General features: G+C 41.7%; 6 protein-coding genes across 11 annotated transcripts; 5 read left to right on the forward strand and 1 right to left on the reverse strand.

Annotated features, from left to right (window-relative positions):
* The first annotated feature begins 21,724 nt into the window (after nt 1-21,724).
* On the forward strand, nt 21,725-27,239 carry LOC104456834 (bifunctional 3-dehydroquinate dehydratase/shikimate dehydrogenase, chloroplastic). 2 transcript variants are annotated; one of them, XM_010071701.3, is made up of 10 exons: nt 21,725-21,999; nt 23,600-23,708; nt 24,033-24,251; nt 24,665-25,002; nt 25,243-25,306; nt 25,576-25,684; nt 25,812-25,967; nt 26,082-26,230; nt 26,363-26,525; nt 26,824-27,239. In XM_010071701.3, exons 1-10 carry the CDS (start codon nt 21,803-21,805, stop codon nt 26,865-26,867), a joined length of 1,548 nt encoding a protein of 515 aa, XP_010070003.2. In that variant the 5' UTR covers nt 21,725-21,802; the 3' UTR covers nt 26,868-27,239. The 2 variants fall into 2 exon arrangements, 1 of the variants encoding a protein (XP_010070003.2); XR_005545982.1 differs by lacking the exon at nt 26,824-27,239 and having other exon boundaries at nt 26,041-26,230; nt 26,363-26,504.
* Nucleotides 27,240-28,266: 1,027 nt separating this feature from the next.
* Nucleotides 28,267-32,842, forward strand: LOC104456835 (mitochondrial substrate carrier family protein ucpB). Of its 2 annotated transcripts, none has more exons than XM_010071703.3 (9): nt 28,267-28,510; nt 28,957-29,073; nt 29,575-29,636; nt 29,738-29,974; nt 30,046-30,216; nt 30,310-30,359; nt 30,777-30,909; nt 32,012-32,049; nt 32,331-32,842. In XM_010071703.3, exons 1-9 carry the CDS (start codon nt 28,471-28,473, stop codon nt 32,425-32,427), a joined length of 945 nt encoding a protein of 314 aa, XP_010070005.2. In that variant the 5' UTR covers nt 28,267-28,470; the 3' UTR covers nt 32,428-32,842. The 2 variants fall into 2 exon arrangements, with proteins under 2 accessions (XP_010070005.2, XP_039154801.1); XM_039298867.1 differs by having other exon boundaries at nt 28,488-28,510; nt 29,575-29,619.
* A 1,855-nt stretch (nt 32,843-34,697) lies between these two features.
* On the forward strand, nt 34,698-35,336 carry LOC120287012 (polyol transporter 5-like). The gene is made up of 2 exons (XM_039299645.1): nt 34,698-34,882; nt 35,009-35,336. The coding sequence occupies exons 1-2, from the start codon at nt 34,698-34,700 to the stop codon at nt 35,334-35,336; spliced, it is 513 nt and encodes a 170-aa protein (XP_039155579.1).
* Nucleotides 35,337-52,777: 17,441 nt separating this feature from the next.
* On the forward strand, nt 52,778-60,304 carry LOC104456836 (RNA-binding protein BRN1). 4 transcript variants are annotated; one of them, XM_039300732.1, is made up of 11 exons: nt 52,778-53,292; nt 53,524-53,606; nt 55,518-55,569; nt 55,756-55,881; nt 56,033-56,112; nt 57,361-57,543; nt 58,030-58,357; nt 58,455-58,598; nt 58,677-58,811; nt 58,889-59,733; nt 59,807-60,304. In XM_039300732.1, exons 1-9 carry the CDS (start codon nt 53,037-53,039, stop codon nt 58,802-58,804), a joined length of 1,380 nt encoding a protein of 459 aa, XP_039156666.1. In that variant the 5' UTR covers nt 52,778-53,036; the 3' UTR covers nt 58,805-58,811; nt 58,889-59,733; nt 59,807-60,304. The 4 variants fall into 4 exon arrangements, with proteins under 4 accessions (XP_039156666.1, XP_039156667.1, XP_010070009.2 ...); XM_039300733.1 differs by having other exon boundaries at nt 58,894-59,733; XM_010071707.3 differs by having other exon boundaries at nt 58,677-59,733.
* A 4,733-nt stretch (nt 60,305-65,037) lies between these two features.
* Nucleotides 65,038-65,538, forward strand: LOC104416448. The gene has a single exon (XM_010027844.2). The coding sequence runs from the start codon at nt 65,038-65,040 to the stop codon at nt 65,536-65,538; it is 501 nt and encodes a 166-aa protein (XP_010026146.2).
* Nucleotides 65,539-66,168: 630 nt separating this feature from the next.
* LOC104456838 (peroxidase 3) lies at nt 66,169-69,116 on the reverse strand. Its single transcript, XM_010071708.3, has 4 exons — nt 68,840-69,116; nt 67,834-68,025; nt 66,975-67,140; nt 66,169-66,623 (listed from the first exon to the last, which is right to left on the reverse strand). The coding sequence occupies exons 1-4, from the start codon at nt 69,065-69,067 to the stop codon at nt 66,220-66,222; spliced, it is 990 nt and encodes a 329-aa protein (XP_010070010.2). The 5' UTR covers nt 69,068-69,116; the 3' UTR covers nt 66,169-66,219.
* Between the last annotated feature and the right edge of the window lie 1,035 nt (nt 69,117-70,151).

The raw sequence follows: 70,151 nt of genomic DNA on the forward strand, positions 1-70,151 counted from the left end.
GCTACCCGGATAGGTTGGATTGTACTAAAATTATGTCTGGTTGATTTTAACCACGAAATTCAATTCGATTTCGGGAATTGAATATTCGAGCGTGTCACGATTTATTTTTAGGACCTCATCGTATCTTTTGAAGAAATTCCGTCGAGCCGGGAAATTTGTGAAAAAAATCAATATTGGCAAAAAGAAATGAAGAAAAATTCGGATGGGCATCTTAATTGACATTTTTGGATGCCAATTTGGTTTATTTGGTGAAGAAATAGAAAGAAATTCGTAGGGGTTGAATTATTGAGATTTTGAGCTTCAAATTGAATTGATTTTGTGAGGAATTAAAAGAAAATAGATGGAAATTCGTATGGTCGGCCTTAAAGGCATATCTAGTCACCAAATTGGATTGTTTTGTTAAGAAATGGTGGAAATTCAGCAATTGGGTGGTGCCTTGACTTCCTTGGGTTGAAGACTTGTGTGGCAAAGCACTTAAGTGCTTGATATTTTGCATACAAAGTGATTGGTTGTATACAAGACTTCTTTGGCTCTTGTCCCCCCTTCTTGCGCATCCCCCCTGGTCGACTAGCCCTGCTTCTGCCTTCTTCTTCTTCTTCCTCAAATCTTCATCTTCTTCCCTCAAGCTTTATCCCTCCCTGGTTTTTGTTGCCACCCACACAGAACCACCTCTGACCAACACCTCTACCCGCCAGCCGTCCACTTTAGTCCAACGCTGCTAGCTCACCGAACCACCAACCCCGTCCCCATCCAGTGCCTTTAGCCCTGTACGCCCATCGTCTCACCTCCATAGTCGTATGTTGCTGTCGCCAACCATTCCTGCTAGTACGCGCCGTCCCAGCCGCGACTGCCTCAGCCGTTGCCACTAGTTGCTGTTTTGATCTCGCCATCCACCCACTAGCTCCGTTCAAGCTTGAGTCCCTTCAGCTCAGCTCAGAACCGAAACCACCAATGAAGCTGTGAGCTTGTTGGGCTGGTTTCAACCTCTTCCGGGTCTCCGTTGGAGTCACTGTAAACACGGGATCTCACTACTGTCGCGCCATCGTCGTCATGAACCCGTTGCATCACTAATTCGGTGAGTTAACACCCTAATCTTGGATTAGGAAGTTAATTACACTTAGTCGGATTAGTTTAGTTTTAATTAGAATTAGTGTAACTAGTTAGTTGGTTAGTTTAGTTAGATGAACTAAGTGGTTTGATTAGTTTAGTTAAGGGTTAGTTTGGTTAGGATTAACTACCCTAGGTTAGTTAGTTAACTAGGGTTAGTTAATCATGTTTAGTTTAATTAACCATGGTTAGTTTATTTAAATTAAAATAATTTATTTTCCCTAGAATTATTTATTTAATTATAATCAACGTAGATTATGCCGGAATAGTCGGTTATTAGAATTTTATGCTGATTGTCGTAGATGTGTTGATTTGTAAAATTGGTTGCTAAATTATGCAATTGAGTGCTTGGTGATGATTTTTTATTATTATTACAAAAAAATAATTTTATGGTATTTAATTAGAAAAATATCAGGCATCAAGTTTTGACACCAAAAACATTTTATGTACTATATAAAATCGTAGAATTTGAAATAAGATAGTATCATGTTTTATGGTTCGATTTGACCATGTGATCATGCACAATTATTCGACCTCAAAGTCGGATTTTGGCAATTGGGCATCCATCCTGAAGACAGATCCAAGACAGGATTCTGTATTCCGAACCAACACTTCCAATGGAAAGTTCTTCCTTTTGGCTTAAAGGTAGCACCATCCATTTTCCAAAAGGCTATGTGTCGCATCTTCCAACCAATTCTATCAAGTGCATTTGTATACATTGACGATATTCTGCTCTCTGATCGATGAACAATCACACTGCCAACTCCTTGAGCAGTTTGCAGAAATCGTAAAAAAGCATGGTATTATGCTCTCACAAAGGAAGATGAATATTGCCCAGACAGAGATTGAATTCCTTGGTATGCACCTTAACAAAGGTACATATTACCCAGGGCCACATATCGCTCAAGAACTATTGAAGTTTCCTCAGGATAACTTCACAACAAAGCAGGTCCAGCAATTTCTTGGGATAATTAACTATCGGGATAAGAACGCTTCAAGTGCCAAAAGTTGGCACAAAGGGACACTTAAGTGCCAAAAGTTACGAAAGTGACACTTAAGTGCCACTTTGTAAGAAAAGTGGGACACTGAGTGCCACCTCCGCGAAGGCAGCCGGAAATCATACGTGGCAATTAAATATGATTATTTCTTGTCGAGGTGGCTCGCCGGAGAGCCGAGTCAGCTCTAATTCACCCAAACGACGTCGTCTCCTCGGAGTTGGCCAAAATGGAGCCCTTAAATCAACCAAAACGACATCGTCTCCCCCATTGCCCCAAATCTAAAACCCTAAATCCGGCAAATTGCCATTGAAGCGTTGGAGCCTTAATCCCGAACCCTAACTCGATTTGCCCCAAATTCTACGGTTGGATATTAAGAATGGAGAGCAGGACTTTCAGCAGCGACTCAAATTTCTCTCGCCAAAGTGAAGGAGAAGGCGAGCGTTTATGTTTTTGTGGGTTACCAAGTCCAAGAAGAACATCGTGGACGCGAAGGAATCCGGGAGAAGATTCTATGGATGTGCCCGATACGAGAGAAGGGTCGAAGTGCAAATATTTCGAATGGGTTGATGCGAAATTCTCTCACCGAGCCACATAGGTGATATTGGACCTACTTGATGGATGTCATCAACCTCCATCTACACTGTGGGACGATTTGGACGAGGTTGACTCAATGCAAGCTCAAGCATCTTCGCTAACCATTTGAAGAATGAAGTTTCAAAGATGAATATTGAACGAAAGTGTTACCGAGCGTTTATTGTGTTGCTGTTTTTGTCTATCCTATTTTATGATGAAATGTAAAGTATTGGAAAATGAAAAGAAGTTTCTCCGACTGCCATAGTTGTCAATGAGATCAAGGAAAGGGAATGAATGAGATGCTGTTTGAATGAATGAGATGCTATTTGTACTATATTTTTGCTTATTCTCGAATATAAATCGGTGATGATGGAATGTATATTGGGTGGATGTGTTGTGGTGACTTCTTTTCTTCAAGGCGAATGTAAACCAAGTAGCAATGAATCGAATGGAGTTGGCATAAGTTGAACATTCGTATATATAAACCGTGAGGCTTCCGGTTTCTTTGCAAATCACCATTTACATAGGACAAACATGAGTGATTACTCAAGTGCTATAAGTTGTATATAGTGATCACTTAAGTGCCGTCGTGATTAAAAAAAGTCATTTAAGTGTCAAGTTAGTATCAAAAGTGATCACTTAAGTGCCATTTGTGATTAAAAGTGAACACTTAAGTGCCGAGTTTTTTAGAATGTGATCAGTTAAGTGTCAATTTTATTTGTACGTTTCATCTATAAACTACACCAGCCATCGCCTGCTATCGACCACCACGACCGCCCACCACTTGGCCACCATCGGCCTCTAGCCATCACCACCACCACATCAAGCATTCCAGGCATCCACTTGAGCCATTACTATCTGCTGGTATTCTCAGTGCAGAAGTTCCTAGTGCCTTACATCGGCTTGCACCAACACTACGGAGCAAGATGTGTGCAAGATGTGCATATTGCACACTTACATCTTGCACCAAGTGCAAAGCACAAACCCCCGGCCCCAACCCCTATAATAGACCCACCAGCCTATCGGTAGGCATCGGCACCAACATATTAGCTACCACACCAGCACGTAGCCACCACCATAAACCCACCATTAGCCCTTTGTTGGTGGTGGGTCGTGGGTTTGTTGCAAAAGGGGTTCATGCAAACTATACTAGTTACTGACAAAAGGCCCCAACCCAATCCACATAGTGGACCCACCACCATCAAGTTTCACCAACCGCCACCACCGGCCACACAAGCACCTAGTCACCACCACGGATCCACCACCGGAAAGCGTAAAGCAATAAGTAAAAGAAAAAACAAAATACAAAAAATGAAAAAGGCACCAAAGATGACAAGCAACAAAATCATTTCATTGATATTGAAATGAAGTCTCACAAAGTCGATGACAAACTATTTAAAAGAAAACATCCACAAGTAAAACAATTGACTCGTCGCCCCACAAACCATATCCCATCCCATTTCATTAATCAATATGCACAATGCCTCCTGTTTGTGCTCCTTTCACTGATTCATAATCCTTGTGCTTTTTCTAACCGGACGTGAGGTTTCTTCTTCAACTGTCTCGGGATGCGTTGATTTTGATGGAGGTGCAATTGTCCTAGGCCGAGCTGATTGAGAAGGATTTGGAGCTGCAACCGTCGTAGGCCGAGGCGATTCGAGATGGACCCAGAATCGGGTTTTTCTTACTCTTCTTTCTTGTTGGCGCAACCAATGTCTTCTTCTTTTTTGTTGGTGCGGTAGTTGATTCTTGAGTTTGGCCTTGAGAGATAAGAACCTCTGAACTTCTCCCAGGCTTCAAAAAGAAAACTCAATTATTAACAAAAGTTTGCACCATAAATTAAATTAAATACAGCCTCGTAAGCTTATAAAACTTACATTAAGAATAACTGTTCCAGAACGCTCATCTGTATAAAGCCCATAACCATACTGTTTTAGCCTCTTTCCAAGAGCTCCTCTTGTTCGAAGGGGAACGTCGGTTTCGTGTACTTGTGATTGATTAGCCCTTCTTCTCGCATGTGATTTCTTGGGCTCTTGTTGTGGTTTGTTTAGCTACGGGGGCTTCTTTCGGGCATTCGAATGTTAGGACGTCTTGTAGATGGCCTTCTTATAGGTGGCTCATGATTTGGCTTTCTTTTGGTTGTTTTTCTATTTAGCCCTTCAGCTTCAATGACACCTTCGTTGGCTTTTGTGGTGGCCCTTGTGATGACCCTTCTAGTGGCCTTGTGGTGACCTTGGTGATGGATCTTGTGGTGACCTTTCGGTTGGGCCCTTTGTTGTGGTGAGCTCTAGCTTGCCTTCTTCGAACTCCGAGAAAAGACAAATGATATCATAAATATAAACATCGAGGCCATTGTAAAGGAAAACTAAACACAAATTATTTAAGTTACCGGGTATTTTTTCTCGCCTCGCGCTGAAGAACGTCGACTTAAGCGGCCCTCCGGTTCTTGGCCAATCCTTGAGTACATTGTCTACCCGGCCTTGTTTGAACAAACCCTTGGTGGAAGGTATAGCGGGGGCTTCGACCAATTCTTCACGTGTCATTCTCCCCGACTCCGACAAAGACAAAAACATTATGTCAATTAGTTGTACATATCTGTTTATACAAACCATAAAACAACATAAACACAATTGTCATGACTTACTTGGGTTTATTGTTGTCGATCAAGAACAGACGACTCACTTCGCATTTCGTTTGTCCTTCTCCAATTGTCCCTTCACTAGGTCCTTCGACCGGCCTCAAGCATTCCTCGCTTCCTTAATTGACAACCTTTAGTATTGTGCCCTGCTATGTGGCAAAAAGAGCACTTCATCTTTACACCTATCCTACTCATCCTACGCTGACTTGAGACCTCTCCTTCTGCCATTCTTCGTTTTCGCTTTGGTCTTCCCATTCTCTTCTTTAGTGGCAAAGGTTGAAGTGCTTCATGATCTGTTGGCTCCCGAACTTGGTACCTCGATTGGCTGCAACATGCATTGGTACGAAGCAAGATATCTCGGTTTCTTGTACCAATCATCAAGGTAGTCTTACGTGTTGTGGCCTTTCAATTGAATGGCACATATGGCATGTGCACAAGGAATTCCACTTACTTGCCATGCTCCACATGAACACTTCCTCGTACCTAAATGGACAACATACTTATCAGAGCCCTTCATTATCTCATATCCTTCATCCCCATTCCAAATGGGATGACAATACCTACTCGTAGCCAAGTTCTCATCCAATTTTTAGCAATCCTAGGACCACATTGCCTAGTCCGGTTTGCAGCCTCATCCCTTTGTTTGTGCAACCGAGTCATAACCATAACCCTTATGTCTTCAAGCATCGAGATAATTGGTTTGCATCGGCATCTATTATCCTCCCATTGAATGATTCGCGAGATGTTGTTATTTATGTTATCGCACTTGAATTCCTCATTGAAGAACGCCCTACACCAATACTTTGGTTCTGTTTGGAATAGTGCATCATAACCTTCCCTTGTCAATTGAAGCGGTTCTTCTTTGGCCATCCTAAAATCAGCCATATTCGTGCTCTTTGCTAGCTGCCAAAATTTGAACTGCATGACTTATCCCCTTTATAGTTCTTTCCCCAATTTGCATATATGTGCCGCGCACACATTCGATGCTCGCATAAGGCAACAACTCAGCTATTGCTGGAACCAGTCCCCGCAATAATTCAAAAAAAAGAAAAGAAATGTAAGCAAACGACATGTTCATATCAACAAGCAAACAATTGACCAAATCTTTCAAAGAGTACCTTACGTTGGTCACTCATGAACGCCCACCCGCACCATTTGTTATCTCCAAATCAACCATCAAATTTTTAGGAACAGGACCAATTGTCCTTGTTCTCTACCTTTACAACAGCCCAAGCCGGTGGAAACATCTCGGTTGTTTGCATCTATTCCAATTGCAGCCAACAATTCTCCCTTGCACAAGCCCTTCAAAAAACACCCGTCCAATCCTATAATCCGTCTACAACCAGATAAAAATCCTCGTTTGCATGCATCGAAGCAAACATAGAACTTATCAAACTTGGTCCCAATATCGGAAGTGGTCTCTCCACAACCTCTACATACACTCTATTTGAAGGATTTTGCAGCCTACACTCCCAAGCATAATCCCACACTGTCCATATTCGCTTTGTATTGATCAATGAGTATCTTCATCACCTTTTGCTTCGTTCTTTTGCATTGATTCCTGCTTATATTGATGCCAACCTGCTCCTTCACCAGCAACTTGGGCGAGTACTATTCATCTGAGGCATCATCTTAATCATATTAAAGAAGTGCTTGCACAACCATGCACTTGTTACCCTTTTATTTTCAAAATTAATGGAACAAGTATGTTCCTCTTCGTACGCTCTAATCTGGAAAGATCCACTTCTCCTAACAAATGCACCATAGATCCTCCATGGACAATTTTGCTGCGAACACTTAGCTCTTACAAAGGCCTTAGTATTTCTAATGAAGTCAATGTTCCTCGTGCAGCAATGGAGTTCTTGGTATAGCTTCCCTAAATTGTTTTGCATCTTGAAATTTCATACCTACCGACAAAGTAGGAGAGGCAACGGATGGATCATAAGAAGGAAACTTACTTTTCCTTCTCCTTGTATGCACAACTCCTTCATCTTCTTCAAGCTCATCTTGGGAAGTAACATTCTCAAGGCTTTCTTCATAATCAGTCTCCTCACCAATGGCAACAGCATCTACTGGGGCCTTCGGCTCTATTTGGAACTTCATCGGCTACATGCAAAGCTGCAAATTTATTTGTCAAAAAAATCCCTTTGCCTTTTTCTTGACTGTACAAGCTCCTCGTCGTCGTTATCACTTGTGAAATTTGCAGTAGGCAACCCTTCATCATCATCATCACTTGATTCAGCTACTTCCCAATCTAATCCGTGATTGTGACATCACCTATGTCATCATCACTATGGTGAACTGCATCCGCGCTCCTCTCCTCTCCATCATGTCTATCCCGCCTTTCTTCGACCCTAACCTCGTACTACCTTGAATACCATTTCCTTCTTGTTCTATTTGGGCACTTTCTTCATCATCATCTTCATCCTCACTTTCATTGTACTCAACATATATTTTTACCTCTTCACCATGAAGATAATGGTATAGAATATCCCTAAAGCCGTTATCATTTTCTAAGGTTCGCAAACCATCTCTTAAACCTTTCCCAGAATACAATACAAAGCAACTTCGAACTTTACAAGGCAAATAAGTTAGTATATCCCTAACAAATCTGTATAAGATGCCTTCTTAATGTCGACAAAAATGGTGCCCTCATTTCCACCCTCATACTCCCACTCATCCTCCCCAATTACAAATTCCCCAAGATAGCAAACTATGATGGCGACATAATCCTTGGCATGAGCCATTTCTGCACCAACAACAAGACAAAGAATAATTAGTTTTGGGACCACATCCACAAAGAACAATAGACAATCGCACAAGGGAGTCCCCCCACTCTCATAGACTTTATTAAACAGGTCCCCACACTGTCATAGACTTTATTAAACAGGTCCCCACACGACAATATGCCCATATATGACAACCAAAAAAGAGGTCGACACTTTAATAATTTACCTTCCCTTCCTCTACAATATTAATAAAAAACAGAGGCCCCCACACCGAGAATATGCCCTTTTCGACGGCTAAGAGGTCGCCACTTTAATTATTTGCCTTGCCTTCCATTCCCTTAAAATATAAACCAAAACAGAGGTCCCCACAACAAGCATAGGTCCCCACAACAAGCACAGCCCAAGCAATTTTGTCTACTATCTTTTGCCGAACTAAACTCGCGATATGAGAATGTACATCCACTTAATCAAATCTATTTTTCTGTGAAAACACATAGAATTTCATTAAAGCAAGCTTGATGTAAATTATAGGGTAAAAGTTGTTTCTCATCCAACCAAGAGGAGAAATCATACCCTAATCTATAATGTTTGGCCATTAATATATTGTGTCAAGAGGTCATTACACAATCCAAGCCCTAAATTTATCCATTGCACGGTAGACTAATACTACATGTCAAAAGAGCTCATAGTTTATAAACTTTAAAATGAGGTACTTACATACATGTGGTTTCAAATTTGTCCCTTGCGGTAAATGAACTTATATAAAGTATCAAAACAAATTTTGCACTCCTCAATGCCCCGCATATATGTTGACTATCGATTAGAAACAACAATCAAGAAAGAAGACTAAAAGAACGAAAAGATCGGAATCAAAGGAACAAAAGCGATTGATAGCAAAGTTGCATGCTCTTTGCAGAGCGCTTAAAGGCCATTATTCCAGCCACCCGATTCAATAACTTTTCACTCAAACACATTAGTTCCTAGTTCCACATTAGTCAATATTTTGTCTCACTCGAGCCTTGACCGCATAAATCATCGACGAGGCAAGCATCTCCACACAAGGGAGTAACCAAACAGCGCGCGCATTTCAATAGCATTTCCATCGTAGCCTTAATAAAATAATCGAGCGAGCCCTAATAAAATAATCGAGCCCTAATTTAATCACGAGGGAGGGGGAAAAGGGGCCCAACCTAGAGGAGTGACGATGGTGAGCGGGGATGACGACCAACGATCTTTGAGTGGCTACGACAACCAACAACGGCGACCGATGACCACCTATGGGCGTGAACGGCGACGGAGAGAAGAGCGGCGACGGCGTGAACGGCGATGGAGAGAAGGGCGGCGACGACTGAGATCTAATGTGAACGCAGATGGGAAGGAACAGCGACGGCTAGGTGTGCTTAAGCCAAAATGACCTAAACGACGTCGTTTAACACCAACGAAAACGACGTCGTTTAGGTCAGCTCACTCGGTGTGGGTGGACGACGTTGTTTTGTCGTCCACGTGGGTTTTTTTTCTTTAAACGTTTGCCACCTCGGTAAAAGAAGTCGCCGGGAAACGCCACGTATGCAATTTGGCCGGATTTTAGCCGGATTGGCACTCAAGTGATCCATTTTGCTCCGATTTTGGCACTTAAGTGTACCTTTCGTAACTTTTGGCACTTAAGTGTCCCTTTGTGCCAACTTTTGGCACTCCGGGTCCGTGTCCCATTAACTATCTCGGGGTTTTTGTCCCAAATAATGCAAAGCTTCGATTCCTTTGCAATCCATCTTTGAAGAAGAATTCCCCACCTTGGGGAAAAACTCGAGATCAAAGCGATTCTTTGATCTCAAAGAGATTATGCAGAATCTTCCACCATTACAAATACCGTCAACAGGCAAAAGAATTCTCCAAACTGACGCCAGTGATGAATACTGGGCGGCTGTTCTTTTTGAAGAAATTGATGGTAAAAGACTCCTTTGTGCTCACAAAAGTGGAAAGTTTTCCCAAGCTGAAATGCATTACCATTCCACTTTCAAAGAAATCCTAGCAGTAAAAAATGGAATCAAAAAATTTGAATTTCATCTCATAGGCCACCACTTCCTGGTGGAATTAGACATGGCATCTTTCCTCGGATGACCAAGTTTAAACAAAAACAGATCCCAAATTCTCAACCGCTTCGATGGGCTGAATGGTTTTCAAAATACTCCTTTGAAACTAAGCATATTCTGGAAAGAAGAATGTACTTGCCGACTTCTTATCAAGGCCAAAGGCACCAGCCGAGATCAACATGTATATCAAAAGGCCTGCTTTTCATATGTTCAACCATGGAGTAAAATACAAAATCGAGAACATCAAAGATTCACAAAGCTGGAAATACCCCCAGGAGATTATTCAGCAAATCCAGAACGACAGCCTTGCTGAGAACTTGGAGAACCTCATGTGGCAAAACCACACGAGACCTATTCGAGATTCAATGGAGGTTCGATTCTCTATCCTTTTGGGTTAAATATGAATTATCCATTCATTCATCCTCTTATCTGGAAGGAAGATGATTTTCCTGAGCAGCTCAAAACGTTATTATGGTACTTAACCAATAAGTATCTAATAGCTTTTGAAATCCCAACCAGAAGATTCGTTGCTAACCTCACAAGGATATTTTTGCTCGGAAGAAACATTGAAAAGGAATGTGATAGAAATCTTTTAGAATTTCTAAATTGGTTCTATCCCCCTACGTGTTGGAAACAAGACTTAGAAAAGGAACTGAGATCGATGACGCCAAACCCCGAAGTCCATACCATCCTGTTTTTCCGACGTCCTTGGAATTTCTGCATAAATAATGGAAGCATTCTCAATGCACCACTGGAAATAGGAACCACATCCTATAAACCTAACTTGAATAGTTGAGAAGCTCATGGAAGTATTTGAGTACAAAGCACGACGTTCTTGGCCAAGTATGTGCTGGTATGCGATCACTTAATACATTGATGCATTTACGCAAGGTAGTGAATCCGTTCTGATGTGTTTACGTAGGACGATGCCTAATTAAATTCAGATGCCTTTAACAACAGATATCGGTTGTAGTAGAAGTTAGGTCGATGCTCCTTTGGGAATGTTGTGTTGATGCGTTTATGTGGGACGTTGCCATGCCTAATGGAGCGGGACGACATCCAGTTATGCCGAATGCTTGCCGGCTATTAAGTTGGAAATGGCCGATGGGTCGTAATAACTGGGACACGTGTGAGTGATTGAAATAGTCGCACCTGATTATGGGACAAAATTGTGTGGCACAGAATGGAACGTGTCATAATGGTTTGGCCTTATAATCGGGACCCTTGTGATTATTTGAGAATAAAATGAAGTGTCCTGATTATTAAATACAATTGTTGTGTACACATGTATATGTGGTATACTAATATTCATGGAGGTGTTGAGGCGAGGTAAGTCTTATATGGTACATGTTTAGGTCACCTCTAAGTAAATTTTCATCCTAATCGGGGTTTAGGGTATAGATTCACTAAGATTTTATCTCATCCCGTCGTGGTTTAAATATTTCAAGTCCTTAGATGGAGGTAAGACACGTCCGTTTTGGGTGGCCACGGGAGGCAGAGACCGAGACTACCATTCTCCCCATCCACGGGACCACCTGGACCCGTGAGCTCGTGATGACTACTCTTTAGGTCGATGAGTACCTATCTCACTTGATACCTCATCGCTTCAAAGCGTGGTTCCGTAACGGGCCTGACAGGGTTCGAGAATATCTTCTGGAGGGTTTTGACGGACATGTCGTCGATACGGAGTATGAGGAGGTACCCGACCTCATCGTGGATGCTAATATTTTGGAAGATATTGCGGCGAACCCAGGGCCCAAGGCTAAAGGGCCCGGAGTAGTAGTATCTAATCGTTTAGACATCGACATCCCAAATGGTGTCGTGGTAGACCCGGATCCCAAGTAGGTAGGGTCCGGGGTAGGATTGGCTTAGTAGCTTCTTTTTGAGTTAGTCCTTCTGTATATGAGTCTGTAGGACTAACCTAGTTTGTTTATAAAGTATGTTTGGTGTTAATTGATTGTCCTGCTTTTACTATTCCCGTGTTTGATTGTTGTTTAGGGTTTTACTAGTTCGCTTCCGCATGTGGTTAAAACGAATGGGTTGGCAATGCATCCTAGGAATATCGCATTTTAATCGACCGCCAAAGGATATACGCATGCTCGGAGTTCGGGGCGTGACACAACCCATCTCAATCTCTTACGACAATATGGCCATACGACCAAGACTTGCTATCGTATTCGAGGCCATCCAAATGATGAACTTGTTGTAAACCACATAATCGCCACAAGCTCAACCACATAATGGCTTGTTGATTCAGGAACGCCCTATCGTGTTACTAATGACTTAGTAAACTAATCTCTTCACTCGAAATATGAAGGACTATATGAGATTATTATCATTGACGAGAAAGGTTTGAGTATTTCACATGTTAGGACAACAAAACTTGAGTCTCCAATGACAACTTTGTTTCACCCAACACACTTTGTGTACCGTCCTTTACTCAAAATTTAATTTCCATCACTAAGTCGTGTGCCCAAAATAATACCTCAATTAAATTTTTTGCCAAGTTACTTTTGGTGAAGGATCCTTGAATAGGAGTGACGTTATAGCACAAAGAATATAAGCAGAGAGTCCATTGGATGTCACTTTCTCTACGGCCACACAAAGACTAACCCGTGGCGTTCATAGGAGATAAAATAGCTTACTGTAATTGTCATCGACGTTTGGGACATTCTTCTCTCTCCATTCAAAATTCCATAGTTAGAACATTTTCGTTACCCATAAGTCCGAAGTCCTAATCCATTTCAAAATTTATTTTGTGATTCGTGCCAATGCAAAAAAGATAATCATTTGTTATTCAATATTTCTACTCTCTTAAGTCAAAATTCACTAGAACTCCTATACATTGATGTTTGGGGGTCCTGCTCTAGGCACCTTGGTTGATGGTTTCAAATATTGCATTTCATTTGTCAATCATTATGCAAAATACATATGATTTTATCCTATGCAAAAAAAAAAAAAAAAATCTACATTTATGCCATCTTTAGTATTTTTAAATAAATTGTCAAAAAACAATTTTAATGTCCTATTATCTCTGTCTAGTATCTACTCCAACAGTGGAGGTAGGTGTCTAAAATTCAAAACATTTTTCAACATACACAGTATTTTTTACTTCACCACTCCTCCTCACATTTCGCAACACAACAATACTGCCAAATGGCGACATCGTCATGTTGTAGAAACAAGCTTAACTTTACTCCACAATGCATCTCTTCCAACCACTTTTTGGTCCTATGCATTTCAAATCGATGCATATCCCATCAATTGACTATCTACCCCAATCCTTCAGTATGAATCTCCATATAAAAAAAAATTCAATCAAAAGCCAAATTGTCTTAATTTTCGAATTTTTTAATGTTTATGCTATCGTGGCTCTGCCTATATTCCTAAAAACGAGCTTGATAAACAATCTGATCCATGTATATTCCTTAAGTACTCGTTCTCCCGAAGTGCATACAAATGTTTTAAACTCCAAGCCAAATTTGTTTATATTTCTTGTTATATTGTGTTTCACGAATATATTTTTCCATATGTTACAACAAACTCCTCACCTTCAAACCCATTATCACCTACAAATCTCACATGGATTCAACTCTTAATCACTGATCAACAAATGAGTCCAGCCTCGTCTCTTGGCCTAACATCAATCCAACCGCAAGCTCCTACAGCTATTGTTAACTTGCTACCTACTCCCTACACAATAGCTATCTCTCCAATTCGCAATACTGACGCTACCAACGACCATCCATAGCTCAAATCACAACCTCAACCACCACTCAACCCACCTATAGTTGACCCATCACCTAAAACTCAGACTAATTCAAACAAAAATGACATACCACTATCTACCATAATTCCCACCCCATTGGATCCATCTCCTTCAATCCTCTAATACATCACTATAATCGACCTTACCACTACCTCCATCAACCATAACTTGCAACCATCCAATAATTACATGATCAAAGAATAACATATTCAAACCTAAACAAATTCATCATGCCACTAAACTCTCTATACTCGATACCATCGAACTAACATGCGTTACTCAAGCCTTGCGAGACACGCCATGTTCAAGGAGTCTAATGTGTTGCTACGCAATGGAGCATGGGAACTCACTCCCAACACAAATTCTAGTAATGTTGTTGGTTGCAGGTGGATCTTCCGAATTAAAGGTCAATCTAATGACAATAGTGAGCACTATAAAACATGTCTAGTTACCAAAGGCTTCCACCAACGTCCCAGGATTGATTACAAGGATACCTTTAGTCCCGTTGTCAAATCGACCACCATTTGTGTTAAGATTTCATTGCATTGAACTGAGGATGGCCACTTCGATAACTTGGTGTCAACAATACGTTCCTACAAAGGGATCTCATGGATGAAATATACATGACTCAACCTCCAAGATTTATTTATCCAACTTGACCAAACCATGTGTGCAAATTGAGAAAAGTTATTTATGGATTATAATAAGCGTCAAGGGCATGGTGCAGTGTATTGAGTAAATTCCTACACACTCATGGCCTTCGCAGCTTCCACTCCGATCCATCATTGTTTATTTACACGACAAGTCCAATTACAACTTTTTTTCTTGTCTATGTTGACAATCCCATCATCACAGGTAATGATACCTTTTTCATAGCCAAATTTATTGAAGCACTATCTACACATTTTTTTGTAAAAGATTTGGGAACACTTTGTTACTTCCTTAGTGATCCCAACCAAAATGAGCATACTTCTTTTTCAACATAAGTATATCCATGAGCTTCTACAAAAACACAAAATGAAAGAAGTCAAGGAGGTAAGCACTCCATTAGCCGTGAGAATCAACTTATCTGCAAATTATCAAGTTGAGACAACCAACGCAAGTAAGCAATGAAGTTTTATTGGGGCATTTCAATATCTCACTATCATAATATCCGAGATTGCATTCTCAGTCAATAAATTATCCCAATTTATGTAACATGCCACTAATACACATTGGGTTGCTGCTAAGCGACTTCTCCAGTACTTAAAAGGAAACATATTTCATGAGTTACATTTAACACGTTCCATGACATATATTCTTCATGGGTTCTCCAATGCTAATTGGCAGACAATTCAGATGACTGATCATCCACCTCTACATTTGTCATCTATCTTGGACCTAATCTGGTGTATTGGAGTGCGTGAAAACAATGCACAATTGCCCGGTCTTTTGCCAAAGTTGAGTATCATGCCGTTGCCATAGCTACAACGGAATTACAATAGATTTGAAACCCGTTGTTTGAATTTAGCGTCAAATCAATCACCACTCCAACTCTGTACTGCAACAACATTGGCACAACATATGTATGTACAAATCCGATATTTCACTCTTGAATGAGACACATTGCCAAACATTACCATTTCATTCGTGATCTAGTTGCAAACGGAGTTTTCCACGTCTCTCATATCTCAACCATGGATCAACTCGCAGATGCCCTCACAAAACCATTATTCAAACCTCAATGAAGTTGTTTATGACCCAAGATTGGCGTCTTCGATGGAAGCGCCATCTTGTGGGGGTGTGTTAAGGATAATGTCACAAATTAGGGAATCAAGATCAAATTAAATCAGATAAATGTTAAAGTCAACGAAGTTCTTACATAAAAAGCAAATGTTAAGATCAAGGGATTGTAAATTCAATTTGATTGATTCTAACGGCCTATAATCTCTTGTATAAATACATGTACTCAGCTCATGGATAATGGATCAGTTGCAGTAAATCTTTTTCCTCATAATTCTCTCAATTCTCTTAAACTTTATAAGTGGATAGTTCTCGATTTCAAGGTGGGAAATGTCCACCCTAAAATTGATCACCCTAATTCCAGCTGGCGCCCTTAACCCCAAACACTTGCCCTGGTAATCGACAACTTGGCATCGCGGGCTTTTTGGACGGAGAAGCTAATGGTCGTTTTCACCCCTGGAGTAAGAGTACGTTTTTTTTTGGATTTCGTTTATTTTCGTATTAGGCCTACCATTCACCTCATTTCCCTTTCTCCTACCTTTTCCCCTGCAAGCTCCAATGGGCTCCGTGGGCTCAAAGCCTGCACCAAGTGATCGTGATGCAATGAAGACTGGATCGATCCGCCCAGAAATCTCATCGTGCTTGCAAGCTTGATCGAGCCCTTTTCCGCTTGGTCACATGACGTACACGATACTTAGATAGCTCAGCGGTTTTCACTTGCTTTAATTCTAAAAGACGGCGACACCGGCGGTCCATGAACTTTTACTCGTGGTCCAGTCCGGGCACTGTCTTCTCGAACCCCGCTTCTTGTTTGACTAGGCCCACTGCACAATTATGTATCATCTTGTGCCCAAGGTGATGATCGTCCCGTTGCAATCATAGAAGGGAATGGAAGACGTTGGATTGAAAATCCAGTGAAGGTAATGGTGGAATCATTCCTCAAGCCCCCACAGCCGACGTTGATCCACGTAATGCTTTTGCATCCACACCGATCGAAAGTGTAATCACGCACTCGAACTAATGCTCGTAGGTTCGTATGGGTTATTATTACATTATTATAATCTGGGTATGTTACTTCTGTAAACGCTTCATCCAGGTTTTATGCAATCCTACGCTAAAAACTAAGGGATGGTATCTATTTCAATAAAAATGTCTTCGACAATCATGGTAGAAGTTCTAGAATTTCTAGCATGGATACACTGGAGCACCAACATTTTCATCATTCATTTAAGTTATAAATTTATGTTAGAAATAATTAGGAATTTCTCTATGAAAATTCTCTATGTTAGAGATAATTATAATATTTTTGTTGATTATATATATCTCTCAAGATTGCATGTATGTCTCCCTTTGATTGTGTATATTTTGATTGAGATATCATCTTGGAATAGTTTTCTGATAGCGCCAACAAATAAGTTGATGTGTTATTCATTAACATATATATCGAAAATATATCTCAAATTCGTTTTCCGCATGAATTATTTGCAACTTCGATGTGTTTGAGTACTTCTGTTAATTTTGTCTATTTTAAGTTGATCCAAGATTCCCCGTTAATTTCCCTTACCATCTTTCCAATATCTTTTGGCCTCCTTTAATTATTATTTCAATCTTTTGATACAATGCAAAATTGTTTGGTAGTGTCACATCATAAAATTGAAGAAAACTGTAGATAAGTTAAAAAAAAATGAAAAATAAACATCAAATCTGAAAGGTAAAAAAGAAAATGAAAAGAAGATGAAGACAAGAAAGATACTAAAGATCGGGGATGGAGGAATGCCGGCGGTCGGGGGTGTATAACAAGGGACACCACCGCCCCCTTCGTCGCCGGTAGAGGCTGACGATCCCCATCAAGATCCTTAGCGAGGGCAGCGGGCCCCTCACGTGGTAATAGTTGCAGCAACCATAATCACCATCGGGCCTCAGCGGGGTCTCTCCAGCATATCGCACCTTATCGCCCCTAACCTTTTTCACCATTCTAAAATCAATTTTAGTCCTTTTTAATCTTTATTCTAATTGTACGTTTTCTTTTTAGCTCTTAGTCCTTTTGACGCGGCGCCAATTTGAAACCACGACAATGCTATAGTGGGGACGATGCGGGCAAAAATTAGTAATAATAAAAAGAAGATGGCATGAAGCATTTTCTGTCCAAGAAAAGCTCGCGGAGTTATGGAAAGACCAAAGTGGAGGACAATGACAAGCGTTAATAAATTAATGCCTGAAATTAGAATTCCAAAACATATAATATGACTAGTTTTAGGAATTGCGGTATAATTATCCTGAATAATTTCAATGCGAGTGTCACTTTCGCAATAGGGACACTAACCTTTTGAAAGTACCAACTTTTCAAGATGACCCAATAACAATCACGTGATTATGATTGATATAAATTAAGATGGAAATCAAGTAACATGCACCGTATTTGTATTTTAGAATTCCATATTCAACTCACCATAAATGTAAATTTCCACATGTGCGGCGTCCCCCAAGGTGTCCTCTAATGTGCAAATCAAGAAGAGGTACTTACCATATATAGTATAGTGCTTATCCGACCGAAAAGAAAAAGTGCCACGTCGATTTCACGCCGTCTAAGTTTCGGGACGAGGAGGAGTTGCGGTCAACATCGGACAAGGAAGTCCCCCAGTTTGAACGTTGGTTCTGGTTCTATAGGGCTCCCAACTGACTTTCAACGGGTTCGATCTCATCAATTCATTGCAATCAATTCCAACTAATTTCGAAGGGGACTCTCGGCCAAAGAAATTTGAAGATCACGACGAGATCCTAAGGCCGGAATTCATTGAAAAACACCAAAAGAATTGGAGCCCTCGGAGTCGCCTTCGTGGGGTCTAGAATGAATTGTTTAATTGCTTCTCTCTAGCCACATTGATATATACGGTCACCTACTCTATTTAGTATCCCATGCCACCGCTGGTCCAACCTTATTGAAAATGGTGGAAAGTCACTTATGGGGGTGGACGCACATGCGCGAATGTGTTGGAACCAACTCTTCCACGATAGAAAGTCCTAATAAATGCGTAAACTGATAGGCAGAGTGAGATTGCATGAATGTAAAAAGTATATATGACCCATTGTTGAGTAATGGGAGGCACAATTTCAATGCTCTTCTCATGTCTAAGACGGATTACTTGATCACGGCACATGGAATCCGATTGATGTGATAGGCATCAATATGTAGAGGTGAGTTTAAAAAACCATTTGGACCGAAGCAAACCAACTGGTTTCGAGTAGTTCTTAGAAGTATCGATCCGATTCCTAATTCCATGCATTTAGAATAGATGAATTTTAGTTCGATTCTCAGTTCCAAATGTGGAACAACCCATCCATATCACTAAAATTGGACTGATTTTTTACTTAATTACATTTTTTATTTCTCAAAAATGTGAAAAATTCCTAATATCTTCAAAACTCTTTTATCCCTCTATAGTCTTTCCCAGATTTGAAATAAAACCCTAATTTCTCTTATTCATGTTGCCTCCTTCTCCATTGATCTCCTCACCATTGCTTGATGAATCCTTCACGTTGCCCTGCTTCGACATGGAGGACTCGTTAGCTTTGATCGCTAACCCATATGCATTGAGGCTACCTATGTGTGTGTGTGAGAGAGAGAGCTGATTCCATTTACCATCGGTTTGATTCCAAGACTGAATGGTCTGGTTTCCGATTCAAAGAAATTGGGGAGCACTCCCTTTGATTTAGTTCCTAGATTTTTCGAGTAGAAACCAATTACTTTTACTAACACACGGTCAGTCCAAAGGCATAAGCTAATAGGCAGAAACCCATTATCAAGTTACGTTAAATAATATATATATTTATTTATTTATTTATATTGTCCATACTGTTTTAACTTTCAATTCACTTACAGACTTTTATCATGCCTCTTTGTACAATGTGAATTCGAACTCTACATTTAAAACTAAACATCCTCACTTCTAGCCTCTTCTTAGAAGGCCGGTAATCGAACTCTCCACTTCCCTCTTTTCATATGAGAAAGGTGATCATCGAGACAATTCCCAATTCAATATAAACATTAAAAAAGAAAAAGAAAAACATGTAAGATATTATCATTTGCCGGATTGGCATCTCGTGACCACGAGAGTCACGTGCAACCCCGTGCGATTCCAAAGGCCATCGAAAGGCGATCACGCATCGAACGGTGCTGGATAAGCAAAAGACACGATGCGCGGAGGAGCCGATCCGAGGAAAGGTTGTTGGGGAAATGGGGGGGGGTTGGGGCCCGCGGGAATTATGATTGAAATCAGTCCCCGAATTATTGGAGGGCGACGAGGGTAAGACGGTGGTTGAGAAAAGAGAGATTATATGTCATTTTTGATGTGCCCCCCATCACGTGCGACCTGGTCCCGCGGCTTCCCCCCATGCGTGGCACTGGCAATCATTCATGTCGAGCCCTTAGCAAATGCACTAAACCGTGGGCCCCATGGGGGTGTTTTCCCCCATCCTCTGGTGACACGTGTGGGCCCTCTCTCTTTATTCTTTATAATTCATTGCCATTTCACTTCATGGCTTATGTCGTACATAACTAGTTGGTGAAACATCGGTCCCCCCGTAAAAAATTCCACGTCCGACAAACTCGTGATACGGATGCTCCCAGCCACTCTTCATCCGATAAAAAAAATTTCCAACTGCCCTACGTACATTTGCTTTAAATTAATTTTTATTTGTAAAAGAATCTCGAACCCATACGCCCGCTCTGAATCTATATGAATGTGTCAAGGTGTGTGGATTTTCCATGTTGAGTTGGTTTTTGCAATCGTTTTGACATGTGGATATTGAGATGAAATGGGTTGAGAGTGTTTTTATTTTTATTTTTGTGAAACTAAAGTTAGTTTGCAGTGAACATTTCGTGGGGATCATGAGTTTAGGATTTTCTTGTAAGATGAGGATGAATTCGACATAAATGTCTCGTGGAATATTGGTTTTGATGTCTTTAATGGTACTAACACGAGGGTTATAAATCCAAAGTATCAAGAACGAAGGTACAAAACTGTTCAATCAACATTTTCTTCTCCTAGAATCTGAATCCAATCCCCCCAAGTCGGTCTATTTTTCTGCACATTAACAAATCTCTAATCATCAGCATAGGTACATCACATGTCCTCTTCTAGACCAAACCTCGATTCCATCGAAAACTCGTTCGACCATGCGATATGTTGAGCTCATTATGCAAACACAATTTCTCTATCCTATCAAGTGCGGATTCCAAAACCAAGTTTGAACCCATCTCTCCCCTTCCACAGTTGCTTCCTTGCATGGCTACGATGGCGACATGGCGATCGAGAAATACGGCAGCGTGGTGGCCATGGAAAAGTTCAGCCATACGGAGAATCTTATGATAAGCAAACTCTTCCTTGGGGTATCCTAGTTTCGAGAGTCAAGATAAGCGGGCAGCGAAATGCTTCCGAACGTGGCTGCAGTAATTTCTGAGAGACAAAAGGTAAGATGGCAAAACTCCATGCAACTCCTCAAGCTTCCCGTGCAGGGGAATCCAAGAGGGAATATCCGATCCACCGCGAGCGATCATGGACTGTATCGCCGCCGGATCATTGGCGGAAACAGGTGGCCGAGGGCGTCACCGCCCAGGTGGCGGACGGGCGGCGAAACCTGGCCGCCGCCCTCCCATGCAACCGCAGACCCGGCGTCCCTCCCTCTGCCGCCACCAACTTCCTCCCTTGGTGGGCGTGTCAAACTGTCTACAAACCGCCTCCCGGACCCAGAAGAGCAGCAGCACCGATCTTCCCTCGAACTGCCCGTGTTGCCCCTCGCGTCGATTGAGGTCGATCCGTGACCACCAACCCCGCATTATGTCGACCGTCTCATGCAGTGCCGCCCATCTCGTCCGCCAACGTGGCTCGCGAGGATTAAACGTACGCCACATGTTAGCGATCGACGGCAAAGGCGCTTGGGATTTTTTGCTAACGCGCCCCCACATGCCCACGTTCCTTTCAACCCGCCCGCCATGATTGATTCCCACCCCCCCAATAATAAAGAGCTCCACAGTGACGGGCCAGCCGCTTGCGGCGCCGCTATAAATAAGGACGAGCGAGCTTCATGCCTCTCGCGTCTGGCGAAAGACTCTACACTCCTCCTCCCGCATCTTCTTTCTTCACTGCCCGTCGTCCCGAAGAGAGAGGCCGAGAGAAATGGACAGGAATGGCGTGCTGGTGTGCGCTCCCCTGGAGTGCGAGACCCTGGAAGGGATGCTGTCCTCCATGGACAAGGCCAAGGCGCACGGCGCGGACCTCGTCGAGCTCCGCGTCGACGCCATGTCCTTCGGCCGGGTCTCCGAGGTCGAGGAGCTCATCCGGCGCCGCACCCTTCCCGCCATTGTCTCCTTCAGGTGATTCCCCACGTCCTAGCCCTCCCGCATTGTCACTCCAACAGCAGCACAGTCATTGGAAAGCTCAAGTTCGCTTTCTCGTCGTCTCGTTTCGTTCGTTCTCTCTTTTCTGTCATCTGCCTAGAGAAGTGATAATGCGCATACGGGTTGATTTCGATAATCATCCCATAACACTAAGATCTTTCTTCTTTTTTCCTTCTTTCTTTTTTGGTTATCGGTGCGTTTAGATAGCAATCTGACTAACTTTCCAAGAAAATTGCTGACATGATAGCCACGGACGATGCCATAACATCCAAAGTTTTGGGCGCATGTATGCCATCTTGGCATTTCACTAGTGAAATTAAACGAACTTTGCTAAAACGTGCAATCTATTCGTAAGACACCTAAAGTTCAGTGCATCGGAGGACCGAAAATGGAAGTTTAGTGACGTGATGGAAAATACACGGTGACCGCACATGTCATTAGCTCGTATTTTCCCTCTGGTCCCAATTGAATAATTTTACGATCAGTCGTTCCCCAAGTACGGATGTCTATACCCATCGATATCCTTTTCGTTCGAATTTTCCACGGGAACGGGGTTCGTGTTTGTAATCCACCAATCGGAGACATAATAGGAGGAAATTTCCTTCTATTGAAGGAAAATATAGCACGGCAAAACCGACCCGACATGTTAAAAACCTTTCACTGATGTAGATCGGCAAAATAATTAGGTAAGATTACATGGGCCACCCCGATTTCGGACCACCCAATTCGCTTTTGCCAAATCGCTTAGCGCATCAAGTTTATAGTTCAAATCTCCAATTTTTTAATCTTTGGCATGTTGTTTCCATTGGATACTTCACCTTGTCCGCAATAGTGTGCTCAAATTAAAATAATACTTTAAAGTCGGAGGAGGAAAATAATAGCATGAAAAATGAGGCACTACTATATTATTATTGATTTCCTTTCCCTAATCTCCGGACCTTCGAGAGCTTGACACTGCTGGTCCGTGTCGCCTGCATGATTGTTGCGGATCCATTAAAATATTATCTGTATAGAACCGATTCGTGTGTATTTTTTTTTCATTATTTTAAAGTATAGATCCTGCACATTCATTAAGTATGAAAAATATGTCTATCAATTTATAAACGTTTATATACGCAAAATAGGAAAAGCTCAACCGTGAAAATGACTCGACATTTGCAGCCAAAAATATTGGGGTGATTCAAACGTGCACGCTATAAGGGCACGATTTCAAAACGATAGTCGGGCCGTTTTTTACGGTAGTAAAACTAAATCGAATTACCCCGGAAGGTGACGCCAGACGATATAAGTTATCTAGCTTAAGGCGACGGGCATGACAGGAGTTGCGCCTGGACTTATCACGGTGGGGACCATCGAAGGTGGTCCTCGCGCCTCTCGGCTCCAACCGTCGAAACCGATGGTCTTTTGGACGAATCGTCCAAACATCGTCCAATGTTCATGTGGTCTGTTGTGACCCGTGACCGTGATGCCAAAGACCGACCGAGGACACGAGACGTTGTCGTCCTGCACGTCTTGAAAAAGCTGCATTGGCTTGCCTGCCCAGAAATGTGCACTGACTCCTGTCCTTTTTCCGCAGGTTGAATTCCGCAAGAGCTTCCCGCAGACAAAATGACAAGACCACTTGCTTGCAAGTGCTGCGGCTAGCGCTCGAACTGGACGTCGAGTTCGTCGAGATGGAACACGAGGTAATCTCGTTCCCCAGGGAGAGGACCGAGACTAACGTACGCGCTTTTGAATGCATGTGCGCATATGGATTATTCGACATGGATCGCAAAGATGTCGAGTCGGACGATCATTTGGTCCTTTTGCTCGTTTTTCATCGACGAGTCAGTTCTGGTTCCTGAGAGAAATCATCATTTCGATATCCCGAATTGAACCTGTTTTTGTCTAAACGGGCTAAAACAAGAAGATATCTAATCTCCGGTGTCTCACATGTATGCGCCTGCCGTATTGGTTCTAAAGTGATTGTCCGAACGTTTTGCAAATCGAAAGCGGTCCCTGATTTGCAGGTGGTTTCTCACTTCAACATCGATGAACTGATGGAAAAGCGTTCGAGCAGCAAAATAATCGTGTCGAGACACTTGAATGGCGACAAACCGTGCAAGGAGAAGCTCGGGAACTTAATTGCCTTGATGCAATCCTCTGGAGGAGACGTTATCAAGCTCCTTGTCGATGTTGATTACATCACGGATTTAGCACCGATTTTCCAGCTCCTCACCAGTTGCCAGGTACTCATAAGCATTCAGAAAACCATCACTTGAATCTTTTCAGTGACATGCCTCTCGTCATTATAATGTTGTAAATCGCCCTGAAAGTCATACATATCTGTCTTAATATCGGGAAATTAGCAGTATTTTGAATAACTGATTATGAAAAGTAGCACGAGATCAAGCTGTTTCAGGAAAATCGGAACGCTAAATCTCACTGCAAACGAACTTGATGGAGAGGTTAAAAATGTAGCCACTCTAGCTAGTCATTTCACTAGCGAATACGCCTTTTACTGCTGATGTACCTATAGGATTGGTGGATCGAAAATCAGCTTTCAACAACGGTAGTAAGGTCAGAATGGAAATCAACTTTGCAAATTATATGATTAATCTCATAGCATAAGTCATGAAATCGACCTCGATTTTGTCTTCAGGTTCCACTAATTGCCACCACGGTTGGCGACAGAGGGCTGATAGGCCAGTTGCTGGGGCCAAAGTTTGGCGGCTTCTTGGCGTATGGGTCGCTGGAAGGAGCAATTCCTGGTCTGCCGACACTGACTAGCCTCAGGCAAGTGTACAAGATTGAGCACATGAACGCGGACACCAAGGTCTTCGGCCTCATATCGAACCCAGTCGGGCACAGCAAAGGGCCGCTCCTCCACAACCCGACCTTCCGATATGTAGGGTTCAACGGTATCTATGTCCCTATGCTCGTTGATAACATCAAGGAGTTCTTCAAGGTCTATACCAGTCAAGATTTTGCAGGCTTCAGGTAAGCTATTTCGTTCTCATCAGATGAGAACCCGGAGATCATAAACCAGTTGGAATTTCACCGACCTTTTTCCCTTTCAATTCAAATTATAGTCTTTGCTCATGGTAGGTAGTTCTCCTGCATTAGAGTACATTTCCAACTTTAGGTTCCTCTCTTTTTCCTGTTTGAAGTCAAGGCCTTGATGGATGTTTGAAATGCAAAGTCTTGTTGTCTTTTTCTTCTTGTGAAAAAATTTTGCAGTGTGGGAATTCCACATAAGGAAGCAGCAGTTGCTTGCTGTGATGAAGTTCATCCACTAGCTAAGGTCTGGAGACTCGAACCAATGCACAAACCTTTAAGACTTTTCTTGTCGATCTTTAGTTTGCGTTTCTGGTATCTTTTCCTTGGTTTTTGGCTTAGGCGTGAGTAAGGGACTGAAATGAGGCGAAACATACTGTTGATCCTGGTAAAGATGCATGCGTGATCAATCGATTTTGTGAGCAAAATTGTTTCGGTCTCTGTCATGATGATCATGACCTTCTGCTCTTTGCTGCACACGAAGCTGATGGCTTTGTTTCCTTGTGCTCAATTTAGTCCATTGGAGCTGTGAATACTATAGTAAGGAGGCCTACTGATGGGAAGCTGATTGGGTACAACACAGATTGTGAGGCTTCAATCACTGCTATAGAGGATGCTCTGAGAGGTAACTAGACTGGTTTCGATCGGAGCGATCACCTCAGTTTTCTCGTCCTAGTTTCTAAAAACGTTTTCCTTATGTAATAGGATTGATTAGGGATGAGTTTTGATATGAATTAAGTGATGATGAACAGAGAGGCATGCCGCTAATGGGGAAGCCAGAGCAATGGACGCATCTCCAATTGCAGGGAAAGCATTTGTACTGGTTGGAGCTGGAGGAGCTGGAAGAGCTTTGGCCTTCGGCGCCAAGAGTCGCGGGGCCCGAGTCTTCGTCTTCAACCGCAACTTCGGTAAGTAGTCTTGAGTAAATATTGGCCATGCCTAAGCTCTCACTCTGACAAACCAAGCCAACACTTTTTCAAGAAACTGACTTCAATGTCCACTCATCTCGCAAATGCGAAAAGAGAGAGCAAAAGCCCTAGCCGACGCGGTATCGGGAGAAGCCATCAGGTACGAACACTTGGACACGTTCCGCCCCGAGGAAGGGATGATCCTTGCGAACGCGTCCGCCGTCGGAATGGAGCCGCACGCTGATAAGAGCCCCGTTTCCAAGGTTTGTTCTCCTCCTCTCTGGTTTCCTCTCTTTGGATGCACAGGTGCTTGCATTGAGAATCATGCTACTCAAGATAGAATTGGTCACTGTTCTGATTAATGTTTCTGCAATGGACAATGAAATGCGTTTTAGGGGGTGCTGGGAGCATATGAGCTGGTGTTTGATGCAGTGTACACACCAAGGAACACAAGGCTATTGCAAGAGGCAGCACAGGCAGGGGCCATTGTGGTTAGTGGGATGGAGATGTTCATCAGACAGGCCCTCCATCAATTCAAACTCTTCACCAGCGGCTTAGGTATCCTCTTCCCAGATACACACACATACATAGATTTCTTTTTGTCTCCTGGATATCCGGATTTTTCGACTCTCAGCTAATCTCGACCGGCTCGCTATCCATATTGCAAAACTCTCTTTTTGTTCTTGGTATTGATACCACTAGATTTGTTAGATAGTTCAACCCAAAAACTTAATCAGATAGGTGGAAAGACACTGAAGTCACCTAAGTCAGGAAAATTGATAGTACATCGGTAAATGAGGGTTTCGCAGATTAGGTAATGACAGTGTTCTTCCTCGTCTTTGTTGCATTTTCGCAGCACCGGAGGAATTCATGCGCAAGCTCGTGTTGGAACAATTCTGAAAGCATTGCCAAAGCGAAACGGACCAGAACCATACAAAGAAGTCCTTCGTTGATGAGACATTTGTTCACTTCCATATAACACAATTAAATCCGAGGACATCTTATTATGACATGTCTACCGTGGCGTTCCCTTTTGTCCGGTGCAACGATGTAATCATCCCCGATCATAATAATTTATATAATATATGTTATGATAGGATTTTATTTAAGCACCGATTCTTGTCAACATATAAAGTTAGACGTGTTATGTTGTGTCATATTCGCTTGTTTTCCCTGTAATTTGTGTTTTATCTCGTGTTGTGCAAACACGTTCGGTTTGGTATTGTTGGCCCTATCTCTTTGCGGCAAGAAAATGTTTTTGTGGTTCCTTTATAGAACTAGCCCTCTATCTAGACCTCTCTTTGCGGCAAGAAAATGTTTTTGTGGTTCCTTTATAGAACTAGCCCTCTATCTAGACCTCGCATCGACAAAAAATTAGTTATTTGCTTAATCACTAAATTGGATAATCCTTTTATCTTTTCTTCTCCTATTGAAATTTACAATTTAAATTGTCGATTAAATGTTAATTGGCATTAAAGAAATTTCTCTCCTTTTGCAATGCATCTCTACTTTATATATTCCAAATCTATAAGTCTATAGATATATAAATGTGATGCGCCCAAACATCTCTCAATCATGTGAAAATAAATAGAAGAAGTTTCTTAGAATGTACACACATTTTATGTGATTGGAATTAAGGAGTAATTTAAATTCAATTTAATGGCATCATTCGAAGATAGTCTGCTCAATTTGTTTTTTCAATCCCGACACTGATTCCTCATCTGAATTCTATATCTATTTCCTACATAGAAGCAATTGTGTGAGTTTTCCTTTTTAATCTGATTTAAGTTTTGATGATGTCAGAGAAATTTCACTTATGATTGCTATTTTCTTTCTTATCTTAATAACTTTCCTTTTCTATTTTTTTTCCAAAATCATTTTCGAATCAAATGGCAATACATCAATCGCCCTACGAAAGCCACCCCATCATTTAAGAAAAATTGCATTTTTTTAAAAGTATTTGGCGAACATGTCACGATTATGATATGTTAATTTGCTGCAACTTTAAGAAAGCTACCCCATCATTTCAAATGGAGTAACATGGACGTGGACTTCACCCGTAAGAGACCATTTACCATCTTAGAAAAAATTTGGTATAATATGAAATAAATGGTTCCTAAATTTTAGTTCAATGTACAATATAATTCTTGAATTTTAGTTTAGCATATAATATGATCCTTGTAAAGTGTTTAGCTGTCATTTAATTAATTCAAAATCAGGGATAACATCAAACACTAAATTGAATATGCAAAAGTTTAATCGCTCTACCTTAGACTAAAGTTCGAAGAACATTTAGGTAGTTTTTCCAAAAAACTTTATCGGAATGGACCGATCTCGTTCAACGAAAGGCAGCTGGAGCGGGGTGTCACCTCGGAATTGCCAAATTGCATTTCGCCAACCGATGCCTGAATTCCGGGAACCGCATGTATAAATACGGCCGCGATTCAATTGCGGGGGAGAGGTCAATGATTCTGCGCGCCATCTGACCCCCGACCGCGCGGAAATGGTCGGCACGTCGCCTTCCGATTCGTCTTCGCTTCCAGGTTCTCCTCCTCCTCTTTTTCCCGTTTCCCAGGTCAAGTTCGGTTCTTTTACGCACGTTCGGGCGTCGAATTCGCTGTTCTTTTCTGGGTCTTTTCGATGCGTCCGAGGCATTTGCGTTCGTTGATAAGGAAAGATGGGATTTCACCCTTTTGGTTGTTGGGGAGTTTTTTCGGTTGCTTTTGGGGCGAGGAGAGATTGAATGGGTCGAGAGGGGCTTTTTTGTGCAGCTTGGTGTTCTGTGGTATTGCCCGTTGGGTTTCAATGAGGGTGGTCGTGGCTTGTTCTGTAGAGCCCCAGAATGTGGTGATTTTGTGGTGGAAAGATGATCTGGTTGGGCTTTCGCCCGCAAATTGTGATGGAATTGGTTTGGATATTGGTGGTTTCACCGACTGGTTGGAGATGGACGTGACTTGATTTGGGGTGTTTCGGGTTCGGTTTGATGCAGGTTCTGCGACGCAAGACAAGAGTCGGAAATGGCGGTTGTCACCATTGGATGTCGCATATCACTTTGGCACCAGTGGGCTATCTGTCGCGGTTGCCACCGGGGTGACCCACCCTTTAGGTTTGTGCTCACTTTAGTGGCATCTTGTTATCTTGCATCATTGTGTTGTTGATTTGTATGTAGATTAGAACCAACTGGGTCTTTTTCATATGATGGATTACTGAGTCAGGTAACTCACTTGATAATTAGTTTTTCAAGGAAATGCCTCTACTTTATATGCCTCTGATTACCTAGGATTATTGATGATTCTGGACGGTACTTTTGCCCCCTCTGTAAGAAATATTGAGGACACTGATCCTCCGAGTGGAGCATCACTGACTAAATACGTAATCTTCCGTTCTCAAGGATGGAGATTTACACAATAGACAACTTTATGCTCATAAATGTCTCTTACCAAAGGCAAAATACGATCATTTAATAAGTCATGGACTCTGAGTCATACATGTTGAAGAAGGATAGCTCGATAGTTTTCTTAAATTATCAGAAGGAAAAGACATTTTTGAGGAGTATAGCTAAAAGATTTCTTGAGTGCAATATATTAAAGTATTGCCTCACCTGCAGATGTGCTCAAAGTTAGGCTACAAATGCAACTTGTTGGCCAGAGAGGTCAGTTGACTGGAATGGTATCGTATCCTCCTCATAGGTTGCTTCTCTTGTACTCCCAACATGAAAGTCCTATTTGTAAATTGGTTCTCTGAAGTTTCTCTCATGTCTTAATACATAGGGCCAAGTATTCATTCAAGTGTTGAAGAATGAAGGGCCACGTTCATTGTATCTTGGAATGACACCTGCACTAACACGATCACTTCTTTATGGGGGCCTCCGCTTGGGCTTGTATGAACCCTCTAAATATGTCTGTGATCAGGCATTTGGGTCCTCCAATATTTTTGTTAAAATAGCGTCTGGAGCATTTTCAGGTGCTATTGCAACAGCTATGACCAACCCAGTTGAAGTCATAAAGGTAATGTTGTCAGGCTCCACTTTCTGAAAGTATCCTGATTAGACTAATTTGAAGATTATCTCTATCACCAGGTGCGGTTACAAATGAATTCAGGTTCGACAAAAGCTGGGCCAGTCCGAGAAATGCGCAAGATTGTGTCTGAAGAGGGAGTAAAAGCTCTCTGGAAAGGGGTTGGCCCTGCTATGGCTAGAGCTGCTGCTTTGACTGCATCACAGCTGGCAACATACGATGAATCCAAGCGGGTCAAGCTCTGTCACCCCATTCTTTACTTGGATTTATCCAGGAATAATTTACCACTTTTTATTAACCAGTTCATGTTTTGGCTAATTGTACAGATTTTGAGGAGATTGACACCTCTAGAGGAAGGATTTAATCTACATCTGAGGTAAGATATTGATGTTTTTATTCTCATCTAGCATATCTTGATGGCCTTTGAATGGAAGGTTAAAGAGTGGTCCACTAGACCAGGTTATAATTAGTTGAAATGATGCATGAAAAGGACTCAGCATGTGACATTTGCGCAGGTTTAGAAAAAATCTGGAGTTTCCTTTAGTTGTCACAATTGGTCATTCTGGTTACATTTGCTTGCTTGTGTAACACAAAATTGCTGCTATATGGTTTGAACTTTGAGTTGTTCGCCCGCGATATTTGGCCAGCTCAAAGTTGTTTCCAGATAGAATCATCGCAACTTTTAAGCGAAATACTTACATGAAATTATGAAAGTGCCAATGTATGCTCAAGTGAATATTCTGGTTCTTTTTTAGAAAAATGTCAACTGACTCTGCTTTTTGTCATGGTGAAGCTCAAGTATAGTCGCAGGCATGGTGAGTACTCTCATGACAGCACCAATGGACATGGTTAAGACCCGTCTCATGTTGCAACGGGAATCTGAGACTCTGGGGAGATACAAAAATGGATTTCATTGTGCATATCAGGTAGCTTATTTATCCCTCTCCTTGTCAAAGCCACCATTACCAAGGAATTAAGAATAGGATTTTCCAACAGAAATGATATGTTTACTCAAAGAAAAGTTTTCAGAATTTTCATTTCCTTTTGAGAGTGAAAATGCTGATGAAAATGCGTTGGGTCTAATTTACCAGACACTTTCAACATGAAATGCTGTTTTTCTTTTACTACTGAATGGGTGAAAGGAAAAAAAGAATCAGATTTTTGTAGATTTGTTTTTTATATTTCCTTTTCAATAAAAAAACACAGCTTATGAAGGGAGAGATAAAGATGCATTGTTCTTTGCAGTTGCTGTTCTCTGGTTGACTCTCTATCCCTTCTCTTCATCTTTATACATTGAGGAAGAATTTCTCTGAAAAAGTTGCAACAGGTTGATGAAGTACTTTATCTGAAGAAAAATAATGCTCTCACCTAGATTTTATAGATTATTTATCTTTCACTATTATTACTTGTTCGACCGAAAAATAAAAATAAAAATAAATAAAACTATTTTTACTAGTATAGAGTAAGGTGGTGATTAAATTGACACCATCTGAACCTGGTGAATTAGCATTGTGCAGATGGTTAACTTTTTTGGTCATGTGATGCTGATAAGTGGAATTGCATTTTTTACATATTTTATGAGTGAAATAATTACTTATGCTCAATTATCTCACTAATTATTTTGGATAGTCTGGAAGGGCTATGATATAATACTCTAGCAACCACTGAGACATAAATGGATTAGTTGTAAGGACATACCAAACATATCTTCACAATTTTTTTCTTTTTTTTTTTTTTTGAAAACTCTCTCTGATTTTCAAGAAAATTGAAAATTGAAAACCCTTGACATTTTTGCAAAGTGAACGAATCCTAGACTCATTTGAAGAAAATTGTAAGAGAAGAAATATGAGGCATTTGAGCTTGTTTGCCCAGATATTCTTATGTTGCGATGTTTAGCAAATTCTCTCTATTTTGGCTCTATCTACTAACCAGTTAGATTTGTGGTGGTTTTATTTAAATTTTAGATGACTTGTTTTTGGGCTCTATCTTCTTGATTACTTGTTTCATTTGAATCTCCTGTGCTTTCAGGTCATTCGTACAGAAGGCTTTAGGGCTTTATACAAAGGGTGAGATTTCCTCCACATCTGTGCTTTGTGCACCACTTTCTTTTTATCAACCTGCGACAAGCCTCAGGTGTAACTTCTTCATGTCCATTCTAGAATGTCGTGGTTTGGTGCTATGTGGATAGAAGACGTCCTTCGAAGCAAATTTGAAAAACAAAACCATCTCTTCTTCACAAATTTTCAAAAAGATTATGTGATATGAAGCACATAGTCTCTGAACGTTAGTCCCTTTTATTTGGTGCGTCTGTTACTACAGGCATTAATCATCACGCATTTTTCTCCAGGGGATTTGCAATTTTTGCTAGGTTAGGTCCCCAAACCACAATTACCTTTGTACTTTGTGAGAAGCTCAGGGAGGTCACTGGACTAAAGGCACTTTAGTCGCGCAATAGCCTATACCGAAGAAACGCCACCCTTCAACTTCATACAAATATGTAGCCACTGCTGTCTAGCTGCCTTATTCCGAAGAAAACGATGGCGAAAGACGATTTTTTTTTCAAGATTTTTTACCTCCTCTTAATCTGGAGAGGGGACATAAGTTCATTTTTTTTTGGGAGTCAGAATCAAGTGGGTTCCCAATCAGAATGGCATACATCTCAGACTATATTGTTGTTGATCAAGGTCCATATATTTCATTCCTCTCACTGATTTTTTTGTACAATTGTACGTTGCGCCAACATCCGGCACAAACGCGATGAACATTGCTGTAATATTTTTCTTTGGCACCTTTGTGACTATCGTGTATTACTTGATGTCTGAATAATGTCAATGGCGAATCACATCATGTTTATGACTCCTTCAAACTTTTCAATTTCTTGGCGTTGCTCTCTCTTATTCAGTCCTCCCTTACCCGTCTATAGTGAAGTAAAAGTTCCGGGGTTGACTCAGACAGTTGATGACCTGTTTATGGACGATTTATCCAATTGTAAAGGTGGTATGGTAACATAACTGGCCACATTAGCCATGGTGTGAGAAACGAATGCAGTTCCTGCGCCAAAGAATTTCTCTTTTCTGTCATTTACGAAACAAAAACTAAACATGGTCAGAGTGCTCTTTCCACCAAGCGTGCTCTCTAGCTGCTTCACCTCATTCTCTGCTCTGTCTCAATCTTAGGCGCTCTCTCTCTCTCTCTCTCTCTCTCTCTAACTCAAGGCTGAAGCTACAATGGTGGAGAGGCGTTCGATATCGCTGAAAGCCTCGTCCTCTTGAGGAATGATTCCGTGAAACTCGATAAACAAAACATGATTTTCTCGAACATCATTGGGAATATTTATAAGACGAAGGAAAATGTGTTTTTATACTAGCAAATAACTAATGACGGTAGATAACAAATGGAAATTGTTTGGCACATCCGCGAAACTTCCCTACCTTACTTAAAAACCTTTTTACTAATAGTTTCTAGCGCACATATGTTAACTAAGTATCTCATACTCAATGCAGATTGATACAGCCTGAAATGCTCATTTACCACTATTTATGCTTGACAAAGAGAGGAATATATGACCGAATACAACCCATCAACTGAAATGCAAGTTTTATTGCAAAGTTGTTGCATATGATTTTGCTCTTCTAATAATTTATAACTACATTCGTTCAGTATAAACAATGTTTTTTGTTTTGTTAAAACATGGATATATATCTCTCCAAAGCAATATTCATTGGTTAGTGGAGTCCAAATCCATCTTGAATCGGGCACGTGCATAACACGTGCAAAAGTGTAGAATACTCTCTCCTGCCTCTATTCCATTGAGCTCCTCCTCCTCTCTCTCTCTCATTTGGCTAGGCTTAAGGCATTGGATATCGCTGAGGTCTTCATCCTCATTGTCGTTGACTGCTCCTGTTGGCTTGGCTTGTGAATCGAAAGGGCCAATGATTGGATGAGAAGCACCACGAGATGAAGCGGCTACTATTATTGGCCATGAGGGCTATGCTTGAGGTGTCGGCCATGGTGTGGGTAGGCCCCGGTCCTCTACACCATATGGAAGCTACCACTCATTGCAATCCTAATCCAAAGGAATTGGTAGTGATTAGTCAAGAGGAGCTATAGGATTGAGTAGTTCGTAGAGCTAGCTTCGGAGGAAGCTTTTGAGGGTTGAGATCGAGAACTCCAACAAGTATACTGTGCTCTCGCCTTCCCATTCTATTAGTGTTCCATTTGCTATCGTCACACTACATTTCTATGCTCACGTTGCAAGGCAATTCGATACTAGTAAGTCAAATGTTTTTGTTTGGACTAGAAATATGCTATTTATGGGCAAATTGTGCTTGCAATTCCTCTTCTTGGTAGTCTTAACGTGTCGAACTTGCTTCTTTTAGTTATGGGGAACTCACCAGTACAAAGGTGACAGCCAACAATGCCGTTCTACCTAGTTAGAATGAGCATTGAAGGGTTTGATTCTAATCATATTATGTACGTAGAGTCATTTGGATGTGTTGAATATTTTGATATTAACTAAATTATGTACATAGTTGTCATTTGGATGCGTTCCATTGTTTGATTTTAACTTAATCATGTACATAGTAGTCATTTGGGTGCATCATCACTTGTACATACTAAATGGAATGTTACTCGTCTGTTATCGCGACTTTGTTCATATCAGCATAATTGTTCAATTCAATCGAAGGGCTCCACTAACCAACTAAAGTTCTACATGCCAGAATCGCTGAAGTGGCTCATCATGCGGGGCCACCTAGGCTTCGCCAAGCCCATCTTTACCAAGACCTCCAAATATGAGGAAGAGGCTGCACTCCGGCTTGCCCAAATCAAGAAGGATGCTAGCATACCTAAGGAGTGTGACCATGACATTGTGGACACCCATCAGAATATGGGCATGTGGTGAGACATCTTTCACCCAACTAAGGGCGTCCGTCACATGCTAGTGTACTGTTGTGATCAAGTTTGTCCAATAGGCTTGTAGCATAGACACCATAATGTTGTTCACCCCTATCTTTTTTTTGGAAGCCCTACATCATCCCGTCCTTCCAAAAGACTCATTGTAAGCTTGATGGTTGATTTGCTAAAGATACTATATGTCATCTTCACCACCTATTTCATCAACCAGCTCGGGCAGCGGCGGCTATTGCTTAGCAGCATTGGTGGAGTTGTCATCTTACTAGTCTCCTTTAAAGCGTGCCTCGGATTCATTGAGGCCAGCAACATGAGGCCCTTGTGGGCAGTGGTGACGTGCTTGGTCACGAGGATTGGGTACGTGATCTCCTTCTCCATCGGGCTGGCACCGATAGCAGCAGTCTACTGTTCAAAGATCTTCCCCACAAGATTGTGTGCATAGGGATAAGCAATTGGCATTGGCATGAAGTAGACGGTGAACATAGGGTTGTTATTGAGCTACATATTGCTGGCCAAGGCCATCACCCTCGGTGGAATTGCCATATCATTAGCCTTTATCGCCTTGGTTGTAGGGTTGGTACTTTATTGGTTGATACTAAAGACTAGCAAGAAGGCCGCAAAAGAGATCGAACTATTGTTTGGTACATCCACCGCAGCAAGGGAACTGCAAACAATCGATACAACTGCGGCGAGGGAATTGCAAACAATCAATATAGTTGTAGTGAGGGAACATGAAAGTACACATTTGGGGTGATGACAATAATGATTCCAGTTATAAGAGCAAAATCATGTATAACTAACCTAACATTTAGGTTGAGCCTTCCTCCTAGTTCAATTTATCATAGTAGTAACAATTGCTATCAACAGTGCTCTCCATAAACATTAGAAGTAAATCAGCAAGCTAGCAATTGCACGTGCAATATCCGTGAAAAGTGCGATTGTGTAACTAGTTATTTATGAGTAAAGATCTTAATATAGTACTAGATTTTTCGTTCGCACATGTTTTGCACATGGTATGCACGTGCCCAATTCGAGATGTATTTAAACGATACTTGCAATGTTTTGCATGGCTTTGTAACTCTGAATTTGGCCCATCATTCATTATTCATTGAATTGATGGATTTGGTCAACTTTGAACATGTAATATATCTCCGTGATGCTTGGATCCATTCATGAGAAAGAAATGTGGATACATTGAAATTGACTTGCCTTTTTCGAAAAGCTTTGCATCATCCCGTCCTCCAAAAGACTCATTGTAAGCTTGATGGTTGATTTGCTGAAGATACCATTTGTCCTCTTCGCCACATATTTCGTCAACTAGCTCGGCGATGGCGGCTATTACTTAGTAGTATTGGTGGAGTGGTCATCTCACTAGTCTCCTTTGGAGCGTGCCTCAGGTTCATTGAGGCCAGCAACATGAGGCCCTTGTGGGCGGTGGTGACGTGCTTGGTCACGGGGATTGGGTACGTGATCTCCTTTTCCATCAAGCTGACACCAATAGCAACAGTCAAATATTCAGAGATCTTCCCCACAAGATTGCGTACATAGGGATACGCAATTGGCGTTGGCGTGAAGCAGACGGTGAACATAAGGTTGTCACTAAGCTACATATCGCTGGTCAAGGCCATTACCCTCATTGGGATTGCTATATCATTAGCCTTTATCACCTTGGTTGTGGGGCTAGTACTTTATTGGTTGATATCAGAGACTAGCGGGAAGAATGTAGAAGAGATCGAACTATTGTTTGATACATCCATCGCACTGAGGGAACTACAAACAATCGATACAGTTATAGTGAGGAATAGGAAGGTAAACATTTGGGGTGATGACGACAATGATTCTAGTTATAAATTATTAGAAGAGCAAAATCATGTGTAACTAACCTAACATTTTAGTTGAGCCTTCCTCCTAATTCAATTTATCATCGCAGTAACAATTGCTATCAACAGTGCTCTCCATAAACATTAGAAGTAAATCAGCAAGCTAGCAATTACACATGCAATACATGTGGAAAGTACAATTGTGTAACTAGTTATTTATGAGTAAATATCTTAATATAGTACTAGATTTTTTGTTCGCACATATTTTGAATGATACTTGCAATGTTTTGCATGAGTTTTGTAACTTTGAATTTGGCCCATCATTCCTTATTCATTGAATTGATGAATTTGGTCAACTTTGAAGATGTAATATATCTCCGTGACGCTTAAATCCATTCAGGAGAAAGAAATGTGGATACATTGAAATGGACTTGCCTTTTTTTTCGGGAAGCTCCGCATCATCCCATCCTCCAAAAGTCTCCTTGTAAGCTTGATGGTTGATTTACTAAAGATACCATTCGTCCTCTTCGCCACTTATTTCATCAACTAGCTCGGGCGGCGGCTATTGCTTAGCAGTGTTGGTGGAGTGGTCATCTTACTAGTCTCATTTGGAGTGTACCTCAAGTTCATTGAAGCTAAGCAATATGAGACCTTTGTAGGCGATGGTGACGTGCTTGGTCACGGGGATTGGGTACGTAATCTCCTTCTCCATTAGGCTGACACCGATAGTAGCAATCTACTGTTTAGAGATCTTTCCCACAAGATTGTGTGCATAGGGATACACAATTAGCGTTGGCGTGAAGCAAACGATGAACATAAGATTGTCACTAATCTACATATCACTGGCCAAGGTCATCACCCTCGGTGGGATTGCCATATCATTAGCTTTTATCGCATTGGTTGTGGGGTTGGTACTTTATTGTTTGATGCCATAGACTAGCGGAAAGTGCGATTATGTAACTAGTTATTTATGAATAAAGATCTTAATATAGTACTAGGTTTTTCATTCGCACATGTTTTGCACGTATTATGCACGTGCCCAATTCGAGATATATTTGAACGATACTTGCAATGTTTTGCATGGGCTTTGTAACTCTGAATTTGGCCCATCATTCCTTGTTCGTTGAATTGATGGATTTGGTCAACTTTAGACATGTAATATATCTCCGTGACGTTTGGATCCATTTAGGAGAAAGAAATGTGGATACATTGAAATAGACTTGCATTTTTCGAGAAGCTTCGCATCATCCCGTCTTCCAAAAGACTTCTTGTAAGTTTGATGGTTGATTTGCTAAAGATACCATCCATCATCTTCGCCACCTATTTCGTTTACTGGCTCGGGTGGTGGCGGCTATTGTTTAGTAGTGTTGGTGGAGTGGTCATCTCACTAGTCTCCTTTGGAGCGTACCTCAAGTTCATTGAGGCTAGCAACATGAGGCCTTTGTAGGCGATGGTGATGTGTTTGGTCACGAGGATTGGGTACATGATCTCCTTCTCCATCGGGCTGGCATTGATAACAACTGTCTACTGTTCAAAGATCTTCCCCATAAAATTGCGTGCACAGGGATACACAATTAGCATTGGCATGAAGCAGACAATGAACATAGGGTTGTCACTGAGCTACATATTGCTGGCCAAGGCCATCACCCTCGGTGGGATTGCCATATCATTAGCTTTTATCGCATTGATTGTGGGGTTAGTACTTTATTGGTTGATGCTAGAGACTAGTGGGAAGGCTGCAGAAGAGATCGAACTATTGTTTGGTACATCCACCACAGCGAGGGAACTGCAAACAATCAATATAGCTGCGGTGAAGGAATTGCAAACAATCGATACAGCTGCAGTGAGGGAACTTGAAGGTACACATTTGGGGTGATGACGACAATGATTCCATTATAAATTTTTAGAATAGCAAAATCATGTGTAACTAACCTAACATTTCAGTTGAGCCTTCATCCTAGTTCAATTTATCATAGCAATAACAATTACTATCAACAGTGCTCTCCATAAACATTGGAAGTAAACTAGTAGGCTAGCAATTGCACATGCAATACCTATAAAAAGTGCGATTGTGTAACTAGTTATTTATGAGTAAAGATCTTAATGTACTAGATTTTTCATTCACACATATTTTGCACATGTTATGCATGTGCTCAATTTGAGATGTATTTGAATGATACTTTCAATGTTTTGCATGGGTTTTGTAACTCTAAATTTAGCCCATCATTCTTTGTTCGTTGAATTGATGGATTTGGTCGACTTTGAATATGTAAAATGGCCCGTTTAGTTCAATTTTGGGGAAATGACCCAAGTATCTTTGAGTGAATGAGCATTTTGTGAAAACAAGTGCGTTTGGTTGTGTATATTTTGCAAAGTAGCTTTAAGGTAAAAAGAAAAAGAAAAAAAGAAAATAAAAGAAAAGGGAGGAGGAGATGCAGCCAGAGAGGGGAAAATCGTAGGGGAGTAGCTAGTGGTGGTGGTGGCGGTGGGGGGAGGCGGCTCGCCTGGCGACGCCTTGGGTCGTGCAAGCTAGGAGTGAGCAGTTCCCGGTTCTAGTTCGGTTCCACTTGGAACTTGTAACATATCCTCGGGTACAAGTTCCTCCCCAGGTTCCTCATTTTTTGGAATCTAGAACCTACCCATCAGAACCAAAAACCTAAAACCTACCCTGTCAGGTTCCAAGGTCGATTCCAGGTTCTAATAGATTCTTTTTTTTTTTTTTTCATTTTTAGTTTAAAAAAACGAAAATGATCGCAGCAATAATAAACAATCTTATACCTCTTAATCCTCACTCTTTTTTTTTTTTTTTGAGCATATCCTTCAAATCATGATTAACACAGAAAAATAGCTTGAACACACCATAATGGGGTTTGACATCTTGACAATTCTTCCAGGAGCAGTACTCCAAAACTATAGATGTCTAATTTTTGTGTGGGTTTCCTAGTTTTCATGACTTCAGGAGCCCGATAACCTGCACTTCTAGTTCTAGGAGGCATTATAGGAGTGCGGATCAAAGAAGTCGGGCTAAACTCTGGGATGCAACCTTCAAGGTATGTTGCCATGGATAAACCTCCCGCCTCTGGCCAAATGGATGTGCGCAATGCCTTTAGCCACTCCTAGTGAAGATGCTCAGTCCAATGGTTGTCTCCCACCTTCTGCAAATCATTACCAGAAGGTAATTGTCAACAATGCAGCAAATAGGAGACAACCTACACTTCTTTCGACAAACCATTTCACTAGTCACAAATGAATAGAAGGAAAAGCTTGTGCTATACTAAAAGAAAAAGCTAGAAGACAAGCTCAGTAATCAGCCCCATTCAAAACCAGAACAAGAACAACCCCAACAATAGCCACCGAACAACAAGATGAAAATCCCAGAACAGCCATCTTGGTCTTATTTTGGGATATGGAAGAACCTACGTGACACAACCCCACAAATTCCCTTCCCTCACTATGTATGTACTTGGATCAGGGCACACAAGCATGACGCTCACATCTCAGAAATCGACCAAATAAGGCAGCTAAAAATATTAGATTGGATTTAACAGTTAAGAGCAGAAACAACAAGAGATTAGACCTGCGATTGAAGCCGGAGGAGGCGAGTTTTGTGGCATCCCAAAATTCAAGTCACCCTCTAGAGGAATTAAAGCCTATAATTAGGTAATGAAATTTCCTATGGCTTATGTTTTAGCCATTAGTTTTCTTAAGGCTATGTGTTATTGTGCTTGTGATCATAAGTTTTTAAATTAATATTAAAGGATAAATTTATGAGGATGATTTATTCTTTGGCCATGTGAATTTTAAGATTTAAACTTTATAAAAGAAATAATTAAAGATAAATAATTTAGAGTGAAATTGTGGATTTAAATTAGGTTGGGCCTTAGGCCCAAGAGTGAATCTTTAATGGGCCAAGTTGGCCGGCCCATTAAAGCCCACAAGTGGGCTGTCGCCGGCCCAAAAGGAGGCCCAAGAAGAGGAGGCCCAAGCCCATGCATGGGTCTTGCCAAGTGGCAAGAAGAACTCCCATGCATTGGCCAATTGAGAGGCAACCTAATCATTACAAATGATGAGGTTTGGGGGAAATAAAAGGGGAGAAGAGGAGAGAGAATGGCCGGTTAGCCATTTGGCCAAGAGAGAAAGGGAGAGAGAGAGAGAGAGTGAACCGTGCGAGAGAGAGGGAGAGGGTGCTGCCGAGAGGGAGAAGAAGGAGTCGCCGTCGCTCGCCGTCCGTCCGCCCGTGTGCCGCCGTGTTCGCCGCCGTGTGCCGTCATTCGTGTGGTCTAGAGGTAAGTTGGGAATCCACTTTCTACTCTTGCACCAATGTTTTGCATGCAGGGTCGAAATCTAGGTTGTTTGGAGGCATGGGAGTGAAGCAAGTGTGGTTGGATTTTGAGTTGCATGCTGTTTTCGCATGAACTGTTTGAGTCAGAACTTTGTGGAGGTTTGCATGCATGTTTTTAGTTCGATTTTGACTTTGATCTCTTCATGGAAGTTTTAGCTAACATCTTAAACTACAACATAATAAAATTTGGTGTAAAATGATGGAGATTTAAGGGGTAAAACACTCATCCTACGGAGACATCAGATCTGGAATGATTTCACTGACCTTTCGGTGCATTTGTGGTTGCATGCAGAATTATACTAAGAATATCTCTTCGATTTCTTGATGAAACTTGTAGAGAACATCTTAAAGTTTAACATACTCAAATTTGAAGCAAAATGAACAAGTTTGGCTCGGTGAATCATCTTACTCTTGAAAACCGTAGATCTGGAGACGCGGTACAGGTTACCCGAGACTTCATGGACCCATATGGAGACTTTACTTTGAAAATATGACTTAGATCTCTTCATGAAAGTTGTAGGGGACACCTTGAAGTAAAACATATCCAAATTTCAGAGGAAAATAAGAAGTATAAGTGGGTAAAAACTCAGTATTTCGGAGAACCATGCACTGGACGTTTCGGTACTAGATCCAGAAGCTTCGTGTGACTGTAGAAAATAATATAAAAATAATATGTCTTAGAAGTCTTCATGAAAAATCTACCTTAGTGTCTTGGCTATAATCTGGTAAAATTTAATAATTTTCGGAGATCGTTTGGATATTTTAATAAAATTAGTTCGGAAACTGTGCATTCTGCTTTATCCGAAATTTCATGCTGTATTTGTGTGAATTACAAATCTTGTGTGGAAATTGATTGGCCTTGTGTTTTTCATGAAATTATTACCCTATTGTCTTGTCTATCATTAGCCTTAATTTCATGATTTTTGAGAATCATTTGGATATTTAAATTAAAAATTTTCGAAAGTGGTACAAGCTGGAATTTAAATAAATGTAAAAATGGCATGATAAATGGATTATTTTAATTGGTAAGAATTCCATTTTACGAAAAATTGTACCTTGTTGCATATGATGAGGTCTTGATGCATGCATGACAATTAATTGAGATGCATGTATGAATTTAATGCTGAATATGATTTTGTTTGCCATTACATCATGTGCCATGCTAAATTGAGACCGAAATTGGTGAACATGAATAATGATCAATGAGGAAATTGTCGTGGAGGATGATAATACCCTGGGAGTATCAGGATGCCCGGGATGGGGGGTGCCGGATGCCTGAAATGTATAGAGATACATGGCCGGATGGCCCTGGGAGTGTCAGGATGCCCGGAATGGTTGGGTGCCGGAAGCCTCGGAGGTCTTTGCCCGAGGGGATGCCTCGTGATGCAGTTGGGATGCGAAATGCCCGGAATGTGGGGGTGCCGGATGCTCGATGGCCTTGAGTGGCATGAATGCCGGAGGTTTATCTCGCGATGCCAGGATGGGGTGCGAGTATAAAGTATGAGATGAAATTGGTGATCTTGAGAAAGGGTGATGGGGTGATCAAATTGAAAGTTAAAAGTGGAAATTGAATCATGTATGATGATATGCATACATGATATGATATGATATGATGATGATCACCTATGATGATGAGGACATGTGTATGATATGATGATGATGATATGTCTATAACATAATGATGATGGCATATGTATGATATGATGATGTCATGATGATAATGACATGTGTACGATATGATGATGATAACCTATAACATGATGACATGTATGTGTTATGATTATGATTGTGATAAAGATGTATGATGGTATATGCATGGCTTCGAGGTAAGTTTGCTTGGATGCATGATTAACATGTATGATGTTGTGCTTGAATTGCATGAGGCAATGAGTGGTTATTGGATTCTTTTACCTGCTGAGTGGTTGTACTCACCCCTTTGGGGACCAACATTTCATATTAGCAACATGTCGCTTCCTGCTGTCACGCAGGGTGTTTTCTACGGCCTACCTTTGGTGGCCAAGAGGAGGTGGTGAGTAGGGCGTGGGCCGGCGGTGTCGTGGTGGGTGAAGCAACAGCCAACAAGAGGAAGGAAGGAAGGAAGAAGAAGAAGAAGAAGAAGAAGAGGAGGAGGAGGAGAAGAAGGGTTCGGCCGAGAGAGGGGGAAAGAGAGAGAGAGAGAGAAGAAAAGAAAAAGTTGGGGGCAGGAAGTGACGTGAGAGGAAAAATGGGAGAAAAGAAAGAGAGAAAAAAAGAAAAGGGAAGGGGGAAGAATTGGCAGAAAAGAGGGGGATCACGTTGGGGAAGCAAGGGGCTATTGTTTTTTTTTTTTTTTTTTAACTTTGATCGGTTCCGGTTCCGATTTCCATAGGAACCGGAACCGGGAATGCCGGTTCCCAAAAAAGAGAACTAAGAACCGGAATCGGTCTCTTTAGAACCGGGAATTGAACCGGACCCTCCGGTGTGATTCTCCGGTTCCCGGTTCTAGCTGGGAATCGTGCTCACCCCCCCAGCGCAATCCAACCGCTCCGGGTCATTGCTTGAGGTCGCCTAAACCTCGGGCGGCGTCGCTCGAGGTCTGCACGGCCTAGGCGATGCCACCTGAGGTCGTGTGACACCGCTTAGGTCGCAGGTCGCGCCACCCCAGGCAGTGGTCATCAAGGACGCGCGACCTCAAGCGGCGGCGATGGTTGCTGGAGAAGCGCGGCTTTTAGGTGGGGAAGAAGATGGCCAGGGAAGAAGAAGATGAATAGTATTGCCATGAACAGTGAAAAAGAAAAGGGAAGGGGGAAGAATTGGCGAAAAGAGGGGGGAATCACGTTGGGGAAGCAAGGGGCTATCGTTTTTTTTTTTTTTTTAACTTTGATCGGTTCGGTTCCGATTTCCATGGGAACCGGGCGAACGCTCGGTTCCCAAAAAAAGAGAACCGAGAACCGGAATCGGTCTCTTTAGAACCGGGAATTGAACGGACCCTCCGGTGTGATTCTCCGGTTCCGGTTCTACTGGGAATCGTGCTCACCCCAGCGCAATCCAACCGCTCGGGTCATTGCTTGAGGTCGCCTAAACCTCGGGCGGCGTCGCCCGAGGTCCGCACGGCCTCAGGCGATGCCCCAGGTCGTGTGACACCGCTTAGGTCGCGGTCGCGCCACCTCGGGCGGTGGTCATCAAGGACGCGCGACCCCAAGCGGCGGCGATGGTTTCTTTGGAGAAGCGCGGCTTTTAGGTGGGGAAGAAGATGGCCGGGGAAGAAGAAGATGAATAGTATTGCCATGAAGCAGTGAAAAAAAGAAAAGGGAAGGGGGAAGAATTGGCGTAAAAGAGGGGGAATCACGTTGGGGAAGCAAGTGGCTATCGTTTTTTTTTTTTTTTTTTTAACTTTGATCGGTTCGGTTCCGATTTCCATAGGAACCGGAACCGGGAATGCCGGTTCCTTAAAAAAGAGAACCGAGAACCGGAATCGGTCTCTTTAGAACCGGGAATTGAACCGGACCCTCCGGTGCGATTCTCCGGTTCCCGGTTCTAGCTGGGAATCGTGCTCACCCCCAGCGCAATCCAACCGCCTGGGTCATTGCTTGAGGTCGCCTAAACCTCGGGCGGCGTCGCCTGAGGTCTGCACGGCCTAGGCGATGCCACCTGAGGTCGTGTGACACCGCTTAGGTCGCAGGTCGCGCCACCTAGGCAGTGGTCATCAGGACGCGTGACCCCAAGCGGCGGCGATGGTTGTTGGAGAAGCGCGGCTTTTAGGTGGGGAAGAAGATGGCCAGGGAAGAAGAAGATGAATAGTGTTGCCATGAACAGTGAAAATTCCATCTCCAAAATGCCATAGCCCAAAGCAACTCCTCCCTAGCATTCAGCTTTTAGCATTTAGAATGCTCACATTTGGCAAATGAGCATATAAAAATGTCTCTTAAACACCAAATATTTTTCCCAATGGACTTTGGAGGCTCAAAGCCTCTTGGGAAAGCCCTCCCTAGCATTCAGCTTTTAGCATTTGGAATGCTCACATTTGGCAAATGAGCATTCGAAAATGTCTCTTAAACACCAAATATTTTCCCCAAGGGACTTTGGAGGCTCAAAGCTTCTTGGGGAAGCCAAACCAAACGGGGACATAATCTCCGTGATACTTGGATTCATTCAAGAGAAAGAAATGTGGATACATTGAAATGGACTTGCCTTTTTCGGGAAGCTCCGCATCATCCCGTCCTTCAAAAGACTCATTGTAAGCTTGATGGTTGATTTGCTGAAGATACCATCCGTCCTCTTCACCACTTATTTGGTCGACTAGCTCGGGCGGTGGCGGCTATTTCTTAGTAGCATTGGTGGAGTGATTATCTCACTAGTCTCCTTTAGAGTGTGGCTCAAGTTCATTGATGTCAGCAACACGAGGCTCTTGTGGGCGGTGGTGACATGCTTAGTCACGGGGATTGGGTACGTGATCTATTTCTCCATTGGGCTAGCACCGATAGCAATAGTCTCTTTCGTTAGATCTTCCCCACAAGATTGCGTGCACAGGGATACACAATTGGCGTTGGCATAAAGTAGACGATGAACATAGGGTTGTCACTACATATCGCTGGCCAAGACCATCACTCTCGGTGGGATTACCATATCATTAGCCTTTATCGCCTTTAGTTGTGGGACTGTTACTTTATTGGTTGATGCTAGAGACTAGCGGGAAGACCACATAAGAGATTGAACTATTGTTTAGTACATCCATCGCAACGAGGGAACTGCAAACAATTGATACAGCTGCGGCGAGAGAACTACAAACAACCGATACAGCTACAGTGAGGGAACAAGAAGATACACATTTGGGGTGATGCGACAATGATTCTATTTATAAATTATTAGAAGAGCTAAATCGTGTGTAACTAACCTAATATTTCAGTTGAGCATTCCTCCTAGTTCAATTTATCATAGCAATACTCATGGAAAGTGCGATTGTGTAACTAGTTATTTATGAGTAAAGATCTTATATAATACTAAAGTTTTTTGTTTGCACATGTTTTGCATATGTTATGCACGTGCCCAATTCGAGATGTGTTTGAATGATACTTGCAATGTTTTGCATGGGCTTTGTAACTCTGAATTTGGCCCATCATTCCTTGTTCGTTGAATTGATAGATTTGGTCAACTTTGAACATGTAATTTAACTCCGTGACGCTTGGATCCATTCAAGAAAAAGAAATGTGGATACATTGAAATGGACTTACCTTTCAAAGGCTCCACGATTCCTGTATTTACTCATTCTTAGTATTCACTTATTTTATCTTAATTCATATTGATCTCTATTGGCACATTGAAAATGACTCAATTTTTTCTTCAATTTTTCTCTTGTTTGATCCGTTGTATGTTCACATCCATATTTTGGATGTATGCTTTTCAAATATAGTATGGATAAGGGATGGCTTAATGCGCTAATATTTCCAATTTTTTAGGATACTCTCCCGCATCTCTCTCCACCTATTTACTTCACATTACTCTTTGCTTCTCTACCTAAATCTTAATCTGTTTTTCTCTCTAACCCACTCTCTCAAACTCTCAAACTCATTTGGCTATGGTTGAGGCATTGGATATTGCCAAGGCCCTCATCCTCATTGTCACTTGGTTGCTCCCGTTGGCCTAGCTTATTAGTTGAAAGGGCTAGTGATTGGACGACAGGCACCATGAGATAAAGCGGTTGCTACTATAGGCTTTGAAGAAAGTCCATGAGGGCTAAGCTTGATTTAGCTGTGGTGTAGGTGAGATTTAACTATAGGCTTTGAAAGAAGTCCATGAGGGCTAAACTTGATGTGTCAGCGGTGGCATAGGTGGGATTTATTACGAACCTAGTCCTTTGTGCCATATGATTCCACCACTCGTCATGTTCCTAATCCAAAGGAATTGGTAGCAATTAGTCAAGAGAAGCCGTTGGGTTGAGCGGCTCTTGGAGCTGGCTTTGGAGTAAGCTTCGAGGGTGGAGATCGAGAGCTCTAACGAGTATACCATGTTCTCACTTTCCTATTACTATCAATGCCCCATTTGTTATCATTGTACTACATATATATGCTGGCGCCACAAGGTGATTCGATATTAGTAAGTCAAATGTTTCTATTTGGATTAGAAATATAGTATAATGTGCAAATTATGCTTGCAAATTCCTATTCCACAGTCTTAAATTTCCTTTTTTTAAGTTATGTTCGGTGTCTAAAAACTCACCGGTACAAAGGTCATTGCCAATAATGCCATCCTCCCTGGTTAGAGTGAGTGTTGAAGGGTTTGATTCTAATTATACCATGTACATAGTAGCCACTTGGACATGCTAAATATTTTGATATCAACTAATTTATCCATAGTTGTCATTTGGATGCAATGAATAGTAGGTCAGTTGAGTCTAAATCCATCTCAAATTGGGTACATCCATGGCACATGCAAAGGTACAGTATGTCCTCTCCCGTGTCTATTCTACCAAGCTCCTCTCTCTCTCTCTCTCTCTCTATAACAACAAGGCCTTGTCCTCATTTTCACATGGTTGCTCTCGTTGGCCTATCTCATGAGTCAAAAGGGCTAGTGATTGGACTAGAGGCGCCACGAGATAAAGTGGCTACTACTATTGGCTTCAAAGGAAAGCTCATGAAGGCTGAGCTTGATGCATCAATTGTGGCATGGGTAGCCCGTTGCGACCTTAGTCATTCACGGCATATGAATGTCGCACTCGTTGTGTTCAGAATCTAAAGGAATTGGCATCGATTAGTCGAGAGGAGCTATAGGAGTGAGCAGCTCTTGGAGTTGGCTTTAAAGGAAGCTTCAAGGGTTGAGATCAAGAGCTCCAATGGGTATATCATGTTATCATCTCCTTATTACTATTGATGCCCCATTTGTTATTACCGCATTGCATCTATATACTTGCACTGCAAGGTAAGTCGATACTAGTAAGTCAAATGTTTTTTGTTTCGATCAAAGATATGGTATAATATGCAAATTGTGCTTGCAATTCCTCTTCCACGTAATCTTAAATTGGTCTCTTTTAGTTCTGCATGGTGTCTGAGAACTCACTAGTACGAATGTCATTACACAATAGTCATTTGGATGTACTAAATATTTTGATATTGACTAAACTACTTGCATAGTTGTCATTTGGATGTGGAGTATAATTTGATTCTAACTTAGTCATGTGCATAGTATTCATTTGGATGCATCATCACTTGTACATAGTAAATGATTGAATCAAACCGTATGCCGCATCATCACTTTAATGCAGTGTTGATATGAGGTCCTAAACCAATTGAGCATTTTTATCAATTGATTGTCGTAGATCGTATGATATAAAAATCACAATACTAGCGTCTAGAATTCTTGATCGGTATATAGGGCACTTGTTTTGTCCTTGGAATTTGGCCTGAGAACATCAATTTCAAGATTTTAGAATTTGGAATTCATTTTGCCATTTGAAGTGAGTTAGTGTTACTCATTGCACCCACGAGGCTAACTCACTAGTAGATTGGATTGCCAAAGCCTATCGTCAAAAATCACTTTCCCCTAATTGGATTACTAATCCACCAAGGCATTTTTAGAATATTTTTTGTTTTAAAACACTTATGTTTTATTGAATGAATGAAATACTTTGTTTTCGTAAAAAAAGAAGAAGGGTTTTCGGTGCTTTGCATTATTTTTTAAGAAATTATTGAAAACATTTTTTCCCAATTTTTATGTCCAATTCAAGGTTTCACCCAGTTGACTTCATGTTTATATAAACAACAACATAAGCTCAAAACATATAACCAAATCACACAATTAAACTACAAATCAATAAATAAAAAAATTGTCAAGCAGTATAAATCCACAAGCTCATGTGTCAAAATCTACAAATAATTGACAAACACTCCGAAATCTATTATCGAGCTACATCCATTATTCATAAGCCCAAAATACCATAATTGCCAACTCAAATAGGTCTCGCGCGAGACCTCTCGAGAATTAAGGTTCATGACGCACTAGGCTCTCGTGAAACGGGCGTGATTGGTCCGATTGAAATTATTGCGAAATAACCGGAGACACTGGAAAATATAAAAAAGATTCGCATGCAATGAGGCACAATCGGTTTGATGGGAAAATATTATATTTTCAAAGTATTCATCGTTTATATATAAAAAAAAATAAAAATATTCCGTACGCAGCTTCTCGGCAAGCGCCCCTTCAATTCCGCACCCGCTTACACGGAGACAAGAGAGGTCCAAATGAGGAGGGGTCAAGTTGCAACTTGCACAGAGATAGAGAGAGAAAGAGAGAGAGAGAGAGGGAGGGAGGGGAGGAGCGCCACGTGGCGGCTCCTGAGGAGTACTGCCTTGGCGGGACAGTCTGGCGCGCTTGGAATTTGGCCCTCCAGGGTCGCGCTTAACTACGGTTCTGCCCCCTGCCCCCGTGCAATGACCGTCTTGCCCTTCCCCCGCGGATAAGGCTCCATAGAGAACGGCATCTTTTCGCCTTTTCGGCTGAAAATGATGTTTTCTTCTTTTTAAGGTTTTTCAATTGGTATTCAATGTGCTGCTGCCCCGTTAGCTCGATTCGCTTTTTAACTGCCCAAATCTTTTGGGGCTAATTTCTTTCTAGGGGGCTAATTCCCTCAATGAAAATTCCTCAAATTTAGGTTTAATCTCAATCCCGTCTCGAATTTTTTTTATCTAATAAAAAATTTCAATTTTTCACTATAGCTTGAAATCTGCTTACATATCCAAAAATCGTCACTAATTTCTTCAATGTTATTAACATTAAGAGATTGCTAATTGTCCCCCTATAAAGTGAGGATGTTAATGAAAACTCAAGTTTTGATAATGATATTATAACGGGTTTTGAGGCATCATCGCTGCTCTTTTTCTCTTCCAATCTAGTTCTCACGTCAACGGATTAGTCATAATAGTACTCGGATGGAAAAGTCATGATATTTTTGTATTGTAGGCAAAAGTTCGAAAAAGTGTTTCTTCGGGGATTTGGCGCCTTATAACTACAAAACATGCATTTTAATGTGCGTTGCATTTGCATGCAGACAAAGTGAGGATGTAACGCATATTTCCAAAAATGAAAAAAAAGATGGACAAAAATAGGTTTGCGCATGGTAAAAAGGAACGAACTATTGCTTTTTTTTTTTTTGACTAGCCAAGTGCTTGCTCTTGCAACTACAGGTGAACATCCGTGCCAATTTAATTTGGGAACAGAATTGAATTGGCCTTACTCGATTAATTTCAAGCCGGTTTACATGGAGATTAAGTAACGATTGAAGAACCAACTTTGTTTAGAGAAAATATAGATAAGTGGGATGAGTTTCGAACCCATCAATACCTTAATCATTATATTGCAAATTGTTCACGTTATGAGTTTTATAAAATAGTAGTTATACTTTTAAAATTAGATCCACTTTCCAAAGTCAACCTGAGTGTCGAACAACTTTTCCAAAAGAACCGGTTCAAAAGTGGAAACCAATTCTAACATAATAAGTTTCAACTTTTTGGTATGGACGTCTTTAAAATTGATCACCCTTACTTAACGACATTTATGTACTTGAGTGAGCGCATTCTCGAGCCACGACATGGGTAATGTCACGCCGTAATCCCCGGAAGGAAGGGTGAGTCGAGAAAAGAGGGAAGAGCAACCAGAAACGCTACCAGAGAACCAAAAAGCAAGCAAAAAGAAAATTGGGAGACAAGTCGTTTTCGTGAAGTAGACCGCAATGTTTTCGGCACATGACTAGGGGAGAAGAGACAGCTTTCCAAAGCGACAACAAGCGACTCGCCCATCTCTGTCTCTCCATCGCCAAATAGTCATCGACATTACCATATCAAGTTTGTGGTTTTTTTGGATGTTGTTGGGTTCTTAAGCAAAAGGGAGCTAAAAGAGAAGTGAATAAACAAACACGGCACGCTTGCATCCTGAAAATTGACCAAGCCAAAGCGTCCCCCTTTCCAGATCCCTTCAGCTTTCCAAAGCGAAACCCGCTTCCGGCAAAAGAGGCTTTTTTTTTTTAATTTTTTTATATATCTTTTTCAACAGGTCATGTTACCATTGGCTCGCAACGCCCAAACTCATTCGGACAAAAAATAGAGGAATTTCATGTGAGATCAAATGAATCATAGCTTTACCCATATTGCATTAAAAAGTCATGGCCCCGCGCCGACCATCTCTGGGTTCTTCATCACATGATTTATAATATTTGTTCCCGAACGTTATTTTCCTGACGACAAGAAGGGTCGGGTCTTTTTTTAAACGTCTCCGACCGGCAGCCTTAAGAGCACGAACGCCGCCCGTTTCTACTTTTCACCGAGCTTGCGGGCAGGGGCGACGTTCGTAACCTCGAACTTCATCGATCGGGAATCTGACCAATCGGATGCTCGAGACCACACGAGTTATGATGGGGATGGGCGGATGTGATGAGCTCCCCCTCCTCCCGTGGAGAGAGGGTCACGTTACCGCTTCCCGATTGGATAATTCAAATCCAACCTAATGAACTCCAACCAGCTGGTCCCACCTACTCCCCCCCACCCCCACTTTTTTAAATAAAAAAAAATGGAAAATCAGATCGGGCCCCCAGATTTCCCCTCCCTTTCCCCCTCGCCAGCCCCGCTCGGCCGGGTCAAAGGCGACGCGATCCGAGGTCGTTTTCGTCATTTCGCGTTTTCTGCTCCAGGAGATGCACAGCTCGATCTCCGGTGGCGTATTTGATTATTTTAAAGAAGATCTCTCCCTTCCCCCTTCCTTCCGCCAGGCGACCGCATAATCTCCATCAAAATCATGCGAAACTCAAGTTGGCACATGCCGGAAGTACGAAAATTTCCCCGCAACTTGGCATTTCTTTTTCTGTTTTGTTTGAAAGTTTCCGAGAAGGAAAATACGGCCCTATTTTTTTTTTATTCTTCATAACATATAATAATTATTTGCATGACTTATAAAAATGAATGGACGATAATTATTCTTTATTATTCATGAAATTTTTTTAGACATAAAAGAAATCTTTGACCGACTGGTTATTTTAAATTACGTAAGCACTTACTTTAATACTTTTTAGATTATTCATTTTCCACAATAAAAATGCACTCGAAATACGACTTGTGTTTTGAACATAAAAAAGAAAAATGGAATTTAGCCAAAGCGCATGTCGAATCAATTCGCGTGATGTGTGCATTATGCTTAAAATTCAAGGTTCTGGAGATGAAGACCGAATGGTCGACGTGATTGGTCGAGGTCATCCGTACGAATCCCATTACTCTCCATTGGAGTTAGCGAAGATATCCGAGCTTCAATCAGATCACTAGATTCGTAAGATGTAGCGTCAGATAGTTAGGTCTGCACGTTATGTTATGAGTCAAAATTATGAAAAAGAAAAAGAAAAAAAAAGAGCAAACGAAGCCTTTTTAACTATGTAAGTTGGGAAAGGAAATCAAGCTCCGCTTGACCTTTTTGCCCAATTGCGTCTCTCTCTATTTTTCTTACCTTACCTCGCAAGCCGCGGCAGGAGGAGGAGGGGGCACCTGCTGTCCCCCGGCGCGCGCGCACACGCACGCCACGTCAGCGCACCCCGGCAAACAGCTGTGAACGGGGCGCGGTGGCAGAACCGTGAATAACGCGACGACCGGGGGCAATCTGCTACCCCCACCCAATACCGTAATATAAATAAATAAATAAAAAAGGAAAAACTCGGCCCTTGCCCGGAAGTAAGGCGGAGAAGATCCAAAACCAAAAGCGACGACTCCTACTCGAAGAGAGAGAGAGAGAGAAGAAAGGAAAAAAAAAAAAAAACACTCGCGAAGAAAAGAAAGAGAAAAGGGAATTCGCAGCCAGCGAAGCAAAGCGTCTTCTATAGAGAGAGAAACCTGCATTCTCTAGAGAGAAGAGAGAGAGAAGGGGGCGTCGTTCCGGCGGGTTCTAGAGAGAGAGAGAGAGAGAGAGAGGAGAGAGAGTGTCGGAGGGAGGGAGGGAGAGAGAGAGGGGAGCATTCTTGCTGCGGAGTGCGTTAATGGCGGAGGAGGAGAGGAAGGAGAAGGAGAAGGAGAAGGAGGAGGAAGAGGAGGTGGAGGTGGAGGTGGAGGGGCCGGTGGCGCTGGCGGCGGAGGGGGGCGGCGACGGCGGCGGCGAGGAGGAGAGCGTGAAGTTGTTCGTCGGCCAGGTCCCGAAGAGCATGACCGAGGGGGACCTCCTCGCCATGTTCCGGGAGTTCGCGCTCGTGGACGAGGTCAACGTCATCAAGGACAAGGCCACGCGGGCCTCCCGCGGTTCGTTTTTCTCGCCCCCCGCATTCTCGAGCTTGGACTTCGTTTCGCCTTCTCCCTCATTTTCTTCTTCCGCTCCTCCCCCCTTCCGGATCTCTGGAGCGGCGCGATTCGCGCGTTTCAGATTTGGAAAAGTCTTTTAGTGCGGTTCGGTTGGTTGTTTCGTGCCCTAATTCGCGCGTCTCTTTTTCTCTTCTTCTTTCTTTCTTTCTTTCTTTCTTTCTCTGGGCGAAGGTTGTTGCTTCGTGATATGCCCGTCGAGGCAGGAGGCCGACAAGGCGATCGGCGCGTGCCACAACAAGCGGACGTTACCGGGGGTTAGTGTCGGTTTTTTTTTTTTTTTTTGCTTCTCGATCTGTTCATTTACGGAGTAATCATGTTCCTGCATTGTGCATTGATGCTGTCGGGCGGTTGCGGTTGCGGCTGCGAAATGATGATCCCAGCCTCGTTAGGAATGTGTTGGTTCTGGTGCGGCCAGATCTTTTTTTTTTTTTTTTTTTTTTTTGAAGTGTGTAAATTTAGTTCACTAGTTTCTGCATGCTTCCCTAATGGCGTGTGTGCTAATTGTCATCTCGGGACATTCTGCAACAAGCTGCTTTCCGATGTCGTCGGAAGAGCGATCCACTGTTTTTGTGCATCTTTACCGTGTGGTGACTTTGGGTTTGCACGTGGGATAGCGATGCAATCACCGCATTGCATCAGTCTTCCGGATGTAGAAGTTCTAGATCGGTTACAGCAGTCCGTGCATGCTGCAAAGGGGAGGGCAGTCGATACATGGAAGTCTCGTCTTCAAATGGAAGAAGTCGATTTGAGTCAATTTGACTCCTAGCTGTAACCGTTTAATTAGTTCAATCATGAATGGTATTTAATTAGTCTTTTATATCCACTTGACTGGTAAGTAGTAACTAGTAAGTATATACAGTTTGTATATTGTCATATAAAGAAAATGCTATCATGATAAATTGGGAGAAAAAACCTTCAGCAACTCAACAATCACGGCAAAAATAGAAAAGAAAATCAAGCACATTTGTTTCCGAGTATGTTCATATCAATTGGTGCCTTGCCTTACTGATTGGTTGCGACTTAGCATTAAGATTTCTTGGACATTACTTTTGGTGTATACTAAGAATGGCATCATGTTTTCAAATTCTAGGGGAGTCATTCATTTCTATATGAGTTATTTGCTCGATTCCCCATTTGCTTGTAATTTCTTCATTTCTCATTTCCTTTTTCTTTCGTTAGATTTAACCTTGGAAATTTGTTCTTGTTACTCTACATTCTGATTAGTAAGGTTCTTATGGGTTTGAGTGGTTGGAACATAGTATTTTCTTTAGAATGATTGACCTTTTGATGTCTTTTACAATTCTCATATCTTATCATTTGATGCATGCTGAATTAGAAACTTTAAACCATCAAATTTGTTCTGTTTTGTACTATTTAATCACGGTCACTTCATCTTGAAAACTACCATGCAATATTTGTCCATATTGTATTCAGAATCAATAGAAAATGATTGAAGTATAGTCAGTGGCAGACGCAGGAATTTGGAAGGGTTGCGAGTTTTCTTAACACCAAGTTTAAAATCTAATATTCATTTCGCCACATTTAATGTGTGAAAATGGGATAATTTCAATCAATGTCTCAATCAAATAATTCTTAATTCGTGCAATCAAGTCTCATAACTCTAGTCTAGCGTCAAATGTAGTCCTCTGGTTACTGGAGATTGGAAATTTCGATCAGAATAATGATGTGTTGTTTTTCCACAGCTTTCATAGCTTGTTGCTTTATCAATTTGTTTGTCCCATTAATCCAAAGTTTCGAGACAAGTTGAAAGAAGGAAGAGAAGAAAAGAGAAAAGGGGGGAGTGAATAAACATGCACATCAAAACTTGCATGAGCCATGTTTAATAAGGCACTGTATTGTTTTAGAATATAAAAAGCTTTGTGCGTGTATTGCCCTTAGAGTGGAGATATTTATTTATTATATGCTATCATTGGGGTCAAATATTGTGTTCAAATGCCAAATCCTGTGACAAATACATTTGGAGACAAGTTGGACATAGGGACATTGCCCATATGACACACGTCTGAGTCTTAAGTAACATAGGATGCTTTTTATCCTTAGACTTCTGATTTGATATCCTTATGCAATGGCATTGTAGCCTGTTATGCATTAGTTCCTAGGGATGTTATCTTAACTCTGACTGTAAAAGTTTTCTTGGAATGCAGGCATCTAGTCCACTGCAAGTGAAGTATGCAGATGGAGAGTTGGAAAGGCTAGGTAAATGCATATGCGATTCTTCTCTTCTTCTTTTTATGCTAAGACAATTTGGTGAATTGCTTGAGGAGTTCTTGGACAGTTATAGTTTGTCTCGCCATGTATAATGACAGCCTGCTTGAATTTATTGCATCATATTCATGATAATATGCTTTGAATGATCAGTTTTTGACTGCAATTCTGAACCAGAACACAAACTCTTTGTTGGCATGCTTCCGAAGAATGTCTCTGAAGATGAAGTAGCTGCTGTTTTTTCAAAATATGGTACTATTAAGGACCTGCATATATTAAGAGGTTCTCAAAAAACCAGCAAAGGTGCTTCTTTTACCTCTATGTTATGTTGGACTGTAATCGGGCTTAATTAGTGTCTATTGCTTTCCCAGTCTTTAAGAAGTTGTTACTAATGGTGCTAATCTATGTTTGTTGTGGAAAACTCACTGGCCTGTTTTTAACACCGACCATGCAGGTTGTGCTTTTATAAAGTATGAGACGAAGGAACAAGCACTTGCAGCCCTAGATGCCCTGAATGGAAAGCATAAAATGGAGGTTTGTCCTTCATTTCAGCTTATGATAGAAATCTGGATTCCTATCTACTTATAACATGTCTTGTCATATTGGTGTCATGTGGTCTGCTGCTCAATGTCGCTGGAAGTAATTAAATGGAGTCAACAGACTTGGTCAATCTATGGAGTCAACAGACTTGATCAAGATTGACGAAAGTGATGCTTTGAGTCATTGACCAGCTCAAGAGTTTTGAATTGTCACATTGCTTTAAAAATGAATTTTTTTTTCACATCACTAATGTTCTGACCACGGTAGTCACGTTCATCTTAGACCTTGGGCAAGTTTTTCACCAGTGTTGGAGGAGTTCAGACCATCCATTGACCCCCTTCCTTCACCTGTGGCAACTCCTCCACTTTGTTCCTGGAACAATAGGATTCTGATTTTTGCCTTGTCTTCTGTGATTTGACGGGCATTTTTGACCTTGATTAGGTCAATGCATAGCTAGTAAAGTACAGCTGGATGCAGTGCTGTAACAATCTTTATGCGAACTAACAGAGCTGAAAAGTGGAAAAGCAAATTAACAATAGCATCATTTGTTTTGTTTCTTTTGGAACTCCAACATATTTTGCTGATGGAGTGAATTCGGAATATAAAGACTAATGACATTTGCTGCAATGACAGTGCTGACCTGGAAAGAGAATGTTTATAGCCAGGTTTTTCATGACTGTAAGCATGAGATTTGATTTTTGGAATCAGTTTATGTGATGCTAGCTGGACTAATCTTACTCTGATGCAAATGCTATATGATATGTCATGCATTGTCTGTGTGGTTCCTTTTGCTTATTTGTGCCAAAGCTGATTTCTGGTGCAAGCAATGTGTTTAGCGTATCTCTTTTTTTGGTTGAGCAATAAATTAAATCAAATTCATTGTAGAATAGTATACTTGGGTAGGACTCTGGCCAAAAACATCAAGATGTGGGGGAATTGATAGTAAATAAATTCAGACTAATATGTGTACCAGCTGAAGAGAACCACCTTCAGTTAGACATTACTTTCTTCCTAGCCTAGAAGCTGTAGATTTGTCTGCATGATCTTCTTTTTCTGTTATCTTTAAGTTTAGTAGGTCTTTGCTATAGAGTACTGTTACTTGAATTTGCAATCTGCAAATGGAAGACTTGTATGCCCACCTATATCCATCTTCCTTCTTGTCTATGGATGATCTGTGCTAAATGTGCATTAGACTGGGGAGATAATTAATGAGCTGCTGACATCTCTTTCTTGCTTTTTTAGGGTTCAAGTGTTCCCCTTGTTGTCAAATGGGCAGATACTGAAAAGGAAAGGCAAGCTCGAAGAGCTCAGAAAGCTCAATTTCAGAATGCTGCTAGTATGCAAAATACTGATTCACAACATCCATCATTGTTTGGGGCACTGCCTATGGGTTACATGCCTCCATATAACGGATATGGCTATCAGGTTGGTTTTGGAACCTCTTTTCCTCCCAGTGCATATTTTGCTAACTACACTGCGTGCAGGCTTAGGTTTTCCACTATATTAGCACCTTTCATATGGTCATTTCTCTGTTCCTACTGAAATGTGTTCGCCATGCTTAGACACCATCATGAGCAGTTCAAGCATTTTTTTCTTCTTGTAATTTCTAAACCTCTTCATCAAACCTCATTGTCTTCCGGTGCCTTGTTGAAAGCCAGTAATTTTTAGAGATTTTATCTTGGCCATCATCATACCTATGACCAGACATCTATCCACCCCTTGACACTGTTATATGTGCCATGAGTCTAACTCATATTTGTATTGATATTCTTACGCTCCTTTAGTTTTGTCTTCACAGAGATAACAAATTAGGAACAGACTTTTAGCAACACTTGTTTTTTCTGCCTACTTTTTTCATCAACTTTATGATCCAGTGGGTGATGATTTTGATCGTGATCTCATTCTCTTTAGGGTCCTGGAACTTATGGGCTCATGCAATACCAATTGCCACCAGTGCAGAATCAATTCCATAACATGATTCCTCCTGCCAACCGGGGAAACGCTTTGCGTGCAGTTTCACCTGAAGTATCGGCCAGAAATTATGCATTGCCTCCTGCAAGTTATATGAGTTCTCCGTACCATGCAGTGCCCGGTGTTCAGTATCCTCTTGCGTACGCTGGAGGAATGATGAGTCACCGACCTTTAAGTGGTTCTGCAAGTGTTGCTGCTCCTGTGTCTCTGGATGGTGACTCTGCATCATCTTCAGTTGCTGGTCCTAGTGGTGGAGGTCAACTTGAAGGTTCTTACCCAAATTTGTTACCTTTCGGCTTCTGCTTGCTATTTCTATTGGTGTTGTGCAGGCAATTTAACTTCTCTTCACCTCTTTTGTGATGTAGGACCAGCTGGTGCTAATTTATTCATTTATCACATACCACAAGAATTTGGTGATCAAGAGCTTGCCAATGCTTTTAAGGCATTTGGTAGGGTTTTGAGTGCTAAAGTATATGTTGATAAAGCAACCGGTATTAGCAAATGTTTTGGTAAGACTACTCAGAATATCTCTGAGTTAAATTCTTTATCAAGGGTTTGCAAATTTGATCTTGCTATACTATTTTCAGGTTTCGTTAGTTATGACTCGCCTGAAGCTGCCGAATCTGCTATTAGTGCAATGAATGGACGTCAATTAGGTGGTAAGAAATTGAAAGTTCAGCTCAAAAGAGACAATAGACAAAGTAAACCTTATTGATATTAAGGTGAGTCATTCAAGGAAGCTGAATTTTCTCCTTTATGTGCACGTGCTTCAACCTAGATAACACGGGGTTCTCTGCAGTACAGATTTGTGGGATGGATTGGAATAATCTTCATCTCATACGGTTCTCCATCCTACTTGTAATTGTCTGGCGGGATTAGACTACAAACTTGTAATTCATGGTACATATTCTGTGCCAACATGATTTGTAAACCTTTGTATCATGGAAGCTCATTTAGACATTAATGATTGATTTGTTGATTTATCTCTTGACTTTTAGTTGTATAGTTCAATGAAACATCTGTTACCATTGACTTTCTTCCAACTCTCCAATGGCCTTTCCTTTTTGGTCCCTGCAACTTTTGCTATGTTCTTTGTCGCTGCTTCATTTTCTGCTTTTCATGTGGATAATATAGTTTAAGCAGTGACGTTGCATCTGGAGTTTATCGTACAACAAATTATCTCCTGGCATTTGACAATGCTTGCAAATCCATCCTCACCGTCCTGTGAACTTACTCTCTTGGGCGAATATTTAGTATGGTACCAAGTTACACGATGTGCTTGCCATCGTCAAGTTTGAAGGAAGACAGGTATTGCTGACCTACTAGTTTTTGAGGTATGCCCTTCTCAGTGAAGTGGTCATTTTGTACTCGACTACTTTGGCAATTGCTTAATAGCAATATGACTAAATGCCACTTTCAGTTAAAGATTGGAACTTCATCGGGAACCTGTTTCTTTGGGTATCTTCTTGCCCTTTTTTCAGTAACTTTTACTCAGTGATGGAGGATTTTTTTGACGATATCTGATTGTTTGAATGCATGTTATACATTGACATATTAATCTTTTTCTTAGTGCTAGTGCACTGATTTCAGCTGTTGGAAGTGCATATGCCATACCCAGAACAACCTATTTGGTTTCTTATTCAGGTACGTTAATTATCTTTTAGTAGAATGATCGTTCTTCCCTGTGTGCTTATCGTAATCGTATATCAACCTGCAGGACTGTTGCTGCGTTGCTCCAGTTTTGGAAATCTGATCTTAGGTTGTGATTATTCCATTTACTGATTCTGCTTCATCTGGTAAAACTAGGTTTCAAGAAAAAAGAGGATTTGATGAGAATAATCATGTACACTAGTTTTCCGGAGGTGATCAATGTAGACAGGGTGTGGACTTTGCATCTTTTATTAGTCTGCTAAGTTCCTTGCGTAGTCACAAATATGGGAAACTTGTCAGCCTAATTCAGTTTTTGTATTTGTAAGGTTCTACTTCATATTGTTAAGAGTGTACTGTTTACTGCTTTAGAATTCTAGATGAACAAATGGTGAAGTTAGCTCTAGATTTTTCTTTCCTTTTCTTGGGGGAATTTGACCTCTTGAAAAAAAAGAGGATGGAATCGATTCTTTTCCACATTGTGAGCTGCTGATTTTTGATTTTGGCATTTCTAGTTGTGGATGTAAAATGGCTCCCCATGTCCTATTGAAGTGGCAACCGTTGAATCTTTCGTCATATGTGTTTGCTACTTTTCGTTTTTGGAACTTGCTAATTTATGCCTTTCAAATTTCAATTCTTGAATGGGATACATGCAGTTCATACGCGAAACCCAAGCTACAAGATCAGCCTGTTGTACCTCATAAAATCCCGGAACATCATATGCAAATGAACCTGAAGTCATGAGCCCATCATATAATTGAGGTCTAGGACTTGGAGGTGAAGCTTAAAGTGTCTTAGGTCGATTTTCTTTCTCCGATCATTTTGATGGAATATACGGTTTTGATTTGCTGTGCAATCAGCTATCTGTATCGATATGAGATTATCTTCTTTTGGGTCCATGCGTATTTGCTTAGCCTGGTTGGTCTTCAGTCGACCTTGGTTTAGTATGATTTAAGTATTTTATCTTTTCCTAAATAGCTTGAGATGCGTACTCGTGGATATTCATCGTTTCTCTCTCGGAAATTGTATACGGTGGTGTTTCCTCGCTGTGAGCCTGTGAGGCCTTTCCTTGTTTGCATCAATAACTGCAACCATTGCTAAAAATCAACCAGAATGAAGTACCGTAGCAAGGAAACTCGGATCAACTCCCTGTCTGAAGACAATAGAAGGAAACAGAAGCACTGATCGGCCCACATGGGAGGTCCATTGCTGCGATGGACACCTCGACAAAGATTGTTCTCATGGCGTGTCCCCACCTCCCTTGGTTTACAAGATATCTCATTCCGGTTCTAGGAGTCGGAGCACCGTGGCGTGTCATGTCTTTCTTGTTTGAGATTCAATGTACTGGTTCCGGGAGTCGGAGCACCGTGGCACATCATGTCTTTCTTGTTTGAGATTCAATGTAAGACGGCGTGAAAGCGCGAGAAAATCGACGTGAGTACTGAGTAGGTCCGAACAGCAATGCATCGTCACATCTCGAAGGACCCCATCATGTTTGTTGAAATGAGACTTTATCTTAATTCGCGTCGACAGGTGTAGGCGTCTTAGGATGTTTGATAGTCCTTAAGCACAAGCTATTGACGTTCGTCCACAAATTGGAGAACTCAAGCCATGTTTTGGTGGGTATTGGAGACGAAATGGGGAAAAATGGGATTGGCTACCCGATAGGTTGGTCAAAGAGGATCATTTCGTTTTGGGTTACTGCATGTGGTTTGATGTACGCCATTTCCTTTGTCCGTTCTGTATGTTCAAGCGCCGAGTACGTGGGGCAGACCTTCGGACTAGCTCAGTGGCTGATAGGTTGTCGTTTTATTTATTATGTTGCCCGGTATAAAGATTTTCATGTTTTGAGTTACCCACTCGGAGTTTATCTTCACACCTTATTCGGTCGGGAGCTTTATTTTATGAATCAAACCCCTCCTTTTCTACGAGGCAGGTAGGTCGAATAGGCTCACTTAGTCTGGAACAATCTCGATTCTTTTAAATATGAGAAATTGCTTTATTGTTGAGGGAGTCCAGATTGCTTCTTGCGCGCATGGACCCGCTCAGGTATCTCTTCGAAAAGCCGGTTGTTTCAGGCCGAATTGCTAGGTAGCAAATCTTGTTGTCAGAGTTCGATATCATTTACGTGGAAAAAACTCTTCCATTCGATGTGAAATTTTTGGATGTTACGAATTCTCTTGCTCAAAAGAATTGGCTCCACCGTTGCTTTTGGGTTGTATGCTCAGCGATATTCCTCCTATTTAATAGGTGATCCAATCCATCTTTACTCTCCTCGCCATTCTAGAAGGTTAACGGAAGCCACACTTTGCCTAAGCCCTCTCATCGTAGGCATCGCTCCTCTCGCCCATGTTTGATATGATAAGAGTCTAGTTTGCTCTCATCATACATCTATTTAAATAGGGGAAAATTGCTAAAACAATCTTAAATCTATTATAATTTTTTCAATTTAGTCATAAATATATATTTTTTTGCTAATTTAGTTTTAAACATTTTTGCAATTGTGCCAATTTAGTCTATTTGGCCTAATTTGACCAGCCGCATTGATGTGTCAATTTTTTAATTTTTAATTTTTTCAACTTCCTTCTTCCCTATGCCAATTTAAAAAAAAAAATGACACTTCGATTAAAAAATGACACATCGATGTGCTGCCTGGTGTCCATGAGATAATATAATCGGAAAATAAAAAAATTTAAAAATGGCACTTCAATTAAAAAAATGACACGTCGGTGTCCTACCTAGTGTCCACAAGATAATATAATCAGAAAATAAAAAAAATAAAAAAATGACACTTCAATTAAAAAATGACACATCGGTGTGCTTTGCCTGGTGTCCACGTTAGTGTTGCTTAACCAAATTGGCCAAATGGATTGAATTAACATAATTATAAAAGATTTATGTTTGAATTGGCTAAAAAAAAATTAGAACTAAATTAAAAAAAATTACAATAAGTTCATGACTGTTTTGGTAATTTTTCCATTTACAAAGATGTTTGTGTTGATATCGTCTTCGATGGCCCGATTTGTTTTGTGGCTGGTCGATGCCTCAAATGAGGTCATTGCTGACTTATACAAGGCGTCAAGGCATCGAGCAAACACTAGTGAGGACAGAGGATTGACCAAATTGGAAAAATTGTAATAGATTTATAACTGTTTTGACAATTTTTCAATTTAAAAAGATGTTTGTTTTGATATTATCTTTGATGACCCGATTGGTTTCATCGTTAGCCGGTGCCTCAAATGAGGTCATTGCTCACTTACACAAGGCTTCGACGCGTCGAACAAACACTGATGAGGGCGGAGGACTGCTTGTGAGATTAGTGCCAATCCCATTGGCAAAGCAAAAGATCAAATGACGAATGAAATCAGGCTAACACCTGGATACGGTGGGCTTCTCTTCTAGAAGGGCAAAAAATAAAAAAAGTAAAAAACAACGATCTCGTCAATGAACGGACCAGATGTGCCTGAGGAATTCTGGCACATTTCAGATAGAGACGTGGTCGATCATGGCACGCTCCGGCAATTAAAAGGCCAAAAAAAGCAGTCTAATCCAATCTAATCCCCGATCCAAAGGTGGGTCCTGCCCTGATTTCCGTGCACGTTTACTACACCTGTATATCTTAATCCCAAAGCCTGCAACTTCACAGCACCCACAGTTTTACTTCCAAACCAAATCTTAATTTTTTCCTTCTCTCTTTTGGCCTCAAAAGAATCTGTATCTTATCTCAGGAAAAAAGCGGGTAGCCGGTACTTCCAATTTGGTGAATTTAAGCTCTATGCTCTTTATATTCGAAGTCCCTAGTTCCGTAACATCCTGACGGAAGTTGAATAGATGGCTCACTGTTTTTTTATACGTGTACTTGATACAGTAAGACTTACTAACGATAGATATCTAGATAATCTCACTCTAAAAAATTTGATCTCGATGAAGGATATCGAAAGAAAGAGAGGTAGGAATAAGACTATACAAAGGTCAAGAATCGAATCTCACATTTGTAGCCATGGCTCGTCTTTTTATCTTATGGCCTAGATGTTTTTGCTTTAGAGAGTATGAGGACCAGCCTCCTCTTCACTTACACTGTTGACTTTAGTTCAAAATCTATAATGGGATTGGCCACACCAGCATCCATTCAAAACGTCCACAGTGCACATCCTCATCTACAACAGTGCTCCCATCTACTTGCTGTGAGTGAGAGAAATCCATCAGAGATTAAAAAAAAAAAAAAGAGAGGTAAGAATTAGAGCAGATATAACGTGGAAAATCCGAGTCAAAAGGTCAATCGGAGTGGCTCTGACGCTAGACCCAAAAAAAGGAAGGAAACGATAGGAAATTTTTTGAAGGGTGGGAAGAGTTCGGGAAATGGGATGTTTTTGGAATTTGTCGATTAATAAAATGGAGGGTCCATAATGAAAACTTTGAACTTTGCAGGACAGATGTTGGGGGAAAGGAGGAAAAAGTGGGGGGCCCGAAAAGGATAAAAAAAGGAAAAAGGACGCCCTAAGTGTCCAGTGTCCACGTACAGGGAAGGCAGGCAAGGGTCACGTCGCATCGATAGCTTTGCCCCCTCTCTCTCTTCTAGAAGACTTTAGTTTCGTGCGTCGAAATCCTTCTCGCGTACGCATTCATCAGAAGCCTCCAGTTGGATGTTTTCATCTAGAAGGTTGGTGGGGCTCAACCTTGCATGATCTCTCTCTCTCTCTCTCTCTCTCTCTCCCCGCCAACATCTGATTCTCGTAATGAAGTACATGGAAAATCACGAATGAAATTGTTCCTTGACCCTCGAGTCGGCTGTCGCCAAGCGTTCGATTTGGAGGGCCGATTCTATGTTCGGCCATTCGGAATTTGTGCTCGCCATTTCGTGGGTAGAGTCTTGTCCCAGTTCACGCGGGTCAGTGCGGATAAATCGAGTTAGAAATTCATGTCACAAGACCCCTTTTATCTTCACGGAAATTCAACGGTCTGTGAATATGTTTTACAGGGTTCGATCTCTTATATCATACAAAAATTTCGATTGTCACACTTGCACAAGCGACATGGTTGGTGATTTTTCTAGAAAAGATTGGAGCTTAGAATAGGCAGTTTGTTCTTTGCATTGTAGGCCGCCGACCACGTAATGCGAAGTGAGAAACAAGAAAACGAAGACAGCCCACGTTTTATAAACACGCAAAAAATCCGACGCTACAAATACGAACTTCCATTTGACAAAGACGAGACTTTCCCCTCCAAAGTAAAAAGCCAAGTCAATAAAAACCTTGTCCACAAGACCACTTTCAAAAGAGAGAGAGAGAGAGGCACTGCAGAATGGAGAGAAAGAACGGGGCCGTCGACGTCTCGCCTTTCTTGCTCATGGAAGCCACCGGCGATTCGGAGGAGGACGTCTCCGATCCCGCCATAATGCGAGATCCCAGCCTCGCTGGTAGCAAGGCGTACGACGGAGGTGATGGCGATGGCGATGGCGGCGGCGACGACGACGAGGACGCGGAATCTTGCTGCAGCGAGTGGTCTTCTTACAAGTCGTATAATGACCAAGATGTTCGAGATTTAGACGGCGGCGACGCCGAAGCATGCGACGGAGCGGACTGGAGCGATCGATGGAGGTGGAAGCGCGAAACGGGGAATAGTGAACGTCTCGAGCAGCAATGGTGGTCGGAAGCCAAGGAGCCGTGCGTTTCAGAGGAAGTCAATAGTTTCGACGACGGCAAGAAGATTAACAAGAAGCCTAGTGGGATTGCGCCAAGCGAAGTGCATCTAAGTGAGATGGAGAAGAGTAGGTTGTTTTGGGAGGCCTGCCTAGCATCGTAATTTCAATTTACCCATTTTCCCCCCATATATATCTTATGTTAGTGTATGTATTTGTATTCTTTAAATGACGATTGTCTTCTGGTATTTGATGTCGATATTTTTGTTTAGTAGGTTTTGATTGTCTCATAATATGGAATGCATAGAAGCTTTTTGTAACACTATAGTAGCTTTCCGTGCTGGAAAATTCGTATAGTTGAGAGCTCTTGACGTGGCACTCAATTGTTTCGCAAATTTTGCATATGAGCTCGAGTTTGTTTCTCTCTTGCTTTTATGAAGTTTCATTCGAAAAGCAAAGGTGGGCTGGGTGATCTGGTCTGGTCTGTGCGTGTGCTGTTCGTGCAGTCGAGAGAGGAGAGGAGGCAGATCGGAGAAGCTAGGTTTTTTTTTTTTCCCTGATTGGGTGTTTGATGCATATGCTCTGCGAATCCGACGTTCTTTACTTTTAACAAGAACTGATCTATTTAGCGAATCGAACGAATGGAACTACTGCAAATTATTAAGCCGTCACAGCGACGAGGCAACCCAGTCACCGACGACGTAGGAATTAGAGTACATTCCCTTTATTGTCTTGATCACTACCTTAGCTACAACAACTTCAATTAGCAACGACTGAGGAATCGCTTCATGACAGACTTAATACTTATTGATTCATGAAGGATTGCTTCCTTGAACATTGACGACTTAGTTGATCTTACTACAGACCTTCCTAATCTCCCCAGATTTCCCTGTGAGGACGGAGATCGCCCCCATCCTCTTGATGGACGTCCTGAAACTTTTGAAGAACCTGCGCGAGTTGAGCATCTCCCGAGTGATACTGGCCGAGTTGGGGTTCGTGAGCAGCGCGGCGTCGGATTCGAAGAGGCCCCTGCGCTGTCTGAGGACGGTGAAGTAGCGAGTGTCGAAGCTGAGAGGGGTGATTGGGTCCATCGGCACGAAGGTGGTGTTGTCGGTAAGGTTCTTGCACTGGTTCTTCAATGAGGCGGCGTAGGTGGAGTTCAAGGATGGGTCTTGGTCGCCTTTTCCGGTGAAGTTGTAGAGCCTTACGCTGAAGGCGTTGCAGTGCCCTACTCCTATTGTGTGCGCACCTTTAAACACCACTCGAAAAGCATTATTATTCGTCCAGAACAAAAAACTAAGAGAACGCGCAAATACGCTCAATATGTACGTGATTAGCCTGTTTTTGAGGGCAATTTAAGCTCTCGGCATAAGCTAGCGGCTTTCTAACATAGTGGCAGAGTCAATTGATGAGCTCCGATGCGAGAGGTTCTCTCTTTTCTCGTTATCGTGTCTTTGTTCTACGATCTGGTTGTTGATTCGATGCAACTATTTGCTTACAGCTATCGCGATCCATGTGTAAAGCCCAACTTTCGGGTTCGATCGGGAATTTTTTTGAGAGCAACTTTTTCCCATGAGAGCTAGTAAGGAAATTACGGTACCTGATAAAACAACAAGGTCACGCACGCTTAGCCCTTTATTGGCGAAATTCTGTTGGAGGGCGGTGAAGTTGAGGAAAGGGGATGGGATGTTGGCCAAGGCCTCGGAGGCTAGCGACACCGTGCCGTCTCTTCTTCCGGTCAGCACTTTCCACGTTGACCTTTTGAACTGCAAAAGTATGAAAGAAGAGAATGAAGAAAAGTCTAATGAGTTTGGCGGGAGATATTTGTGATATGGAGTTTACATGCTTAAGTGGCTTCTCTCGTGGTCAAGAAAGATGTAAGTTTTCGACGTTGCACGGCGTTGTCGGACAGGTGCATGTATGTCCGGTACTATGATTAGGCTCCTGTCAATTAAGTCCATAACTCGGCCATGTCTATTTGTTTTAGGAGTACCGAAATTGCCCCCATTCTTATGAAAAATCGAGCACAAAATCAGAGAAAACGGAGGGAGGTGGAGGGCCAAGGAGGCAACAGAGTGGCGCCGACACCATGGTGGATGGTGGTGGTAGGGGGTTGCTCGGTGTGAAATCAGGGAAAAGAAAGAGAGAAGATGGGAAAGCAGGTTTTTTGGCCATTGGATCTCTTCTTTGCCTTATGTCAGGGTATCACGTAAAAGACTGGAGATGGCTCACTTATGAGTTAATTATTCGAGAGGATCCAAATCCCAGACTGAACAGTAAAATCGATCCTTATGTCGATGTGCCTATGTTCATGTATATTCATTATATATACCAAGTGTTGAAAAAGAAGAAGAAAGAAGTGTTCATATATGCCTAGCATGGTCAATTCTGACAAATCCTTCTAGATTAGAAAAGAAGAATTTGTCTTTGCTCCTTTCTTCACATGTTTTTGCACTTACTTGGAACGAAACGGAGTCCCTTGCGGCCAGAGCCAAAATGTCGGCGCAGGATACGACGCCCGGGCACTTCTTCTCGACCTCCGCTTTGATGTCGTCGATAACATCAAATCCCGCCAACGTGAGGTTCGGGATTGCCTCCTTCTCCGCCGTATTATTCTTGGTCGAGTTCAGCAAGACTGAGCCGTCACATCCCTGGAAATTGCATGGAACCATGGAACCATGAAATTGCCATTGTTCATTGGCCTTTTCTCGATTCATTCTTGTAGATCTAATGTGCACTTATGAGAAATTGGTCACCGCAGGTACATGACGACCTGCTTTCATTTACTGATCTTTGGTTAAATAATGATAATGAGCAACCAGTCTTGACCTTATGAGCGACATTACAAGTGGGTTGGGCTAAAAGAGGTAGCGTTGATAATTTTACGTAAAGAATACTATTTGGCTCATGTCCGATAAATGATGGTGTTTTGTATACTTTCTAATTCCCACGTTCATGTACGGATTGATAAAATTAAATGGATATGTGATTTCGATTTCGCGACAGGGTAATTACAATTTAGTGGAGATCAAATGCATGTTGGCCTCATCTCCTCGTTTTGCGAGAAAAATTCACTAACAATGCAGGTCACATTGCTAAGAAGTGCTTTTTTTTTCGTTGGTATTTACACATGGCTCGCAATGTCAAATTCACATGATTTTTAATCTATAAATTTAAGACTATCGAGAGGAAGAGAGACTAATTTTAGTATTGTTATGAGTGCATTGTGAACCTTGGGTACTAATGATTATTAGAACATGAATCCTAAATGACGCTCTAGGGTATGCTCTTATATGATATGTGATATACATGATTCAACTCTATTGGTCTACCATGACGTCCGGGTCCTTGGCGAATATCGACCAAGGTTATGTTGTTACATGTACTGCGCTTGCTCTAACTGAGCAGTCTAACGAAGCATCTATGTCATCACACGAGTCAAGAGTAATTAACAAGGAAGCTTACCCTAACAAAGCAGTCATGGAAATGCATCCTCAAGAACTTCGCCGGCAGTGTGATGTTCGCCGCGACATGCCTCCACGTCACGTTCCTCACGATCTCCTCCGCCAAGGGACAGCTTTTGCTGTAGAAGTTCTTCTTCAGGCTCCACCCATGGCAGCCTCCTAACAACACAAGGAACCCTAAAACACACCCTAAAATCAATGAGTGTCGATCACTCCTCATCACCATCATCAAAATGAAGAACAAAACCCTAATGTGATGGAAAACTAGCTCTTTGTGTCTTGCATGCTATGATATTCGCAGAGGAAGCTCTTCCTTATATAGCATTAATCTTGTCAATGTCACGAGTTGAATTTTCTTGGTCAGATCTAGGGAAGCGACAGAACAATAGATTCCAAGCTCGTGAGGATTTATTGCCCGGAAATGGTGGAGATTTTTAATGCATGCAGAGATAAGCCAGCTAACTTAAATAAGGTTGTCTATTTTTTGTTAATTCATTCTAATCCTCCCTCATCATCCTCATTTAGAGTAAATTATAAGGGTAGAGGACGTGGTCCTATGGAGTGAACATGGGATGCTGACTTTCAAGGGACTTGTCTTTTTTATTTCCCTTGTTGCTTGGTCAGATTCAACAACATAGGATTTTCCTTCCAAAGGAGTCAAGATGTAGCCTCCTTCACCAGAGAGTAATAAGCAATCGCGCCCGCGGAGTGATCTTTTGTATATTGACGGCAGACAAAAAAATCGCATACGCTCATTTTAGTCCCAGAGCGCCGGAAGAAGGCCATAGAATCGATCACAAAACAAGAAAATATGCGGTCTTTACGTCTCTTCAGGGAGATACGTAGTGTAGTTTCGTATTGTGTTTCTCGAGAAAAGAGATCAATTCATCTCTTGAAACCTAATATGCTTAGTATAGGAGTTAGACCAGCGGGGCTCCATGATTGGTGGGAAGTGATTCTTGGGGTAGGTGGAACTGAAAAATGTAGTCCTTATTTGAAGTGACTTAGATCTGTTGACTTGCTTCGTTGAGTATGTTAATTAAAGTGAACACAAGCGCTCCATCAGGTATCAACTGATGATGAGGTCATCATTTTGCTCAAAACTCTTGAGTGATTATTTTGGTGGAGGCTCTTGTGTACGTCTCTTTCCTTTTAGGGGATGATCATGTCTTCTTCTGGGCAATTCGATAAAATCTTACAGCTAGCAATACCAAAGAAGAAGAGACCGCCGCGTTCTTTACAAGCCCAAATCAACCCAGCTCGATTTCTCAAGGTCATGTCACGCACGAACCTGCCCAACTCAACAGCCAACA

Source organism: Eucalyptus grandis, chromosome 8 (genome assembly GCF_016545825.1).
Source record: "Eucalyptus grandis isolate ANBG69807.140 chromosome 8, ASM1654582v1, whole genome shotgun sequence".
NCBI classification, from domain to species: Eukaryota; Viridiplantae; Streptophyta; class Magnoliopsida; order Myrtales; family Myrtaceae; genus Eucalyptus; species Eucalyptus grandis.

What these genes read in the sequence shown, in the direction of transcription:
- LOC104456834 (XM_010071701.3), top strand. Translation starts at nt 21,803, where the DNA reads ATGGACAGGAATGGCGTGCTGGTGTGCGCTCCCCTGGAGTGCGAGACC. An exon ending in CAAGATTTTGCAGGCTTCAG is followed by an intron (nt 25,003 to 25,242) that starts GTAAGCTATTTC and finishes AAAATTTTGCAG; the next exon opens with TGTGGGAATTCCACATAAGG. An exon ending in ACTCTTCACCAGCGGCTTAG is followed by an intron (nt 26,526 to 26,823) that starts GTATCCTCTTCC and finishes GCATTTTCGCAG; the next exon opens with CACCGGAGGAATTCATGCGC.
- LOC104456835 (XM_010071703.3), top strand. Translation starts at nt 28,471, where the DNA reads ATGGTCGGCACGTCGCCTTCCGATTCGTCTTCGCTTCCAG. An exon ending in CGATTCGTCTTCGCTTCCAG is followed by an intron (nt 28,511 to 28,956) that starts GTTCTCCTCCTC and finishes GGTTTGATGCAG; the next exon opens with GTTCTGCGACGCAAGACAAG. An exon ending in CGGGGTGACCCACCCTTTAG is followed by an intron (nt 29,074 to 29,574) that starts GTTTGTGCTCAC and finishes CCTCACCTGCAG; the next exon opens with ATGTGCTCAAAGTTAGGCTA.
- LOC120287012 (XM_039299645.1), top strand. Translation starts at nt 34,698, where the DNA reads ATGCCAGAATCGCTGAAGTGGCTCATCATGCGGGGCCACCTAGGCTTC. An exon ending in CATCAGAATATGGGCATGTG is followed by an intron (nt 34,883 to 35,008) that starts GTGAGACATCTT and finishes TTTTTTTGGAAG; the next exon opens with CCCTACATCATCCCGTCCTT.
- LOC104456836 (XM_010071707.3), top strand. Translation starts at nt 53,037, where the DNA reads ATGGCGGAGGAGGAGAGGAAGGAGAAGGAGAAGGAGAAGGAGGAGGAA. An exon ending in TTCTCAAAAAACCAGCAAAG is followed by an intron (nt 55,882 to 56,032) that starts GTGCTTCTTTTA and finishes CCGACCATGCAG; the next exon opens with GTTGTGCTTTTATAAAGTAT. An exon ending in CGGTATTAGCAAATGTTTTG is followed by an intron (nt 58,599 to 58,676) that starts GTAAGACTACTC and finishes TACTATTTTCAG; the next exon opens with GTTTCGTTAGTTATGACTCG.
- LOC104416448 (XM_010027844.2), top strand. Translation starts at nt 65,038, where the DNA reads ATGGAGAGAAAGAACGGGGCCGTCGACGTCTCGCCTTTCTTGCTCATG.
- LOC104456838 (XM_010071708.3), bottom strand. Translation starts at nt 69,067, where the DNA reads ATGATGGTGATGAGGAGTGATCGACACTCATTGATTTTAGGGTGTGTT. An exon ending in TCCATGACTGCTTTGTTAGG is followed by an intron (nt 68,026 to 68,839) that starts GTAAGCTTCCTT and finishes TGCAATTTCCAG; the next exon opens with GGATGTGACGGCTCAGTCTT. An exon ending in GGGACTCCGTTTCGTTCCAA is followed by an intron (nt 67,141 to 67,833) that starts GTAAGTGCAAAA and finishes ATACTTTTGCAG; the next exon opens with TTCAAAAGGTCAACGTGGAA.